Consider the following 70,333-nt stretch of genomic DNA (forward strand, 5'->3'; position numbering starts at 1 on the left):
AATTGATTAGCAATTCAGAACATTGATTTCAAAGTCATAAAAAAATTTTTAATAAAAGCTTTGCCAATATAGTGATTCTATAGTGTGATTATAGTGTATTTGGTCTAAGATGCAGAATCAACAGTTTTGTGTTTTTGGCTGAAGATTGAGACGGTTATGGCAGCATTTACTTTCAAAATCATTATATCTGAAAACCGCATTTATTCTACGAGTTATTATCAAATTTGATCCGAAAGTTTTACGGTTTTGTTTCACAAAAAATGCCTCATAAGTATAAGTGTAAGTCTCTACTTTTATATCATAGCAAATCCTCCAAATATCTCGTGTGGGATTGGAGTGTTACATTATATCCAATCAATGCTTTCATTATCAATCTGTTACTACTATATATTAGAGAATTAGCTCAAGTTCTGCTTATTTACCTTTACCTTTCACTCACAGGAAGAAAAGCATCTTTTCTTCTTTCACCTAAAACTGCATAATTGATTAATGATGTATCATGAAGTGGATCTGAAGGATCTGACCTCATGTTCCCAAGCTTACAAATGAAATGAAAGGTGGGGGGGAAGGTTTGTCATAATCATTGGCCTTATCACTTTGATCTTTGTGCATCATAATCGTTTTTAACAATATGAGACGGGCAGAGGCATATAAGCATCATTCAGTTCACCTTTATTTGCTAGGGTCCCTCTGGTGCAGGCCTTTCAGACTGAAGGAATTTAACATTCTTCTCGGGCACTGATCTAAATGAAAAGTAGAGTTGTATGGCATGAATAGCTTTGAAAAATGTATAGACATGACATAAATGAAAACATTTACTTACTATTCATGATTTAGTTGTTCCTTATTCAGTCAGTGAGAATTTTTGGTCCCTTTTTTGGAACTTTGACCTTTCTGATCAGCTTCTTAATGTTCCTATACGAGTATATCCAACATTTGACACTGTCATGTTTTTCCTTTTATTGGTTCAAAGAGCTTAATTACCTGCTGTTGGCAAGTGCTTCTCTTACAGATGCTGGAGCAAGGGGAAGAAACTGTTGCAAATGTAGTATAGCCTGGAGATTTTATAGGCATTGATGCCCAAAACAAAGACCAAGCTGGCAGAGTGTTCAAGACATTATAATGAGATTTCAATCTACAATACGGAAGCTATCTCTTGTTGCTGATTATGATCACTATGCAGAGTTTCCTACATAAAATTCTATGAATCTATTGGTTGGTCGGTTTCATGCTTTTAGCTTGTATTGATTCCTATCATGATTCTGGTAATTGACTTGTGTAGTAAACCATATCGTCCTAATCTCACATCGTGATATTCTGAAGATCGTCATAATATATATTAATAATAGCCCTAATACACTTTATAAGTTGGGTGCAGATCTTTACTTAAAGGAAAAAATTTCAGAAGAAAAGTTCATAGATGCTTGATATATTAATATTACGGTTTTTGTTATGCATCGTTTGAAGAATCAAATCCATAATTACATTTCCATTACTTTACAGCAGCTTGACCACCCCCATCCCCACCCCCCATTCTCTATCTCTCATTACCTTATAAACAGTTCAAGATGTTTTTTTGTAAGCCTAAGCTTGGCCAAGCTTAACAAATGCCATTGGAATCCTCTCTTTATTTTGAAGCAAATAGCTCACTGCCAAGAGTAATTTTTGCAGAACCCTCACCCATGACTGTAGTCAGTTCCATCTCTTTTTCATGGATCCGTTCTAGCTCAACCACAACCTTGTTCATATTCGGCCGCCTCTTTCCAGGAAAACTCATGCATTTTAGTGTCAGCCTGATCAAATCCCTGAAGCCATCCATAGTGAAGCTTCCAACTAGCCGCTGGTCCACAAATTCATTGGAATTCAGCCGTGATTGTACCTTCAATAAGTCAGTGAAAGCAGTCGGACAGAAGTTTCAAGCATGAGGTATGAATGCTTAAAAGTAAGAGTAAACAAAAGCCATTAGGACCAAATATGAGATAACCTCTGGTTAACTCCTTAATGGATGATAAAAACTAGTTAGATCTGGCAATTTTAAATACGATACGAAAATGATATAAAAAAGACACCAAACTGACATGGTTTAAAATTTTATCCAAAACCATATATGGGTTTGATGAAAACGAAATATGTGTGTTGTGTTTGGCTTATCTAACACGAATTGTGACATTGTAATTTTTCGTGTTTTATATGAACTAAACATGAAATACACATACATGGATACACAAATTGGCTGTTCTAAAACTAGTCCAGCATTTGAAGGAACTAGAAAGCAGCGTCCTTCAAATTCATAAACAAAGTAGAGCCCACCAAATCTCTCCAAAGATCTGTTAGTGTGAATCCAAATGAATGAAAGTTCTTCCAGTAAACCAAGGGACTAGTGTGGTTACCCATTGAATTAAGCTCTCATTGGATCCTAGGTAATTGATAAGCACAGCCTCCTCCTGTCCAGTTATGAGCTCCAAAAGAAACACCCCAAAGCTGTAGACATCATTCATTTCTGTGAAGGTCCCTGATGCTTCCACCCTGGACATTGATGCACAGGATAAACTAAGTAAAGGTGAGGGCTATTGTTTCCTCAACAGTAACAAAAATGCCATCAGAAGAAATCAATTTACTCTGGATCTCGGAAAACATTGATGCTAGACGTGTAAGATGGACATGCTTCTTCTATCTTTTCAAGTAACATTGAGACCCCTGCATCTGCAACCTTAGCAATGAAGTCCTCATCAACCAAGACATTGGCTGTTTTGAAGTTCTTGTGTATCAAGGGAGGTTTCAGGCCATGCAAATGGCTTAAACCTGCATTCAATAAACATAATTCCCTCAATTTGAAACTTGTATTATTTTGGCATTCCTTCATCAGTTTCTTTTAGATTCACCTCTAGCTGCCCCCAGAGCTATTGATATCCTCTGCTTGAACTCTAGTCTAGTTGGAGCCTGTCTTCTGGTATCTGTCAAACAACAGATGGATGTGAACTCTTGCATTGATGATCATAAAAAATCTATGTTGTTAATGATTCATACCATATAGATGATTGCAAATGCTGCCGCTAGGTAGATATTCATAGACCAACATTTGAGATCCATTCTCTTGGCAGTAGCCTAGAAGAGTAACCAAATTTCGATGTCGAATCTCTGACAAATACATTACCTGTTTGACACTCTAAGTGTTGACATAATGAACCAAGTGATAAAGTTAAAGCATTTGAGAGAGGGTGAGAGGATTTCCGATTTGAAATGCACTTGACACAGATATCTATCAGACATAAACTATGTAAGTCAGAACTGGTTATACCCCTGCAACAAACTCCTGTCGAGGAGCACCGGGATGTCTTTTGATAGCCACAACAATGTCATGAATCCAACCCTTATATACCGGACCGAAACTTCCACATCCAATGAGATTACTGTCAGCAAATTGTTTGGTTGCTTGTTCCAACTCTTCCAGTATGAACTGCCTTGCTCCTTGAGGTCCAAATAAAGACTGGCCAGCGGCCGAACTGGGTCCAGCTCCTCTATTCCAATCCACTGCAATGTTGGAGCTGTAGTTAGTAAGTATCAACTCAAAAACTTTAGCATGAATTGCTATACTAATTTTTTTTTCCGAGTTTGCTGCAATGAAACCTTACTTAATGCAGAAGGATCGGAGGAGCCTGTCTCTGAAGTTCTACTGAAAAGGTTCTTACATGACTTGTAAAACCAAAAGAACCCCATGACGACAGCCACAAAGACAAGCGCCCCTGCAGCTTCTCCGACTATAGTTGCAATCTTTGACATCTACTGTACTTGACTTGATCATTGAATCTGTAAGGCTGAAGAACCATAGAATTATAAATGTAGAATAACACAAATAATCCAATTATAGACTTGTCAAACTGAAGACTATCTTTCAGATTTAGGAATTCAACATTCATTACCTGCAACAGCAACCAGAGATCAAGTGGTCCCGATGACTGAACTTCCTTTATTTACATAAGCATTTGAGCATTGCCTCCTAGTACTTTTGGAGCCGACAAGTATTAAGAAAGCAAACTAGCTGATCTTAAGTAAAAACTTGGGAAACTGATGTTTGGTAAGGTTCAACGCTGCTGAAATATGAATAAGAGACCATAATACAACTTATTTGCTTGCCAGAGTACCCCACATTGCCGTCCAATGTTAAGCATCTCATCAAAGTGACAATGTAGACACCATGTCACTGAAGACTATCCTATCCTTAAAAACCCTTTACTTTTTCCTATTTGCTTTTGTGGGAGTGGAAGGTGATCCTGACAACAAATATAAAAGCTCAAACATGAAGTTATTGCCCTATACACTTAATGCTGATAGACTTATTGTTGGTATATATTTGGCATTGATTCTTATAGCACTCAGACTCTATGGCTCAAACCTAGTGCAAAGAGCTGAACCAATAGTGTTTGAGTAAAATTAATGCCCATGTGGGGTGTTAAATGTTAAAATAAACTGTAAATATTTTGATTTTACAAAGTGGATGTGGACAGGTAAGAAAGTCACTATAACTAGACAGGCACAGGAAGACATAATTATTGAAGGGGGATCAAAAGAAAAAAAGGTAGTTATCAGTCTATCAAATTCAAGTCTCTTCCCTGAATTAACTCTTAACTTTCTCTTTTCTGTCATCTGATCTGGAAAGGAAAGAGGGGATACCTGTTTTAGTAGAGATAGATGGGCCTCTTTCATAGATGGGGCCATTTACATTTGCAGAAGCAAGACATTAGCACAGCTAGTATAACAGGCTCTCAGTTTCCATGCCTGGATATTCTCTGGATTTTATTTCTTAAGACTGAACATTAGCAACTGTGGCAAAACCAGTTAATCTGATTGTCCCTCTCTCTCTGACTGCATTTTTATGTATTTATTTTCTCGTGCATATGGTTGAGCCATGATCAAAAGGTGGGGAAGGTTTAGAGCTGTAGAAGGCTCTCTCTCTTATTTATTTATTTTGTTCTCTTTCATTTATTTGTTGTGTCTTGTGTTAGGTTGGAAAGCATATGCAGATAGGTAGAATGAAATTGTCTGTTTCTGTAGGTTTTTAAGCTGAGTACAGTAGGCCAATGTCAGTTATAAACTATGGAGAAAATCACAGAGGGAAGTTTTGCTAGCAATGGTAGATTTTCTCATACAAAGATTGATTTGTATTCTTTTAACTTCATGCGTGGTCCTTTTTCTTTTGGTATGAACTCTTTTCCTTGTTTTCTTTACTATAATGAACCCTAACAGATCAAAAGGCGATCAAGATTAAAAAAAATGAGATCTCCGAACATTTGACTAAATGATTAATGCATAACATTTTTCTCATGAGCAGTGAACATTATATATATATATATATATATATATGTCTTGGATGTCAATAAGATCTTCAACTATGGGACCATTTTAGGTATGGTTCTTTAATATAGCTACATGATGAATAAGTCAAGACCAACAATATTGGATTCTGTTTCATGTGGTCCTTAAATTGTCATGGTAAACCATGCATGACGTAAGTATTCTCTCAGTGTATATGGTCTTTGATTCAGTTGTAACGTTTCTTTTCATTTCTTGTCAAGGAAGAAAAAAAAATCCTTCATATTCAAGATTGAATTTGAATTAAGAATGGTAACAGTTGGAATCTAATCTTTTTAAATAATATATAATATTATAACTTTTCAAAATTCGATTCAAATTAAAAATTTTTTTTTAAATTAATCCGATCTAAATTAAATTCTATCAGTTTGATTTTGTACAATTTATTATTTTTTAAAATTTTATTTTTGATAATTTTTAATATATTTAAATAATTTTAAAAATATCATAATACTATAAATTTAAAAATATAATTTTTTTTTAAAACACTATTATTACTTAACAATTAATCATATAGATACGACCATTCGTATATTTATTTTATATTAAAATTATATAAAATATAAAAATTAACATATTATTATAAACACAACATTAAAATAAAAATAGATTTTTTTCCGTTGTTGATTGAAGACAAGTGGAAATCATTTTCCAAGGTACTATTGTTAATAAATGAATTTATGTATCATATAAAGGTTTTAAAAACCAAATATTTCCTTGATCCTTCACTAGAAGCTAGAAGAAAAACAAATTCTCTTATGAATTGTCTGCATTTTATAACAAAATCCAATGGGACTTGGATTTGCCTTTAAATGATGGAGCTTTCAATCCACCTCACCTTGATAAGAGTATTTTTTATAGACATGATAATTTAAAATATGATATAATAATAAACACGAATATGATATAAAAATAAAATATAAAAATAATATGATTTAAAATTATAATAATAATTATATATAAATTTAATAAAATAAAAAAAAATTATATTTATCGATATAAATTATAATATATAATTTTTATATATAACATAACACAAATATATAAATTTTAATATTTTACACGATATAAATATACAAATTGCTAAGCCTAATCTTTTCCTTCCAAACTTTCTACAATTTTGATTGCTACATCACATCATTTCATCTCAACATGTTTCACCAAAAATACCATTCTCAATATTTTATAACATCTATTAAAAAATATTAATAAAAAAATAATTTTCAAATTCATAATTTAATTCAGATAATTAATTCATTACTTTGATTAGGGGATTTTCAATTGATTTAGAATTTATGTCTTATGTCTTGCAATTTTTTTTAAATAATAATAATAATAACATCAAAATTCAATTGATAGATGTTTTTATTTTTTTTAACTGTTTTATTTTTTATTATTTAAAATATGTACCAAAGAAAACTAACAGACCAATTTGTTTACAAAAATAATTTGAGTTGGAGTGACAATCAATCTTTCAATGAATTGGTTAGGTCATTTGGCTGTTAAGAAAAAAGCAAATGGCAACTACTATTCTTTGTGTTATTCATTATCTCTTCTATTTAGAGTTGCTCTTCTTTAATTATCATTAAAAAAAATAATTCGTCAATTGTCATATAATTTATTAATAAAATATTAAAATTTTAATTTTTAATCGGAGTTTAAAATCCGATAATTTCAAATAAAAAGAAAAATAATTTATTTAATTTTTTTCTTAGATATAAATTCATAGTAAATCTCTCAATTATTTAAATTACAATATATTTATTTAATTTTTTTTCTTAGATATAAATTCATAGTAAATCTCTTAATTATTTTTACTAATCAAAATTTATTTCAATTATAATTATTTTTCTTTCAAGAAGGTTTTTTTTTTTTTTTAGACTTTGTCAGACAAATATATTTATAAATTTGTTAAACTCATTAAAATACTACAAAATAGAAACTTAGGGGCAAATAGCAGTATTTCAGAAACTTATGGGCAAAATTTATATAGCTAAAAAAGTTAAAGGACTCTCTTGCAAAATCTTCTTTAAAAAAGATATATAGCAAAAGGAAGCGCTTTTCTCAACTAAAGCAATCGTTTTTACACAGATCAGGGAAACTGAGGAGCTAGGGTTTTGGAGCTTAATCTGTAGGGTCTTTTATCCGGAGAGTTAGAAATTTACATCGAAAATCGAACTGGTGCGAGTCGATTCGGACTGCCAGATCGGTGCGACTCGGCCATGTACAGTGGATCCAGTGATGGTGAGAGCCAGGAGGCTGCCACGCAACGGAAGATCACGCCTGCTTCGTCGATGCTGTGGGTCCGAAATCTTCGCCGCTACATCGGTTCCGGTGCCGGACTCGGATCCGAAGCACTAATGGGTCCGTTTCTCTTCTCTCTCCCCTCCATTTCTTTATAACCTATCCAGAATTCTATTCTTTTATTATTTTTATTCTTACATTTCAAAATCTACATTCAAAGTTTCTATCTTTTGGTGAAATGTATAGTTATGGTGTATAAAGTATTTGATATTTTGCGTAATTGTGATTAATTTGGGTTAAGACTATAATTTTGAGTGTCTTTCTTACTATAATGTGTTTAATTGGTGCTTAAAATGTTATAATTTTGCATACTTGGTTAGGCCTGGTGGTTAGTCTGAGAAGTAATAAACCGGTTAGCTAGGTTATTTTGAGTCTGAATTGATAGGCAAAGATAAAGAATGAATGGGATTTGAATTCCAGTTATAGTTCTTGATTCAAGCTTATGTCTTTGGTAAAGATTATGGGATTAGGTCTTTTCTTGTTACAAGCTTTGTAGTAGGGCAATCTTACTTGCTAATACTTCAATTGCTATATGCATTGGTCTCTGATGCTTGCCTGCGGACATGTTTGCGTTTATGGTTGAAATGTGGTTGTAATAATTTTATTTTACTGTTGAAGTCTATGTTTGTTTCCTCATTAGCAATTCTGATATTGTATCGTTGTTTCTAACCTTTGCAGAGCTTGAGACAAAGAGGATCTTGCTTGATATATTCAAAGATAAGCAGCAGAAAAGTGCTGAAGCTGGTACAATACCAAGTTTCTATAAGAAGGCATGTACTAAAATTATCTGTTCTTTTTATTGTTCTTCAATTCCCAATTATCACGAACTCATTATTCTTTTTCTTTATTTCTGTTTTCTTTTGGTTCAGAAGCCTGAAGAAGGATCCATCAGTCATAGGGTTCAGAGGCTAGCAAAATATCGATTCTTAAAGGTAGAATTGGTTCTTTCTTTGACGGTTTGTTTTAGTTCCTAACCATCTAGTGGTCCAATTTAATCATTGCTCACATTCTTATTTCTTTATTGCAGAAGCAATCTGATCTTTTGCTAAATGCTGATGATCTGGATGCCATGTGGGTTTGCTTGAGAGAAAATTGTGTGATTGATGATGCCACTGGTGCTGAAAAGGTCTATGTTCTCAGTTATCATAATCTCCTCCAGTTCAATGAATTGCCATAGGGAATTGGAAATGCTGAGCTACTTTTACTTTTGTTCACAGTTGTGACATTATCCTTGTCTCGGCTGTCTGTGTTCACAGCCTGACTCATATTTTGGACTTGCAGATGAACTATGAAGATTTTTGCCACATTGCCACCGTATGTACAGAACAAATAGGTCCAAAATGTAGACGCTTCTTCAGCCCATCAAACTTTATGAAGTTTGAGAAAGATGAGTCAGGAAGAATAGCTATTTTGCCCTTCTATCTTTATGTGATGCGCACAGTGAGTATTTATTTCTTTAATATTTAAAAATGTTACTAATTTTTATCATACTTTCCAATCTTTCTTAACTATTTGCAAGTCATAGGATCTGTCTCCTATGGATTGTTGCTTTGTTAACTAAATATGTCAGCCCTAAAATATTGATGTTCGAATAAACCTAGATATCATCTGTTTTTGCTTTTTAATTTATTCTTATTGAGGAAGTTGTTCCTTGACTGTTGCTTATTGTTCACTGTTCTTCAGGTTTCTCTTACACAGGCCAGAATAGATATGAGTGAGCTTGATAAGGATTCAGATGGTTTCTTGCAACCTCATGTAAGGATTTAATGATCTTTTTACCGTGTGATCTATGTTCGGATTGACTGCCACTCCAACATCAGGTTGTTTTTCAGCATTTCTCATGTGTGAGAACTATAATTACTTTGCTATTGTACAGGAAATGGAGGCCTATATTCGTGGTCTTATTCCTAACCTGGCACAACTACGGGATATGCCTGAAGCCTTTGTTCAAATGTACTGTCGCATAGCTGCACACAAGTTCTTTTTCTTTTGCGATCCTCATAGACGAGGTCTGCATGACCAAAATTTGCTTACCAACATAGAGTTGATAACTTATCAACTATAACTAGTTTTAGTGCTTCCATTACACTGTTAAAATAGTTAACATTTAGTATTTCTTGCAGGAAAAGCCTGCATAAAAAAGGTGCTGCTTAGCAACTGTCTCCAGGAATTAATGGAACTACATCAGGTACTACATTATTGATTAATTTGTCTCGATGATATACTGTCCTTTTTTACTTAGGTTTGACAAATATATTTCTTATTTTGACTTTTTGCTTTTCCCTCTTTAAACTTCTGTTTAGGAAAGTGAGGAAGAAGTCACTGACACTGAGCAAGCTGAAAATTGGTTTTCCTTGACATCTGCACAACGCATATGTGGTGAGTACTTTGGACACTTTCAGTTTTGGTATAAATTGTCCTCTATCTTTATTATTTTAGTTTTTCTTCTCTTTTGAACATATACAACAACCTCTAATGGTATAGTGGATCATAAACTGCAACTTCTTACTCCTCCCATTCTTTGAAATAAAGTTTCTTTTTCGCTGTTTGGAAACTGCTCAAGCATGAAATAATTAATAATATATGAGAGGAAAGTACTATGTAATAATTTACTAACTGCATATTGATTCTTCTGTAGATATGTTTCTTGCCCTTGATAAAGATATGAATGGAACACTGAGTAAGCAGGAGCTTAAAGAATATGCAGATGGAACTCTAACTGAAATTTTCATCGAAAGAGGTAGGATATAACGCTATTGTTTATTTTTCGAAGTATACCAGGATTTCTTATGTTTGATTCTAATGCATAGTTGTTACTTTAAAAGCTGCCATGTGAAACAAAAATTAATTGAACTTCGGGATGTTCAGTAAGCCCATCATATATCATCTTTAGTCAGAAGCCTCATTGAGTTTCAATCTTTCTGGTGTCATTTAGAAGTTGTATCCTTTCTGTTATTCTAGATTTCGTTTTGAATTTTCCTACTCATTTTTTAAATTTCTTATGTTTCCAATAGTATTTGATGAGCATGTCCGCCGTGGCAAAACTGGTGCCAGCAATAATCGAGAGATGGATTTTGAAAGTTTTCTTGACTTTGTTCTGGCCCTTGAGAACAAAGACACTCCAGAAGGATTAACCTATTTATTTCGTTGTCTCGATCTTCATGGTAGGGGATTCCTCACGACAGCAGATATTCATTCTCTTTTCAGGTGATTCTCTTTTAACTATTTTGGTTCCAGTCTTTATTATGGGCTTTGAGCTGTTGATATGAGCTTGAGTTTTATTTCCTCTCCTGAGCTATCAAACTTATCTTGAAACATGGAAGTGAAGAAGGGGACCATCAAAGAGATGAGATGTTTCCTGATACAATCTTCCTACAGAAAATTCTGTAATTTCCTGCTTGCAGTACTTGAGCAAGTTTCTGCAAGTCTCATATCTCAAGAGACATGTATGATAAACCATAGATTAGACTTGGAATCCAATTCTGATCTTTACTACGAGTTCTCATTGACCTAGGATTACTGATTTATTTTAACATTTTCCACCTTTATAAGAATTACATCAGCTGAAAGAATTTCTCATTCTAATCTTGACACAGAGATGTACACCAGAAATGGATTGAAGGGGGCAACTATGAATTGTGTATAGAAGATGTGAGGGATGAAATATGGGATATGGTCAAGCCAGTTGATCCGCTGAGCATTACACTGGCTGACCTCCTAGCTTGTAAACAGGGTGGTACTGTGGCCAGCATGCTCATAGATGTGCGGGGATTTTGGGCTCATGACAATAGGGAAAATCTTCTCCAAGAAGAAGAAGAGCCAGAGGAAGAATGATGATTGCATGTCTGATCAAAATGCTGCTTATACTAACAAAAACTTGTTTGTGAAAGGCACCCGTAGTTCTTGCAAGATGTGTTATTTTGTTGCATTGCTGCCTATTCCAAGATGTATGATCTTAAAGTGTACTAAAAAGCTGATGAAATTCGATTCAAATGCTTACCTGAATCTGTTGGCTGGCACCAATCTCTGACAAACGTTATTCAAATAGACAAACCTTCTCATCTGCTCTCCAGCTTCTTCGTTATCAACTTCAAGCAAAATGATTGTACTGAGCATTTTTTTTTTCTCAGGTAAATCATATATTCAGAAACTTGAGTAATCCCTCACTCACCAAGCCAAGTCTTGTTACATGATTGCTTAGGCAAGTGATAGCGTAGCCATCATCAGAACATTGTGAATACCACCACTTGGGAAGTTCAAACGAAGGCCCATGCTAGACAACTGTCTACTTTAGAAAGCTCTGACGGAACTGATCTCTTAAGCCCCAATTTTGCTTGAAAAAATGACTTGCATGAAAATTATGTATGCCATGCATAGATGTCTTCAAGTAGAATTTTGACTTTTTTTTTTAAAGGTTATGGTTCGAATAAAACGAGTACAATGTACATATATGATCATGGCATTAAAATATGCGCACAACAAATTCTAAGGCAAATCAAACATCCATTTGCATTGTTTGAAAGAGAGACAGGCTAAAACTCTTCAGCAGCAGCAGCAGCAGCAGGCTCCCCTCATTTGATCTGCCATCGTCAATTGACTCGAACATAATGCAGGTATGCAGTTAGGTTCCAACTGCAACCTTACTCGTAGTTCCTCACAGAATCCCCCCGAGATCAAAGCAATGCTATAGCTCTTTGAAATAGAAGCTAGGTATTACATCCGAGTAAGCATGTGACAAGTGGTTGATATGCATATGTACAAAGCAAATTACCAACAGAATGCGAATCACCATGCTTAGTACAGCAGAACAGGCTCAATTCCAGGCAGGTTGAACAATTGTTTATTCAAAGCGTTCCTCATTCCACGCATCTTATAGGCCGAATAGTTATGCGGATGACCTTAGATTCATTTTGACACTACATTGAAAGGTTTCCTAGGAGTGGGTGTCGGTTCTCCATGGATTGCAACCTTTGTTTGAGCTGGAAAACTTCAACCTGCATTGCAATATTAGGTGAATTGCAGCATACACGGAAAAAGAGATGCGAGATGCAATATTGATGAAGAAACTAATGAGCTTTCATATATTGGCCAAAAACTATGAATTGAATTGATGCTCATCAGGTTTGACAAACGCATGCATCCAAGCATACATGCCAACACACAACCCTTGTTAAGACTAACTAAAGCCGCAATCACAGCGCATTTATCTTTATTTCATTTCCCATTTATATAAAAGAATTTGGTTCAAAGCCACACCTCTAGTTGGAATGCTCTGGCCCTCTCTCCTGTAAGGACTCCTCTGGTTGAGTGCAGCCCTAAACTAAATTTAGAATCAGGCACTCTTCAAAAATGCTTTACAATCCCAAATGCACAAGGCAACAAAACCAATACCTTTTGAGTATCATCAAAAACAGCCTTAAGGAAAGCCACATCATGTTCAAGTCTTACATCGTCTGAGTGTACCATGTTAGATAAGCTGTTGGCCTCTTCTTGTGCGAGCTCTATACCAGCTAGTTTCTCTTTTAGCAATTCCATCTCCTTCATTGTGTCTGCAAATCTTTTCTCCATCTCCTCTTTACTCTTGAGAGCAGAAGCTAAAGCTCTCTCCGCGGTGTCTCGGCTTGTCAATGCAGCTGCCAACTGTACTTCTAAAATACCATTTTTTCTACTTAGGGCAGCAATTCTTGTCTCATAAAATTGACATATGCTTGAAGGAGCTGATAGGGCTCCTGGTTTATCAACCACTTCTGGAAATACAAAATTATCATTATCAACTAGTACAATTGCGATCCCTGCAGCCCCGGGATTTGAACTTGTAGATTCAAATAGGAATGATTTGTGAGAACTGATTTTGGTTCCAGGAGCATTAATCTGAATTCCTTCCTTTGCCTAAAACAACAAAAATGTGTTATGTTAATGGAATATTTCAATGGCAAAGTAGATGCCATTTCAAATTTGAGAAGACATTATAGGATGTTAATCATCTTGATGGCAATAGTTAATTAAATGAAGCTTCTACAATTACACGCAGAATAGAACTTATGTCCTCTGAACTCTTTGTTACTCTAACAGTTGTGATGTATTCTTCCTCATTATGTAATTGCTTCCGTAGTGAGATATTTCCAGAAAGAGGATTTTGTTCCCCAAGAGACAACTCTGACAACGATCTCCTAGCCGAACCATTTTCAATTATAGAATCTAGGTTTTGTCTAGCAGCAGAATCAACTAAAAGTTGGGAACAGCCGTTAATAGGTTGACTAGCAGACCCTGCGGTTGATGAACGTTTTCCAAACTGCATTTGCCTCACAGATTTACCAGGAGTAGATTGCCGTCCCGTGGATGATTCATTCTTCTCGATGATCAGTACTTCAACCTGTGAAACAGAAAAAGAAGGAATTACAATTTAAACACATTCTGATCATTCTAAATATACGAATTCAAACTTCAACCTGATTTGATGGCTCCTTTCTGCATCCACCGAATGCAACAAGAAAATCCTTATCCTTGAGCTGCACGAGTACTAGGCTAAATCCCTGCAAGAATAACTATCTTAAGAACATTAGGCCTCCATGTCTCATAACCAAAGAGAGGTACCTTTTATTAAGGAATGCTCACTAGTAAATAGTGATTACATTGTGCTTAAACAAAATCTTATAAGAATTTTCTTATTTTAACTTCAAATCCAAGACCAACCAGAAAACTGGATGATCGACTCTATCAGTCAATTTTACAATCTTTTACCAAAAAGAAAGCATACAGGAATTCCAGTTATGTATAATTCACATTATGCAGTATGAGGGTATCTAATCATTTAAAGAATCACACCCTTCATGCAAAAGGACAAATTCAGCATGTTGACCTTGTTCCTGGTGATCGAAGATGGAAGTGATGCAATGGCCACAGACCACTCAGACTTTAAAACATATGAAAGTCTCTGTATGTCCTGTAAACATTTCAGAATCAAATATGTAAGGGCAAATAAAAAAAAAAGTAGAAATGAATGCAATAACAGTAATACAGTAAACAAAAGTGAAAAATAGATTGCTTGATGTACGCATGGTCATAGACTCATAGGTGATATATTCAATTAAATTTATGAAATGGAACTTGATTTCCAAAGAAGTAAATTCACCAGCCACTCCTTTTTTCTTTTCATTATTTACGACCGCCGCACTCCCCCCCCCCCCCCCCCCCCCTTCCCTCATGCAAGCAAAAAGTGAAGACCCCAAACAAAAACATAGATGCTGCATGCTTTAACTCATTTGTACCAATCATAGCATAATATGGTTAGTACACACTCACAGACTAGTGCATGGACACACACAAAGGAGTCAAGAAGATGGTAGCAATTGGCTTAAAGCTGAAACAAGAATACGATATAAGAAAGTTACAGGCCCAACTATTTCACATGTGATGCTTTTTTCATCGAAGCTTATAGATAGTTTCAAGAGCTAGTACATGCTTACTGGTATGAGGCATACCTTTTTTCCTACTTCCACCTCCTGCTATGTACCATTTTGTTCTGCATAGAACTCCACAGCAAACAGCTCTTGGTGATGGATGAAAACCCCGTATTCTTGACCATATCATCTGAGGAAACGTAATTGTAAAAGAACCATTATAAGCTAATAGAAAAATACAAAGCAATGACATCGTTCAACCACATAATCTGCTAACTTAAACATGCAAGATGGCTAAGGTTTTACACACTGTTTCAAAGTCAAGTGAGTATAAGTCATTCAATGTCCTGGACTTTGATGCTCCACCAAAGATGGAAAGAGTTTTATCATCATAAAGAGTTGCCACATGATTGGATCTTAGAGATGGTCTTGTTCCCCCGTACAGTTACACAAAACCACTCTTTTATTAGAAGCTTCTTGCATCAGGAATTTAGCCTTATGATGCATAGATAAGAGCCGGTTTTCTCTATCAGCAAAGCCACATCAACAACATAGGGGTATAAGTCTTATACCCAGGTTGAGTTACTCGTCGAATCTAATCGAGTTTTTATATTTTAATATATTTTAATTATTTTAATGAATAAAATATCTCAAATTCGAGTTCGAATTTGAATATAAATAATTAAACCTTTATTGAATATAAAAATCAAATTTATTTTTACATGTTAATTAAATCTAATCGATCGAGCTTGAATAATTTGATTTTTATCTTGAATTGAATTTGAATTAACAAAAATTCGATCAAATTTGAATCAAATTTTAAATCTTGAATTTGGAGTCGAGTTCGAGCTCAAGCTTAAGTTTAACATTATATCGATTCGAATTCGATTAATTACACATTTAAATCTAATATGATATATATAATTATTTTTAATTATTTATTTAATTTTAAATTCATATATTTTATATTTATATTAAAAACTAATATTTTATTAATTTTAATTTTAATTAAATTAAATATAATTTTATATAATATCAAATCGAATCAAATTAAAATATAAAAAAAATTATTTCATCCAAATTTAAATTGATATATTATAAATATAAAATTAAATTCAAGACAAAGAAAAATTTGATCGAAACCGATCGTTGGCATATCCAAAGCGTGAAACGGTAATACTAGCAGTACCACTGTTGAGAGCGACAGAAGAAGGGTGAAATAACATGGAAAAATAACCACTGGGTAAGTAATAACTTTCTGTATCAGAAAGAAAAAGGACGAGTCCAACGTTAAAAAGTTACGTGTCCTTTTTGTTGTTTAGTGTAGTTTTTGATAGTCGAGACCTGTCAATCAATTATTGCGAGCAGCAGTGGGATCCATTACTGGGGTCGCTCTGTCTTCAGTCTGCCCTGCTGCTGCCTGCTACAGAGGATTCAAATCTTTCCTTCCAACTAATCACAGCACGTGTTACTTCCTCATTCACTATTGTCCAGTGAATGTATAAAATAATAATCCAGGCATTTTGATACATACAAATATAATTTTTAGTCGCCCGATAAATTTACTAGAAACTTTTTTGAACGATTGAATTAGATAGAAAAATTCAAACTCTTTCACTCTGTAATGATATATGTATGTGTGTTTGAAATAAACTAGATGATCTCTATTTTTGCTTTGGTATTTATATATATATATATATATATAGGAGGAGAGTTTAATGTTGGGGTGCTGTTATCATGGAGGCATTTGGTGAGTTGGAGAGAGAAGTTGGATGGATTTATCCAATTGAGACCTTTCATTATTTGTTTGTTTTGTTTTTTTATTGTCGTTGCTTTATTATAAGATAAAAACCCATAGTTCATAATTAAAAAAAAAAAAAACAAAAAAATTATTTGAAAAAGAAAGCGCGAGAAAAAAATAATATTGACACAATTTTTTTTAACAAAAAGTATCGTAATTTAGGGATAAAAAAAAGTTACACATACTAAAAATTAAATTTTAAATTTAAATATTAATTTTTAAAAATAATTTTATGAACTAACTAAACTAAACTCGTTATTCATTATTCTAACACATTTTCTTTATACAACATTCATTAGAATTAAAGACACTTAATTTCTCACATACTCTGGATCATATATATATAAATATATATATGTCTATCTTTAGAAAAATCTCATCATCATAAAATAATTCAAAAATTTTTGCACATTTTTTCTCAACTTTTTTCTTCATCACTAATTGGAATCTTGTTTGTTTTATTATAATGGCAAAAGTATATGTATATATCATGCAAAAATATATATATATTTTATGATAAGTAATTTTCATGTTAGGCTAATGTTTCCAGGCAAACCATAACCTAAGAAACATAGATACTATAAATTATACAAAACTTAGATATAAAAGCACAATCCCATAATCGGCTCAATGGGAGGCCAGTGACCAAAATTTTGTAGGGTCGTATTATTACTTGACCTAATATGTCTCCTTACGTGCGTATCAATAAGCCGTGCATGCATGCATATAGAGTTCATATCGATCCTTCAGCTTGCTTATAGCATGCCTTTGGTTTTCATGTTTCTTCATTTTTGTATCAATTGCATGTAATCATGCATATTTTTTATTCATATCAATGCTATAAATCAAATATGGCAAGATTCAACGATTGCAAAAAATTAACAATTTATACCTTTTTCCAAAAAAAAGTATAAAAAAACATGTGTGTTATATATTTAATTATTATATTCATATTCATAATAGAGAAATTATCACATTCATTGATAATTAAGTTTTTAAATTTCATTTTTAGGATTAGTAGAATGATATATATCTCTTAAGATATATTAAAAAATAAAAAAAGTGTGACATGTGATTTTATTTATGGAGTTAAAAAATTTTACTATCATTAATTGTATTAAAAACAAACTCTTTATAATAAATTATATATATATGTATGTATGCAATGTATATGAATAGTATAATATATGTATATATCATGCATGAGAGATACATGCATAAATAGGATGTGCATGCATGGGTGATGATATAGGCACAAATATGATAAAGAAAAATACATGCATACGAGAACCGATCGTGGCATCCCATATTAGGGCTTTGGGTTTGGTGACGTACAAATTGCTCCCACTTTCATTTTTTTTAGTACTCCTTTTTCTCATATAAGAACAAGAAATAAAGCAATGGATAGAGACGACGGTAGAAAATTGATGAAGGAGAGATTAACTAATAATTTTAAAGAAAAAAAGAATCAAAATAATAATTAAACAGGACTAATCATTGTATAACAAGAAAGGTAAAAAATTTTAGGAGGACCATAACATTTGCCTACTCCCTTTAGTTATGTCCCTGGAAATGAAATGACTGATCCACACAAGGAATTCCACTCCATCCAAAACCCAAAAAGCAGGAAAAAGAAAAAAAATTATTCTCTAAAATTTGTTAGACACTTTTCAATTATATAACAATACAATGACATGAAAAAAAAAAAAAAGATACAGTATTTTATAGGAATTTTAATCTCGCCTTAAGGTAGGGTTACAAAATTTTTTTCATGCGCTTGGTTCTTTAATCATATTCAATAACATTCCATAAATATTTTTAATTATTCTTTAACATCATGATTATTGATTTGTCATTCCTTATCTAACATGCATAAATCTATATACAATTTGATCGTTTGATGATTCAATCTGGCTACTCAAAAGCATGGGAAGCAGATATGCAATCCCAATAATAAGGAACAGTCTGTTTTGCTTTCATGAATCAAATATTATTGCTATTCCAATTCCCTCAAAGGTGCCACATATACAATCCAATAGTCTTCTTGATGAGCTTTGCATTCTTTTTTTCAACTCTTAAATAAGCCCAAAAATAAGAACCAAACCATCAAATCCAATTCAAATTTGTCCATACAACCAACCAACTTTGCAAGTCTCGAGGATCAGCCTTTCAAGTTTTGGGACAATATGTCAATTGTCTTTTAAATCAGTTCGCATGTTATTAAAATTGATATTTAGAGGTTACAAGTTTGAAGGAGTTTAGCTGTATAATGTCTTCTTCAACTAAATATGTAATAAAATAAGAGAAGTTGAAGGATAAATTAAAAACTTAAAAAAAAAAGTTTCGTAATTAGACGATCTCAACCATAGCTCATCCAGTCCCCAACATCCATTTATTTTCCATTCTCAACATGTCCAAAACCAAATGGAGAACGTTACTTGGTTGGGATTTTGTCTACCCTACCAAAATCAAGAAATCAAGTTCCCAAAGCAATTCAAGACATACCCAAAGTATTTTCTTTTTTTTGGGTATATGTTCACCATATTTCAAGGTTGTGGAATTCATTACTTCCACCAAAATTTTGGTAATCCAAGTCTATATTGCAGGCTTCAAGATCATGAATAAGGGTTCATTTGGATAAGTAGTGAGATTAGTTTCGATGAAATTAAAAACACAATAGTCATAAGATTAGTTATTATAGCAGCAAAATTGATTACTGTATCAATAAAATTAAAATTAGTAGATATCAATTTGGATAACAAAATAACAGTAGCAGTAAGGTGAGAATAAAAAATGACTATTAAGAATGAGAACTTTACTCTAAAAGTATATTAATAAATTATTTTTATATATTTTTATACTATTTATTTATTATATTAAATTAATTAAATTGTTTTAAAATTTGTAAAAAAATCAAAATGACAAAAGTAAAAATAACGAAAGATTAAATGATATGAAAATCTCTACAACTTTAAGGGTAGAAAAGGAAAGAAATAAACAAAATTGGGATTAAAAGTGCGGTGAAAATGTACCAATTTTAATTTGAGCTTTTATCTTCGGTAAGTAACTAAAGGCCATCACACGTCAATGATATTATACAAACGTTGTATCAGTGCATTTGGCATAATATTTCATAATAAACGAAGCTCAACCGGAGATATGGTGCAATTCAAATAATTTTTAAGTCTTCGTTAAAAAAAAAAACTCTAAAGATAAAAATCATCCATTAATTATTAAATTAAATGTTTGAGTGTTATTACCATTAATGTTTGAATTTATGTTAAAATTTAACGAAAGAATTTGAGATTTAACAAATAATTTTTGAAAATATGTGAATTAAAATGATATTTGGCTAAAAATTTCAGATTTAAGACTAATATTTACTCTATATTTGTAATGAAGTGAAGATGTAAAATTTTTCTTTAAATATTTCCATTTTTAAAGCCCAATTCATTGGGCTTCCATGTTGGACCTACAAACAAATCACTTCCTTTTTTGTAAAATAATATTTTAAATGTATTCGTTCCCTTCGTACAAAACTGCTTTTTGTCAGAAACTGACATTCTGAGTTTTAAAATTAAAAAAAAAAAAAAACCATTGTCGCATCAAGCATCATGACGTCACCAGCTTTTCCATAATCCAACGGCTCAAATTTCAAAACTCCGAAAAGGTAAAACGGAAATGAACCACACTAAATCAAAGCCCCTTTTTCTTTTTTTTTCTTTAAAGTTTTTTCCTCTTTTAAACAGTTTTTATTTTAAAAACATGTGATGAGAATGTCCATCACAAAGTGTGGAACCACATCCTCTAAAGTGGGACCCACAGTCTTTTACTCCGACCGTCCTGACTATATTACTATTAAATTATAATTAATTAATAAACTTCTATATTTATTTTCTTTTTTTTCATAAATTTCACCAAAATTAAAGGGTAAAAAATTTTATTAAAATTTAAAACCCTTTTTCTGAATAATATAACAAAGATTTAGGCAATTGTGATAGAGAAAAAAATATAAATATTGAAGTTTTAAATATAAAAAGCAACAATAAATTAAATTTTATATTTTAAAATTTTAAGTTTGATTAAATAAAAAATAAAAATTTTATATTATGTTAATTTTTAATATTTTTATACCACTCATTTATATAAAAATAATTTATTTATCTACACTTCCGTATCGAATTAAATTTATTAATATTATTTTCTTAAAAGAATTATATAACTTAATTGATTAAATTTTAAATTTATTAATATGATAAATTATTAAATTTTTAATTATAATAATCAAATTTAACTTTGAAGAGATTATCTTTCGATTCAAAGCAAAGGCTTTTGCTTACCCTAGTAACTTTAGTAATTACGAGAAAATAATTTAAAAAAAGTAATTATGTGAAAATAAATTTACCTAAAGTAAATCTCTTAATTAGTGGATAATTATACGTAAAATACTTTTTAGCCTCCGCCTTTTATTTCCAGTAAATAAATAAATTAAACTATTTATTCAATTGTTTCTTTTTTCTTTTTCTTTACCTTCTCTTCTTACAGAGCATAAGTTTTTTTTTTTCTTCGATTTGTTGATCTGCCACATCGGTCTCGATCTTTGTTTGAAATGGGAACTTGAGATCATAGAGAGAGAAGCTAGAAGATTCAAGGGAGAGGGTTTGAAGGGGGAAAAAGAGTAGGTAAAGATTGGGCCTTTAGAGAGTAATTCAGTGATTTTTTTTTGAAAGGGTGAAAGTGAGGATGGTTTGGACTTTGGAGTAATTGTTGAAGAATTGTGTTAAAGTTTGGGTTTTTAATTCTGGGTTTTGTTTGATTTGTTTGGATTTTGATTATGGGTGGGTGTTTTCCTTGTTTTGGATCATCAAACAAGGAAGGGAGTAATGGTGGGGACACTGTGAAAGAACTGAGCAAGAAGGATTCAACTAAAGATGGCTCAGTTGGACAGTCTCATCATGTTAATAGAGTTAATTCAGGTAAAAGGTTTTCATTTTTTTAGCCAAAGTTTACTCTTTTTTTGCTCTCTGTTGTTTTAACTTCTTGGTTCTTGATCAGCTGGAGTATGTTGAATTCTTTGCTTTTCTTGGTTTGGTTTTCAAATTTTTGATGATAGGTAGCTGTTAGAATATGTTGCTAGTTTGATCTGACACATTTATGGTTGTTTTGGGGTGTTTCATTGATTTAGATGGTTTATCAATTTATCTATCTTTTAGCTTTGAGTGTTGCTTTTCTTTGATGAATTGTTAGTTAGTGATTTGTTTGTTGGTAAACTAGTTTGAGTTTTACCCAGATGAGGACCTAAGGAGTTATTTGGGAGTCTGCTCTTAGTTTTAGAAACGCGGATTTTGTCATTTTCTTGTAAATTCTTTTTCATCCATAATCGTTAACCTAACATGGACTAAATGGTAGTAAATGCATTTTAGTGAGAATTTGGAATTTTCCTATAAATGATATAGAATGTAGTCAAATAAACAGTTAAAAGCTTTGCCTGAGATGTTTCTTCTTCCACTTAGAATGTAAAATGCACTGTCAAAGTCTTAAATTAAGAACTATATACAATCATCTGGGACTTTACTATTATGGTTAATTTTGTGTGCAAGAGAGACGAGTTTATATATTCTATTGACGAAGTTTATTGTAGTGCACAATTCTAAGGTTATAAAATGGTCCATCTCCATCTCTAGGTGACTTAGTTTTATGGGGTTGCAAGTTTACTTGCAACAAGCAGTTGTGCTCACTGTATGCCACATTTACAGGAATATGGCCTTTAACTTTTGTTTTTCCCTTTTAATTGTAATTCTATTGTTTTCTGTCTTCCTTCTTTCATGTTGTCCAATATATCTGATTCACTTCTTTGAACAGACAAATCGAAATCTCGGAGTGCTTCTGATTCTAAGAAGGAACCTGCAGTACCTAAAGATGGACCAACAGCAAATATTGCAGCACAAACATTTACCTTTCGAGAGCTTGCCGCTGCCACACAGAACTTCAGGCCAGAATGTCTATTGGGAGAAGGGGGTTTTGGACGTGTTTACAAGGGTCGCTTGGAGAGTACAGGACAGGTCCGTTAAAGATACTTGAAATAGATGTGATGTCAATGACCGTGTTTTAAACATGTTCTTATGTTATTTGATTGTGCTTAAGTTGCTTGCTTTCTCTGATAGACTTGGGATCCTACTGATGTTAAATATACTCATAGTGTAAGCTTTGCAATTTTTTACTTTTATTTTGAATTCTGGGTGTGAAGAATGTTAATTATGTAGTTTAATCAATTCTTTAATAATTGTTTCATGTTTGCAGGTAGTTGCCGTCAAACAGCTTGATAGAAATGGCCTTCAGGGAACTAGAGAATTTCTTGTTGAAGTTCTCATGCTTAGCCTCTTACACCACCCAAACCTTGTCAACTTGATTGGTTATTGTGCTGAAGGGGACCAACGCCTCCTTGTCTATGAGTTTATGCCTTTAGGGTCATTGGAGGATCATTTACATGGTAAGGGCGCCAGTATTTTTGTGTTCATGATACTTTCAATCCTTTAGCTTTTGGTTTGATTGCACTGTCAACTTGAAAACTGAATCACACACTCAGAATACTTCTATGTCGGTGAATATGCATGGCTGTTTGCTTTTTCCTGTCTTCAGGAACTACAGTTTACCAATTGAGTGAATTACAACAGAAGGTTTGTAGCCTTAATTACAGAGTTATTTATTGATGAAGCAGCATTGGATTGACTTTGGTATAACCATACTTCCTTCTATAGAGCTCTTTTAACATATAATGAAGAGTTAATGCCTGTTAGAATAAGTTATCAAGATTTTTAGAATTGTAATTTAGGGAGAATGGTTTTTGTTTCACTGAACTAATGGTCTGTTTCTGATTGTTTTTGGCTTCCTCTATGCTACTAGACAATATATTACCAGATATCCCATTGTATTGGTGCCTGGTCTCTTCCTTAACACCATTTCTAGCTCCTCAAAGAATTTTCGTTTTATTTTGAAGCATTACCTAGCCATTAGGTTGAGGCTGAATTTTGCTACATGGTGGTTTACACAATTGCTAGTTTTGCTAAATATAACTGTCAATTGGTGGCTTGCTTTAAAGGATGAAAATGATCACACCCCCTCCCTCTCCTCCTTTTTATCTTTTGTCTACGTTATGATGAAAACGAAACCATGCATGTCTTCAAAATTAGAGATAGTTGAATGATGTTGACCTATGTCTATGCAAATGCTAGATGAGTGGTAAAGGTTATGAAGTTGGATGATAGTTTGACTGTGACTGTGTGCGGGAGAGTTTCTATTTGTGTGCTTTTTAGATTTTTGGTTTTATGCATCTTTTTGGTGTTGTTGTAGAAACCAAGATTATTTGAGCAACAAACTAGAGAGAAATTCTACAGCTGTGCATAAGCACAGATTCCTCTGCTAGAGATGTGGATTGACTAATATTCAGTATGATCCCACAAGTTCTAAACTAGGTTTAAGTTTCCAAAAGTAGAAGGCTGACTTACAGTTTGCTCAACAAGGTTGGTAGTTAGTTGTAATGTAGAGAAAGAGAGAGATCATGAAGGGAGTAAAGTTAGCCAAGTAGCTTCTGCAGGAGCTTATAAGGCATTAAGAAACGAAGTACGGGTCCCTTTGGAGAAACAAACTGTGACTCTATATTGGCAAATTTTTGCTTTGGTTATCCTCTCAGCTTGCCCTTGCTTGGTCATTTAATTAGTTCAGCTGTCAAAAGAAAATGTGTTCTTGATTGCAAATGAAGCAGCTGAATTTTTGGCAGTTTCCTCACAGCTTCAACATTTTCCCCTGAGGTCTAAACATTTATGCTAAAACTCTCCTAGCATCAACACAAAATAGAAGTGGAATCTAACTTCACTTATTACTATGAGAATGTCCTCACCATGTTGTTATTGTTGTGAGAATAATACATATAGAGGTGGCAAAATGGGCGGGCAGCCCATGGCACATGTCCCAGCCCATTATGTGTCGTGCCAGCACGATCCATTTTACTACAATAATCTTGCTGAGCCAGGCCAGACCCTCTTAGTCATGTTGTGCTGGGCTGAGCATTTCAAGGCTCATGGGTTGGCACGGCACAAGCCCATGGTTTCCCAAGGGTTGGCCAACAACACAAGCCCAGCATGGCACGACCCATATTTTGCTAACAAAGATATACAATCAATTAATTTTTTAGAAAGATCTATCCATTTTCTAATAGAATGCTCTATTTTGGTATGGCAAGATAAAAGGATCGATCCACATTTAAAGGGATTGATTTGTTTTTTCAAAAAACTCATAAAGATCAATCGGTTATGTGGCGAATATCGCTCACAAGAAAAAATTGTCATTGGAAGAAAATAATAATTTATATCATTGGAAGAAAAACTTGTAAAATTTATTATTTTTTAGTTAATTAATCTTTGTAAAATTTATTTATTCATAGTAAAAAACTTTCCCTTTTCCCATTGACATAGGCATTTTAAGACAAATCATGTAAACATGTCTTAATTTTTTCATAATGTCACTAAAATAATATATATATATATATATATATATATATATAAGAAAAGAACTCAATTTTTTTAAAAAATTAATGTAAAAAATTTTTTAAAAATACTATTTGATGGTCCATGGGCTAACACGGCACAACCCATATCATTATCGGGTTATGGACTGTGCTGGGCGAGGGTTTTTTTAATAAAAACCGTGCCTGGTACGATTCATTTTTTTTGTGTTGGGCCTGCCCAGCCCATTATAGTGTCGTGCCAAATATAGGATCGTGCCATGCCGCCTATGAATTTACATGTGTACATGCATATATCTCTATGTAGCTGCGCATCAGAGTCTTCGCTCTTAATATTAAGTGAATCATCTAATCCTTGAAACTGTTATATGGGCTTGGGTTTTTTAAATTGACATCTCATCATGAGTATAACTTTTAAATTGTGTTTCAGTGATACTTTTGTATTTAAGGTTTCACTCAACATCAGCAGTCTTCTCTTCGGTGGCTTGTCTTGCACTCATTTAATTAATGTGCTATCAGATTAGAATTAGAGAATCACACGCTTGGCAGGCCACAATGATTACCTTGTTTTAAATATGTTTTCAGATCTTCCACCAGACAAGGAACCTCTGGACTGGAATACCAGAATGAAGATTGCAGCTGGTGCAGCCAAGGGATTGGAATACTTGCATGATAGAGCTAATCCTCCTGTTATATACAGGGACTTAAAATCATCGAACATCCTTCTTGACGAAGTCTATCACCCTAAATTATCAGATTTTGGGCTTGCAAAACTGGGTCCTGTTGGTGACAAAACCCATGTGTCCACACGTGTGATGGGCACTTATGGTTATTGTGCACCAGAATATGCAATGACTGGCCAGCTCACTCTAAAATCTGATGTGTATAGTTTTGGAGTGGTCTTTCTTGAGCTTATCACAGGACGCAAGGCCATTGATAATACATGTGCTCCCGGAGAGCATAATCTTGTTGCATGGGTAAGTATCTTTTCTCTTCTATCCTGCCATGATTCTAATGCAAGAGATTACTTCCAAAATTTATTCCTTGCAGAATTACTGTTATATTTTATTTATTACTGCTTTGAATTAAATCAAGTTTTCTTGTACTTCTTTTCTATCTTGGGAAAATGGGGGTTTGTAGGCACGACCACTATTCAAAGATCGTAGGAAGTTTCCGAAAATGGCTGACCCACTACTGCAAGGTCGTTATCCAATGCGTGGATTATACCAAGCTCTTGCAGTTGCAGCAATGTGTTTGCAGGAACAAGCTGCTACAAGGCCTCTAATAGGCGATGTTGTGACAGCCCTTACATATCTAGCCTCACAGACCTATGAACCCAATGTGCCCAGCAATCACAGCAACAGAGTTGGTCCATCAACGCCAAGACTCAAGGATGATCGAAAGAGTATAGCAGATGGTTTGGACAGCCCAGATGATCGTGGACAGCATGGTTCCCCTTCTACCCGTAGAAATTCACCTGATTACAGGAAGAGGAATCATGGTAGGGAATTGAGCTTTGGTGCAGAATTAGGCAGGAATGAAGCTGGTGGGGGGTCAGGGAGGAAATATGGTTTAGATGATCCAGAACGACAGGAATCTCATAGAGATAGCCCTCTGAACCCTGTGAGAGCAAGGGAAACTCCACGTAATCGTGATCTTGATAGAGCACACGCTGTTGCAGAGGCTAAAGTATGGGGTGAGAATTGGAGGGAGAAAAAACGGGCAATGGGAAGCTTTGATGGTACAAATGACTGGCGCATCCAAACTACTTAATTCATGTCATTTTGCTCGTTCAAGCGATGCCATGTTGTATCATTGTAAGGGTCGTCATTGGAAAAGAAGAAAACTTTGAAGATAAACCATCCTTTGCTGTCAGTCTCCATTTCTACCCAGGAAATAAGAGTTAATGCGTATATCCTACTTTGACTGTTGCTGCTTGTCCTATAATCATTCTTGTAGTTGAGTATGAAACTGAATGCTTCAAATTATGTGGTTGAAGGAAGAAACACGGTTAAAGAAGGTATCGAAAGCGGTTGACCGGTTCGGGGCATTCACAGGTAAATTACTGCAGCCGAGAAAATATTGTATGCAATATGTTAATCCATGTCTTTAGGCTTTTTATTTTATTTTATTTTTTCTAAGATTCATGTTACAGGAGATGTTGGGAAGACGTCTAATTTTTGCCCCATATTATTGTCTTGTATGCTGAGAGAACGTAGTGGGTTTTGTGTGGATGTCTCATTGGTGTTGGCATCTTTTGTAGTCGTACAGTTCTTGCGCATGGATTTCTGAGTCGGTCCTGCTTTCGGCTTGATACAGAGGTTTCATGATATTATTTTCATGTATGATGATCATCATATTGTTCTCTATTATTTTCATGTATGTAATTACGTCTTTCCTCTCTCTCTCTCTCTCTCCCTTTTAAGTTCTAACTTCTAACTAAACAAAACAAAACTGCATTGGAAGGCAGTTCACATGTTCTTGATGATTCAGGAGGAACAATAAGTTTAATTGGCATACAAATATCATATGGTTCCGATGGATGGAGCATAATATTGTACTTAGAAAACCCTAGTTACCCGGTATACTCGTTTATGCAGCTTTCAAATCCTAATGCATCAATAATGATTTAGCCCTTTCAAGTCAAGAGTCTAGCATGCAAACTACAACCCAACTCCTCAACATGATATTTCTTGCTTTAAACCCAAAATTTGTAGTTTACATTGCTGATATCACTTTCTCTTTTTCCCCTGCAAAATAAGATAAAATAAAACTTATATAAGAAAAAAGAAAAGATAATAAATTGATCACAAAATTCATAAATTTCAGTGCAAAACAAACCGAGATCACATAATCATCCATTGATAGCTGCTTCCGTTTCTTTAGTTGTGTAGGACTCTCAGTTGGTTGCCTCCCACCACGCTTTGATGGTGTCATGTTCTGAAATGTAAGAATCGTGTAAGGAGACTCAACTGGAATAAATAGAGCAACCAAAGAAATATATAATTTCAAATGAATCAGACAAAGAATGACAGGTTGCAGCATGGCATTTTGATAACAGACAAAAGTAAAGATGTGCCGAACCTTGGCAAGTTTCTTCTCCTTGCGGGCTTGTCGCTCCCTCTCGTCGTATTCTTGGTTTTCCTTCTCAACCAATCGAATAAGGGTATCACATCTCCTTGCCAACTCTTGAGTTGTCCGTGACTTCACAAACCAATCAAATCGAAACAAAGGGGATGTACGGAATGCTGCTTTCAACTCCTCCCAATTCCCATATCCAAGCTTGTGAACCATGCATATCTGTTTAAATGTGACGCAAAGGCACAAATATATGAAAAACAATATTAAGGTGCATCCAAATATCCTGACTGATGAAAAAGATTTAAAGACACACCATGAACCGATCACATTCTTCATTGTACAGCTTCCCTTTGTTCTGACCATACTGTATCTTCATTTCTAGCCATGGATTCTTGTAGCGATCCAATTTCTTGCTGATAGCTTTCATGATCTCATCTTTTCTAGAAATCCTGGACTCTCCTCGTTCAATGTTCTTAATTATCCTATCATAATCTGTATTAAAAATTCCAGCAATTAATGTAACATAAAAAACCTTGACCAGAACCAACTACTAGAACTAGTTGAACCAATCAAAACTATTCTATGATCGATGTAGCATATGTTTTCCCAAGCATGCATATACTTCAATCATATTAAATGAAGCTCCTGGAAGAACATACTTAAAAATTGTCAAATTTTAATACTCAAGATCCCGTCTAGAGAAACAACTATGGGCAATTGAAAACCAATCCAAGCGATGCAAAAATAACATAATATTGGAGATCACTTACCATTTAACTCCTTGTATCGTTCTTTAAAAACTTTGGCGTATCTTTCAACTTCCTCCTCCGTTTTCCCTTCCATTTCTGAAGCAATACTCTTTATATCATTTCGTCCATACTTCTCACAAGCTCTAATGAAAGTATTGAAATCTCTTCTACTCCATGAAGAAAATCCCTATGCACCCAAAAATTAAGTTTGAGTAAAGCACCCTATAAATAAAAACATAACACACACCACATTCCACTCACCTCTTCTAACAGTCGCTCCTTTTCCTCCAACTCCTCAGCAGTTAATGGATCTCCCCCTTCTAAATAATGAGACTAAGTCAAGAAGGCATAAAGAAGATTGTGTAACATAAAGCAGCACATTATATAGCAAAAGTAAAATACCTTCAGGTTCATCCACATCAATAGTGTCCTTTATCTGATTCTTCTGATGTGTTTGCTGATTTCAATTAAAAAAATTACAGTCAGAAAATAACTCACAACTAACACCAAGAAGTCAATGAAGAAAATAAAATTTTGGTATTTGCTCAGATCATCCATACCATGAGATAGCGTACTTCTTTCTCATACAACTCACTTAGCCTCTGAGTGTTAAAAAATTGGAAATCATGCCTGAGAAATTGCAAAATTTTATTAGCCATGATATCTAACAATGCAAACTATTTAACAGTCGTTAGTTTGAGAAAGTGCTTACAGTTGAGGCATGCGAGGAATTCGAGGTTCCTTAGGTTTTGTTGGACCACCTTGGCGCATGGTTTGTTTAAAGTACTCAGATTCTGAGTAACTGATTAAAGGAAAGAAGAAATAAAAGTCAAATAGAAATAAAAGATAACTAATGCCAAAAATTAAGTAGAATGCTGAAATAACCAACTTACTTCCGCTTCCGCTCTCTTTTTGGTGGTTCAATCCAGTTTTCACTTACAATTTTCTTGAAGTCAAACTTGTTCTCATCCTTTATCAAGAAGAAAACAAAAGCAGCAACCATTAATAAAGGGCACTTCTAAAACACTAGACTTAGCGAAGACCAAACAGAAAGATTAGGGACAAAATATAAAGAGTGTGTGTTTACCTTGTCATCATCAAAATCATACAATTCAGCAGCTACAGAAACAGAACAATGTCAATGGCCAAAAAAAACAATTGTTTATTGGACAATAAATTCACAAACAAATAAAACAAGAACAAGAGAGGCATACTATCATCCATCTTAAATTTAATTGCATCCTCTGTAAATTTCTTCATCTTGGCATCAAGTTCAGCTGTCGCTGCTTCTCCTTTAGCGATGATTCTATCGATGTCTTCATCTGTTATAGTGCTATCCTTGGAACTGAAGACCATTTCAGCACCAAACCTCACCATTTGAAGCAACTCATCCTTGTTAACAGCTGCATGAAACAAGAAGATATAGAAATGCTACAGATACAGACTCAGAATCACCCAAAACATTTAGTCTGCTTACAAACTTCTTACTTTTCTGTTCTGCTAATCGTCCTTGTTGAATAACCAGAGCATCTAGGGCAAGCTTTTTATAAGCCCTCTCAATCACCTTTTCCTCAATAGTATACTGTTTCATAATAAACATACAAATCAGTATACCCTAGCCTAGGCTAACTTTTCAATTAGTGATCAAAGACAACTGTCAAACCTCCGTGCAAAATCGGAATACTTGAACTTCCTTCTTTTGACCAATCCTATGAGCTCTATCCTGTGCTTGCAAATCAACTTGTGGGTTCCTGCAAGATTCACCTAGCATCACTGATCCAAAGAGGAATAGGACAGATTAATAAAAAATAGGCAGGTGCTTACCAGTCACTATCGTAAAGGATGACAACATCTGCAGTAGCAAGATTAATACCAAGGCCTCCAGCTCTAGTTGATAACAAGAAAACAAATTTTTCACTTCCTGGCTTATTAAAGGCTTCAATGGAAGCATCACGATCTTCTCCGCCTGTATTACCATCAATCCGGCAATACAGATACCCACGAAACATCAAATAGTCTTCGAGAATATCCAGCAGCCTCGTCATCTGAATATAATAAATTCCCACAAAGCAACCACAAATAAGAAGAATTGAAAAATAATAAAACCGTGTATATAGTAAATGATGTAACCAAAATTAAAAGTATAACACGGGGAAATGTATAGACAGATAGCTGACACATTTCATATACACAGCACAGGAATCTATATATAAATAGATAAAATCTAGGCAAACCTCAATTACCTGTGAAAATATCAGAACTCTAGAATCACGCTCCTTCAGCTTTGGAAGTAACTTGTCCAAGAGAACCATTTTACCTGGAAATAAATTATTAAGGTCAGTTTTCATTCAACACCAATGGATTCAACATCTTCCAGGAAGTAAACTTACCAGCATTGGTTATAAGATGGTCTCCAGTTGTATATGGAGGTCCAGGTTCAGCACCTTGGAAAAGATATGGGTGATTACAGCATTTACGCAACTGCATTGCAATGTTCAGAAGACGCTTACGCTCTCCTCCAGCATTAACAACTTCAAGATCTTTTTGCAGCAAAGCCCTATAGTACTGTTTCTGCATCTGGGACATTCCTACTTTCAGGATTGTTTCCTTTTTAGGAGGCAAACCTTTCTCAACATCAGATTTCAATCTCCGAAGGAGAAATGGTCGAAGAACCTAAAGATGCAAAGACAAAGAATGTTAATTATTTGTATAAACCCACAGACCTGGCATGTATATAGATAAATTTTTTAACTTGCCTTGTGAAGTTGTTGAACGACCTCCTGCTGATCATTTTCACCAGAAATCTGAAACCACTCATCAAAAGTTTCAGCTGAACTAAAAATCTCTGGCAGTAAAAAGTTAAGAAGAGACCAAAGCTCATGGAGATTATTCTGCACAAAAAAAAAAGACACCAAGATCATTATTGATCACATCTATAAGAACCACAAATGAAGTAAAAAAAATTAAAACAAGAAAGGTAAAAATCATCACAATCATTTCAGTTGGCAACTAAAATTGATTCAAACAAGACAGGATACATGCTTGACCAAGTTTTCAACTTAAATGCAAGTCTAGGATCAGAATATGAATTTCTAGCAACTAAGTAGATGTCGTGAATGGAATGAGACTTATAAAACTCAGTAAGTGCTTCCATACCAAAGAACATTTAAATGCATACCTGAAGTGGAGTACCCGTAATAAGAAGACGGTAATTAGTATTGTAGAGTCTCATAGTTTTAGAAAGGAGTGAATTCTCATTCTTGATTCGATGGGCTTCATCGATAATTATATAGCGCCAACTAAAACGACACAAAGCTGACTTCTCTTTGATGGCCATTTCAAAACTTGTCACACAGACATCAAACTTTCCAGCAACCAGTAACTCCTCACGGATGTATCTCTGTAGAAATTAGAAGACATAAGAATCATAAAAAAATAGGAAAAAAAAAAGAGTAATCAGCAAAGCATGATCAAGCAACTTACTCTTTCCTCAGGATTCCCAAGAAACTTTACAGCTCGCAAGACCGGGCAAAATCGACGAATTTCATTCATCCAGTTACCAAGAGTTGATTTTGGAGCAACAACCATATGAGGGCCAGTAATCCCAAGGTACTCATGCAGATAACCCAGTAAAGAAATGGTTTGCAAAGTTTTTCCAAGTCCCTGTATTGAAAAATTTAGTAAACAAACATCAGCTTATTATGATCAACATATCCCTGATCAAGCTTATTGTGATCTTACAAACAAGCCTTGACAATTAACTTAAACAATATACAATCTTTAAAAGACACATTTACATCACTTACCATTTCATCTGCAAGAATTCCATTTATACCATTCTCATACAGTCGTATAAGCCAGTTTAAACCAGCAAGTTGGTAGTCTCTCATTTTTCCCTGAACACCTGGAGAGAAAAAAAAAAAAAAGAGTAAAGAACATATAAAAGAGAAATGAAACCACTTAAACTGAGTTCTCCAACTGATGGATCTAAGAGAGAGAGAGAGAGAGAGAGAGAGAGAGAGAGAACTTACAAGAAGGCTGAGTCACCAATCGGGTGTTTCCAGACAAACCATCTTCTTCCTCCTTGAGACATTCTTCATCTTCTTCCTCTTCAGTTACTTTTGATGCATGACGGCCCCTAAATTAACAAGTGGAAGAAACCATTACTTGAGAAGGTCTAAATCAAAACAACTGGAGCATAAACAGTTCCGAATACTACAAAAATCATTAAATACCAAGTAGAAAACAATAACTATCACTTGCAACCAGTAGTATATCATGAAAACATCAGAAACAAGACAAATCATCCTTTTCAACATCTTTAGTAAAAAGGCAAACATATATACCTTCCTTTCACCTTCTTTTGTGATGACGATTGGTCACCTTTAGCAAAATGAGCAAACAACTCCGTTTGCTGCAAAAGATACTTCAAACGCCCCTTCCCCCTATTATTCTGTCATTAAACCAAACATCAGTAAACCATAAATTGCACCTAAAAAGAACAGAATACAAACTTACGCACCATATCAGCATCAATGGCAGCATTTTGAGCATCCAATATTTCCTGAATCTTCTGCTTCTTTAGCTTCTGCATGTCTTTTAGCCTCTGCTTTTCTCGCTTACTAATTTCTGGACCAGCCCCGTTAGACTCATCCTACACAAAATTAAATAATAAATAATAAATAAATAAAATAAAATCTAAATATAAACAAAAAAAAGTTTAAATTAAGCTTTTTACAACCTATTAGAAACCCTAGAAGCAAAAATTATTCTAAAGCGGTAAAAACAAAATGCTTAAAACCAAAATTTTCAATCATTAGTAAACCCTAACTACAAATAACAACCAAAAAGCTAGATCCAACAACCAAAATCGTAAAAATTCCAAAGGAAAATAAAAGGAGACCGTTGAGAGGGGGAAAATCGTGAAATTACCTCGTCGGCGTCATCAGTGTTTTCATCAGCGACGGCGTCATCGTCTTCGTCGGAGGCGGCGGCAGAGCGAGCAACGGCTTCGAGCTCTTCCGCGTCTTCTTCATCGCCGTCGATCTGATCGTTGATTCGCTCCTCTTCTGATGAATTGGAGCTGTTGGATAGGGCTTCATCGGACGACGCCGCCTTCGACGACTTCGCCATCTCTTTCTCAGATCGGGGGTTTCTATTCTTTTCTTTTGGATAGAAAGGGAAAAAATAAAGTATAAAAAAGAAATAAAAACGAGAGAGACTGATTTTCGTACAGAAACGAGGCTCCGAATAAAAGTGATAGTGAATTGAAGTTGATGATATTGTAGCCGTTGGATTTTGGGAAAGTGGAGATTAATTGTTTTCAAGTGGATTGAGTGTCAAGTAGGCAATTTCCCGCCAGGTACAAGGAAACGAGAATTTCCCGCCTTGCTAACCCGCTGGCTCGGGGTTTGTAGCGCGTGGGCTCGGACCCTTGAATGCAACGACTCGAGCCATGGTGGGAAGGGGCTTTATGTGCATGGTTTGGGTTTGGTCGGTGACTGACTTGTGAGCAATATGACCATGCAACATTGACAAAGAGCAGCTAGACGACCCACCACTTGGTTCGAGTTAGTTTTGGACATAAGTTCCGAAATTTGGATAAGTTCCATTCATAATTTTTTTTTTATTCAAAATAAGTAGATTTTTAATTTCTTAAATCAAAATAAAATTATTTTGTATTTAATAATTTAAAAATTAAAAGTTATACATTAAAAATAACTCAAATAAAAATTTATCAATAATAAAATTCAAACACAAAATTTTTATATCGAGATAATTTATCTTTACCAATTGAATCACTTCTTATTAATATTGTTGTATTTATGATACATATTTGTAATTCTACATATGAAAATCTTTACCGATAACAAAATGTTGCATACCTAATTTATAAGCTCGACAAGTAGCAAGACTTTGTGTGTGTTGTTACAGTGAAAATTTTTCAAAGTTTATAAACTCGTGCCTCTTAACACAAAATTCAATTCAAACTTGTCAAGAACCAACCGCAGTAAAAAATAAAACATATAATGGCTAGGAAGAAAACACACCCAAAACACGTTGAAATTCAACCCAAATGAAAAACTTTAGTATAATATAAAGTTTCAATCCATGGAAATTGCAACACAACAAAGAGTTCTGATTTCTCAATAACAGCAATTATAGTAAAAGCCACTTTGTTGTTATTATTATTTTATTATAATAAAAGTCTCATTGATAATTCAACAACTCATTATTCAGCAGTAGATTTTGTGACATCAGACCGATCTGAAATCCATGCTTGGTGTTAAAATAACCTGTCGAGTGAAACCAAACATCGTAATGAGATAATATAGCGTTCTCGTAACAAAGTGGAATGCATATGCATGGAACCCTCCTTGATTCTTTTGGAAGTTAGCAGCTGCTTATTCATGTGGACTAAAGTTGTCTTACATCACTCTAAAATAATATTCGATTAGCGTAACAAACAAGTGATGGAAATGAAGACAGGGAAAGAATTTCACAAGAAAAACTATCCGACCCGGCCTCAAATTATATTTTCAATAAACCTGTAGGATCCGCTCGGGTATTGGGTATATTTGCCTTTACTTCCAACTAAAGAACCAAAATAAAAAATTTTTTGTACGTAAAGAGCAAAAAAGTTTATAGAAGAGGTTACTAACATGTTACAGAGAAGCATACTGCGGAGAAGCAGCAGCAGAAGTGTCATTCGTAGCAACAAGCTCAACGTCAGACTGGGCAACGACTTCAGTATTTGTTTGACGGCCTCTGATTCTGAAACAAATATATGTGATTGCGACAAGAGCAGAAATGACAAACGGAAGCAAAGCTAGAGTTGCGCCTTTTCCCTTGTACGTTTCTGAGATTGTAACACTCCATGTTGATGATGATGATGATGAGCTGTTGTTTGCTTCCATTTTTTGTTCAAACTATGCTAGCACAGTGTTTACTATCTAAGGAAATGGAGGAGACCCCAAGACCCAGTTTGTTAAATTGAAACAACATACACCATAAGAATATAAAGGCAACTGGATGAAGAGTACCGCACAGAACTTCGACGTACAACCCAATTGCAGCATACCTCCAGCTACCACACCACCCAATTTGAGCATACCTTGGCGTACCACCCAATTGAGAATGCCTCGAGGTACCACCACCAATAGCGTACCTCTGTTAAAAAAAACATTTGTAGCACACCAAACTTCTTCTAAGCATGATGCTGTCAATTCAAAAAAAGAGATTTGGGGTCCTTTAAAAAAAAAAAAAAAAAAGGCGAATGCGTAAGAGCGATAATAATATTAAGCTGGGCAAGCCCTGATGGAAGAGCAAACTGAGGCCCGATAATATTTTGGGTTTCATAGCCGAAATGCAAAGCAAACTGAAGCTCGGGTAGCCTCTTTAATAATAATAATAATAAATAAATAAATATATAATAAGATAATTTGGTTAAATTTTACTCATTTTAGAAATAATATAATCAATTTATAATTTAATAATTAAGCATTTAGTTAAATCAAAATTCAGATGTGAAGCAATCACACGTCAATATTTCGTTTCTTATCTTCTTGTTGCTTGCTTTTCATAACTTTTTTTTTAAATTCCTTTTTATAACATTTTGTTATGGATGAAAATGGCAAACGGGTGAGACCGAACAAGTATTGGTTGAATTTTTATTTTTTTAATTTTAATCTAACGATTGGCTTATATTCCATGAGAAACACATTTAAAATTTTCTTATAAATATAATTGAATTAGTTGATTAAATAAATCAAATCTTTTATTTTTTTTATCATGATGTATTAAATAAATTTATCATAAATAAGTGTCCAAATTATAAAAGGAGAAAAAAAAAAAGGCAAAGAAGAGAATATAATATCAATGAATGATTGAGTCAAGTGAAAAAAAATTGATTATCCCTTAGATCAGTTAAGTTGTTATTAGAATTGATAGTTAAAGATTATAAATTCTAAAAAAATTTATACGTTTGATTTCATTTTCAATTAGGTAAGTAACAGGGTATAAGATTTAATGATAAATTAAATTTTTTTAAAAAAATTCAAAAAAATTTGTTACTCTTTTTGTTTTACGAGTTTAATTTTGCTAAAAAGATTGTAAAAAATTAATTTTTAAAATATGTTTGAATTGATTGAAAAAAAATATGGAATAAAATCGATCAATCTCTTACCGCTAAGGAACACCTGAAACTCAATGCGCCAATCCGATCCTATAATAAATTTCCAACTGAGAAATTCCAAACTTGTTACCAAAACACAATGAAATTCAAATAACAAAATAACTGTAGTACAATATAAATTTCCAATCCATATCCATTTTCCCTGCAAATTGCAGCACAACAAAAGAGTTCTTACTCAATAACAACAATTATGGTAAAAGCCAAAGCCAAAGCCAAAGCCAAATTATTATTATAAAAGTATCATTGATATAAATCAACAGCTCATTCTTCGGCAATAGATTTTGTGAAAACAGACCAATCAACCATGCTTGGCTTAACAATAACCTGTCATTGGAGAATGAAAACATAAACATCGTAGTGAGATAATACAGTATTCTCAGAAGAAAGATGGCATAAATCTGCATGGGACGCTAATTCTGAATTCTTTCGGAAGTTAATACATTGGGCAAATGTATTCATATTTAGTCCTCATCAGCGGCTTGCTTAACCTTTTCGTCCTCTGAAAATGCTGAACCACATATTTTGGATGCAACTTGGGCTGGGTTTCTGGGGTTAACAAGGAGCGTTTTATGTAGCGGACCCACCTCTATTTGGACCCAACCCAACATACCAAATGCTAAGAAGAAGATGATAAACTCTTTTAATTGCATGACATGATTTGGTGTTTGATTAAAGGCTAAAGCTATTGTAGGGGTGAGGGAATCAGGTCGGATTTAATTTGATTATTCTAGTTAGTATATAGTATTGTGAGTTTTCTAAAAATAATATAAATTTAAAATTGATTTTTTAAACTAAATTAATTTAAATTAAAATTTATCAATTAGATTAATCAATTTTAAAAAATTAAGTTTTATTTTTTACTATTATATGTTTAAATAAATTTATATATAAAATAATTATTTTTATTTTATAAAATTTTAAATTTATATAAAATTTAATAAAAATATCATTTGATTTGATTTGGATTTTTTTTTATTTTTTTAACTGCGTAATCCAAAAATCAATTTGAACCAAATTGAAATATTTAATATTTATCCAAATTATAAAAAAAAATCAAATCGAACTAAACCCTATAACTTCATTTCAATTATTAATTTTTCGATTTTTTCCGCAAGGGCTATGGTTTCATTATCATACACATTTTTTACTACAAAATCGTACTCTAAACTCATGTCCGAAACTCTTTTCTTCGACGCACTTATATGACTGCTTTGTGAAGGTAACTTCCCCTGCATGTCCCGTCTTTGGAACTTCATGCTAATCCTACATGCTATGTGTTAATCTAACCTCACAGCTACAAGATGATATCATTATTTTATATTTTTACTTTACATCATATTAATTTATAATAATATTGATACACCTAAAATTTATATAAAATAAACATAAATTACATGCCTTTCTTAAAAGAAGAAAAATATATATGTTATGAAATGATGAATTAAATAATAAAAAATATAAGCATACTTTCACATTGTAATTTTGTTCAAATTACTATACATAATATGAGAAATGTTAAAGAGATGTATGAAAAAAATAATTGGAAAAAAATATTAATTTCATAAGAATAAACTTGCAATAATAATAGAATATACTTTGTAAAAGGAAAAATACAAATTGAAAAAATAAATTATAATAACAATAGAACTTCAAAAAGTTGCAAACCAGAAAATAAAAAAACGATACAACATATTACATTTATAATCTTTAATTTATAGAATAATTATTGGATGACATTTACAATTGTGTAGATAATTTTCAAATTGGTATTTAAAAAAATTTGATATTTACTTTCATATTGATATTTTTAAAAAATTTTGATATTTACTTTCAAATTGATATTTAAAAATATGATTAAATACATATTTTACTCTTGAATCTTATAATTTTCATCACATTATTATTTAAAGAATTTTTCTGTCACATTAGTATTTGAATGTTCAAATTCCTTATAATGTTAATACCTGGGATTAACACCATTAAACAACTTTGTTGACATAGCATGAACATCTAATAAAATATTAACACATATAAAAAAAGTTTAGTTAACACAATATCATCAATGTTGTGTCATCTTTTAAAAAAAAATTTCATAAAAAATTCTTAAAATTCTTAAAATTTTTTAAAAATTATAAATAAATAAAAAGTCTTAAAATTTGTTGAAATATTTTAAAAAATTCTAAAATAATTTTAAAAAAACTTTAAAGAATTCAAAAAAAATTCTGAAACAATTTTTAAAAAATCTTTAAAATTTTTAAAAAATTAAAAAATTATAAATATTATAAAAATTCTAGAAAATTTTCAAAAAAATTCAAAAAGAATTAAGGAAACTTAAAAATTTTTCCAAAAATTTACAAATTAAAAACAAACTAAAAGAATTAAAAAATTTTAATTTTCAAAAAATTTAAATTTTTGTTAAAATTGAAAAAAAAAAAAACTAAAATAAAAAATGAAAACATTTTTAAATGATAGAATAAATTTTTAAAAAATTTATAAATTTTTTAATATTTTTTAATCTTACAATTTCAAAATTTTATATGTTCTTTGAATTTTTAAGTTTTTTTTTTTTTTAGATTTTTTCAATTTTAAAGAATGTATCAAAAAATTGAAATTATGTAATTTTCAATTTTTTAATTTTTTATGATTTTTTAAACTTTAAGAAAATTCAATTTTTATTTTTTTTTTAAATTTAAAATTATAATAATTTTCATAAATTATAAAATATTTCATTTTTAATTATTTTTTAAAATTTTAAATTTTTTTATAAATTTTCAAATAATTTTAGAATTTTTTAGAATTGTTTCAATTTTTCAAAATTTTTTTGAGAAATTTAAAAGAAATTTTGAATATTATAACATATTTAAAAATAATTTTATAAGTTTTAAAAATTTTAAAAAATTTTTGAGCTTTTTTATAATTTTATAGAAAATTTTTAGAAATTTTAGAAATTTTTATTTTTTTTGAAAATTTTTAAATTTTTTAAAAAATTTTAAGAAAATTTTATGAATTTTTTAAAATATTTTTTAGAAAATTTATTTTAAAGATGATATGGCATTGATGTTGTAGTATTGATTAAATTTTTTTTTACACATATTAGCATCTTATTAGATGATTATGCAATGTTAGTAAAGTTGATTTACGATGTTAGTTGCAAATATTAACATGATAACATATTTGAATGTTTAGATATTAATGTGACAAAAAAAAATTTTAGATATCAATATGACAAAAATTATAAAATTGAAGAATCCAATATATATTTAACCCTTAAAAATAATAAATATTGACATAACATAACCGATTCATGACATCTAATTAGCATTGAAACATGGTTGCTTGAAGGAGTAATCTTTTGATCATTTTAATTTTTTATGAAAATACCCTAATTCAAGAATATTTGGTGTTCATTTCCAGCACCATTTCATTTTTTTTTTTTTTATTGAAGTCCAAAAGGAAAGCAAAAGCATAGCATATAGCAGTGAGAATAACATTTGTTGTTCATTGAAATCCCTAGAATTGTATTTGTGGAGAAAAGATGTTACCCGCGGGTGACGCAAAGTCATAGAGAAAGGATCATATAAAATTGATAGGTCCTATTAAAATATATTTTTTATTTAAATTATGTCATATAATTATATTATTAAAAAATAATTATTTTTTTTATAATATAATTATGTGATATAATTTAAATAAAAGTAATATATATTAACATAGCAAAACTGTTTCATACCATTTAAATAATATAGAACCATGGTTGCTTAGAGGAATAACCATTTGACCATTTCACTGTGTATTGAAAATGACTTAAAAGCAAAGCGAATGCATACACTATAGCATATAGCAGCGAGAGAATAATATTTGGGGTTCATTTCCGTTAGAACTTTTAATTTTAATAATTAAAATTCAACATTTAAGCAAAGTTAAGCTCAAGTAGCCTCTCTAATAATAATAATAATAATATAATGTAAATAAATAGATAAATAAAAAAGTAGGATAATTTGCTCATTTTTATTTATTTTAGAAAAGATATAATCAATTTATAATTTAATAACTTGGCATTTAATTAAATCCAAATTCAGATGTGAAGACATCACACGGGTGAGACCGAAGAGGTATTGATTTTTTTTTTAATCTAACGGTTGGCTTATATTCTATAAGGAACACATTTAAAAATTATTTATAAATATAATCGAATTAGTTGATTAAATAAATTAAATCTTTTATTTTTTTTTATCATGATGTATTAAGTAAATTTATCATAAATAAATATCAAAATTATAAGAGGAGAAACAAAAAAGGTAAAAAAGTGAATATAATATTAGATCAAGTGACAACAAAAATTAAACCACCCCCCCCCCCTTCCCCCCCGGGTCCCCAAGGAAAGTGCATGGTGTTTTGATAGGCAAAAGTGCTCGATGAATGAGCGTCTTCAACTCAACAGCACACTGAGAAAAAAAAAAGGCAAAATCAATATTAATTTTGACAAATGGATGAATATTGAAGAATTGCGAACAGAAAGACATATCTATAGATAAAGGATTTATATAAATTTTTTAGATAAAGTTTATGAAAATTATTTATTAAAAATGATTTAATAAAATTTAATGGATTGATTAATTTTAATGAAAAAATCAATAATATATAAAAAAATTAAAAATATAATTTATAATTTAAATTTGATGAATACTTATTTAATAATAAAAATTATATTAAAATTTTTATTAAAAATATTTATCTAAAAAATATATTAAATTTTATTTTTTAAAAAAAATTACATATTTGATCTATATTATTAAAACTTTTTAATTTATTTGCTTTAATTTTTAATTTTAGTTTTTATTAAATAATTTTTAATAAAAAACTTTAGAACTTCACTTTAGTTTTTCTTTATCTATAATACGCAAGTTTTCACTATAGAATCATTTTACTACTGTGAAAATTCAAATACTGTTCTTTGAATAAAAAATCATGTTGTGTAATCATTACAATGTGAGGGAATAAAAGATGATACAGGGAAGAATGCGAGGGAGTGGAAGGGAATAATGGAAGGGGACGTCGATTACTTTTGGAGCATAGATGGTTAGAGGCAGCCTAGAGAAGCAGCCATTTGACCATTTCATTTCTGATTGTAAGCGACCCAGGCGCAAAGCAATTGGAAAGCAGTAGTAAGAATACGGTGTTCAAGCTGGGTGAGCCCAATTGCAAAGCAAACTGAAACCTGATTATACTACGTCTCTTTCGTTTTGGGTTGCCTAGCCCAAGTTTAAAGCAAACTTCAAGTAGCCCAAACGGGAAGTTAAGAAAGACAGTAGGATGAATAATAATGATTCATATATTCGTATAAATATCAAATATATTTAAATTATAAAAATTATTATATTATAATTTGTGTTGATACAATAAACATAAAATATAATATGTTATTTTTTTCAAAATCATATTAAGTGTGATTTTTATTAATTTTAAACGGAATAATATCACGAATGATTTTTAAATTATAATAAAATATTAAATATAATATTTAAATTTAAATAATTTTTAAAATAAAATATTTAATATAATATTTAAATTTAAAATTTTTTTAATATGATACAAATTAAGCCAACTTCTTGTTAATATTTATAAACAAATTTATTAATAAAGGCATGAACATTAAAGAAATTGTGAAACAATAAGCCATATTTATGGTACATATTTGCAATTCTTCATATGAAAATGTTTAACAACAGCAAATGTAGCATACCTAATTTATAAGCTCCACAAGTGGCAAGTCTTTGTGAGTATGTTGTTACAGTTAAAATTTTTCAAAGTTTTATAAACCCAAGCCTCTTAACACAAAATGCAATTCAAACTTGTAAAACATCTGAATATAGATAAATGTAATCTCTAAAAAACCAACCACAGTAAAAAGTAAAACATATAATGGCTCAGAACAAAACACACCCAAAATTCAAAAAAAAAAAAAAAACTTTAGTACAATATAAAGTTCCAATCCATTTCAAATTTCCATGGAAATTGCAACACAATAAAGAGTTCTTACTCAATAACAACACTTATGATAAAAAGCCAAAGCCAAAGCCAAATTATTGTATTATTATAAGAGTCTCATTGATATAAATCAACAGCTCATGAATTCTTCGGCAATAGACTTTGTGAAAACAGAACAATCAACCATGCCTGGGGCAACAATAACCTGTCATTGAGGAATGAAAACATCAACATCTTAGTGAGATAATACAGTGTGCTCAGAAGAAAGATGGCATAAATCTGCATGGGACCCTAATTCTGAATTCTTTTGGAAGTTAATATATTGGGCAAATGCATTCATATTAAAGTCTTCATCAGTGGCAAATGCATTCCTATACTTTCAATTTGTTTTAACTTCATATCCAAAAATAGAATTAAAATATTTAATATCCATCTAAATTTAAAAAAAATATGCGATTTAAAGGAATTAAACATTATAACTTTAAATTAATATTTTATTTCTCACTTCTTGAGACTACGGTTTCATTGTCACTTGCACAAATTTTACTGCAAATTTGTACTGTAACTTCCCCTGTATGTCCCCTGTCTTTGGAACTTCATGTTAATCCTATTATGCTACATGTTCATCTAACCTCACAGCCACAAGATGATATGATTGTTTTATAAGTGATGCAATGGCAAAAACATCCACATATTCCAACTGAAGAACAAAAAAAGGTTTAAAGAAAAGGTTACTGACTTGTTACAGAGAAGCAGAGGAGTAAGAGACGAAGTTTCCTTCTGTAGCAGCTAGCTGCAGACCAGCCTGGGTAACGGCTGCAATATGAACTGGACGGCATCTGAGTCTGAAACAAATATACGTGGTTGTCGTTATGACAAGAGCAGAAATGGCAAGCAGAAGCAAAGCCAAAGTTGCCCCTTTCCCCTTAAACCTGAAGGTTTCTGAGATTGTAACACTCGAAGCCGATGACGATGAGCTGCTGTTTGCCTCCATTTTTTTTTTTTTTGATCAAGAAGCTACAGTAAAATCTCTGCAAATAAATGATCCAAGTGAAACCAAAGTGAATAGGAATGAAACGAGGCAGATTGCTTAATATGACGTTGTGGAAAAAGGGTCTCAGGAATACGAGTCAAGAGGCTCAGAACTTGCTAAGGTCAGAGTAACTAATAAGTGTCAGACCGTTTATGAAACCTAAACCAAGAGGTTCGGAACTTGCTACGGTCACATAGCAAGTCTCGCGTCAGTCCGGGTACTGTTGCAATGTAACTTGAAAACGAAATCTAAGGCACAGTAACTAGAAACTAGGCTTAAGTTCACAGCCGTCACACAAGCACCCCGAAAACCAATCTAAAACCTAAAGGCGTCCACCTCATTGCAAATAAGCATTAAAAAAGAAAAACCTAAAGGAAGAAAAAAAGAAAAAGCAAAATCAATATTCAATTTTGACAAACGAATGAACATATAGGAAACGTGAACACAAAGGCATATCCATGATATACATTTTTAGCTGTAGAATCATTTTAGTCGTCCATTAGCTTAGTTTTGGATTTTATAGTGAAAATTCAAATACTGCGCTTTGAACAAAAAATCATGCATCAATCCCTTAAAAAAATTATATTCGAAAAATAAGAACTGCAATTATGATATATATTTGACCTTACTCTTTTACTGTTAAAGCAAGAATCATGTATCAAATATTATTACTTACGGATCTTGATATTTGATTTTAAAAAGGCCAATTAAAAGTTAAAAGCTATATATATTTTTATTTGAGTTATATATATATATATTAGTAACATAAAACATATATGTAATATATGCTAAAAAAATAGTAAATATATAAAATTTTAAATTTTATTAATTTTAAATAAAAGTATAAGAAAATAAAATATTTTTATAATTTAAATTTGATTTATATTTATTTATAGATAAAAATTTTGTTAATTTTTTATTAAAAATATTTATTTAATAAATATATCAAAATTTATTAATTTTTTAAAATTTTACATATTTGATTTATATAATAAATTTTTTAATTTTTTAATCTTAATTTTTAATATTAATTTTTATTTATTTATTTTTAATAAAAAATTTCATAAATTTTGTATAAAATTTCAGATTGGTCTTTTTATCGTCGTCGTGTGGATCCATCATTGAAAAAAAAAAGTAGCAAAAGTATTCTTCATATAGGCGCTTTACGAGCCACAGAATTGGGGAAAAAAAAACAAAAACCCAAAATCAACGAAAAATGGATGAAAATTGAAGACACGTGAACATAAAGCCATGTCCGTACAGAAAAAGATTTATATAAAGATTGGGGAGAGTTTATGAAATTTTTTATTAAAAATTATTTAATAAATATTTATTATTTAAATTTAATAAGTACTTATTAAACAGTTAAAATTATATAAATTTTTTTAATAAAAAATTTTATCTAAAAAATATATTAAATCTTATTAATTTTTAAAAATTTGCACATTTAATAAATGTACTAATATTATTTAATTGATTAGTTTTGATTTTTGATTTTAATTTTTATAATTAAATAATTTTTAATAAAAAAACTTTAGAACTCCACTTAAAATTTTCTCTGTCCATAATACACGTTTTTCATTATAGAATCAGTTCCACTTAAAATTTTCTCTATCCATATCAGTTTCCTCTTCCATTAGCTTAGTTTTGATTTTACAGTGGAAATTCAAATATTTCTCTTTGAATAAAAAGTTATGCGTTAGAATAAATTATATTTGAACAGTAAAAATGCAGTTATTGATATATATATTTTTTGGTAAGAAAAATTTAAAATAAATAAATTGTTCAACCTTTCATGTCAAGATAAAATATACTGTATTTGATAATTTAAAATAAGTGATTACAGATCGTGCATTTGAGATGATCTCAATAAATAATTATCGATAATAATCGAATCTAAAATTTTTTCATAAAAAAAAATGGGACTTAATTAATTGAACTAATCATTTATTATTGATATATATCTGAACTTTACTTAGAAAAAAAAAATCATGTATTAACTACGTTCGCACTGCCTTTACTTTATACAAAGCTTTAGCCTAAAGGCTCACCGAGGAGAACTAAGAAGACTTGCTTCCCTCATAGTCAATTATCCATTACATTATAAGGCTCCGTCGGAGGGATCCACTCAGTGCCGCAATACGGAGAAATTTATATAAAGTTTTTTGGATAAATTTATGAAAATTTTTAAATAATTGATTTAATAAAAAGTTTAGTAAAAATTTTAAATTAATATATTGATCGAGTTTAATATAAAAATTAATAATATATAAAAAAATTAAAAATATTATTTATAATTTAAATTTAATCGATATTTATCTAATAATAAAATTTTTATTAATATTTTTATTAAAAATATTTATTTAAAAATATATATTAAAATTTATTAAATTTTTTTTAAATTTTACATTCTTAATTTATGTAACGAAACTATTTAATTTTTAATTAATTATTTTTAATTGAAAATTTTATAAATTTTACCTAAAAAACTATCTAAAATCTTTCTTCATAGATTAGAAATAAGAGCTTTGAGAAATATCTTACATATTCCAAGTTATAAGGAAAAAAAACGTCAATGGTTACCGCCAAGTTGTAGAAAGAAACATAGAGACACATGTTATGGTCAAGCAACTTAAAGAACCCTAGCTGATACACGGAAGAATGTGAGGCATTATGGAACAGGAAGGGGACGTCGATTACTTTGGGAGCATGGTTGGTTAGAGGCAGCCCCTAGAGGAGTAGCCATTAGACCATTTCATTAAAAGTGACCCAAATGTAAAGCAATCGCAAAGCAATGATAAGAATACATGGTGCTCAAGCTGGGTGAGCCCAATTGCAAAGCAAACCAAAGCTAGATAATGTTAGGTCTCTTTTGTTTTGGGTTGCATAGCCCAAGTACAAAGCAAACTTAAGCTCAAATAGCCCAAATTAGAAGGTAAGAAAGACAGTACGATGGATCTTGATCATTCGTACGGAAAATAATAGTTTTTAAATAACGTATCATATTATAAATTTTTAAAATTTAATTTAAATTCAAATCGATTTTGTTTTAAAATTTATTCAATCCATATAAAATTTTATTAATTCAATTTAATTTACCAATTTTTAAAAGATTATTTTTTAATTTTTTATATTTTATTTTAATATATTTAAATAAATTTATATGTAAAATAATTATTTTTAATTTATAAAAATTTAAAAAATATATAAATTAATAAAAATATATAATTCAAATTTATTCTTTTTTTATTTTTAATAATTTAAAATTTAATATGTAAATTTAATATTTAAACTTAATAAAAAAAATAAATTCAAACCGAATTAAATTGAATATTATAATTTTAAAATATTTTTTTAATTTTTTTATTAATTCGTATATTCATATCAATATCAAACATATATATAAATTATAAAAATTATTATATTATAATATTAATTTGTGTTAATATATTAGATATAAAATATAAAATATTTATTTTTTAAAAAATTATATATGATTTTTATCAATTTTAAATTGTTCCTCTTTACTATTTTTTCATATATATTTTTTTGGGTTTGAAATTATCATTTCTACACGTGCACCTAAAGCAGCTAATCCAATCCTCTCTGAACTCTTAAAATTTCCGTACTGAGAAATTCCAACTTAGCACCGGTGGCGGTTGCCATTGACAGTTTTCCAAATTACCATACTACCCTCGTGAGCTACTTACTATTTCAAAAACACTCGGCCAACAAAAGTTCAACAAGGGCAATTAGGGTAATTGAAAAACAGAAAACCGAAGAAGAGAGAAGAAATCCCGTGTTGGTCACTATTTTCCTCTCTCGTCGCTTCCATCAGAAAATGATTCCTTCTCCTTCGTTTCTCAATAATTGACCACTTCAAAAGGACACAGCTCAATCCAACCGGAGCCGCACGGTGGCTGTGAAGAAACTAGGATCCAATCTCAATCGGAGCTCCAAAATCCTCTTTTTATCTGGTCCGTTTCTGATTAGTTTGATTTTCATTTTCTTTTTTTCGTTGCTTATTATCATTCCTAATAATTTTTTCTTTAATTGCAGATTATGGGGCATAAAACGTGGTTAATTTTGGCTTTTTTTACATGTTTAATTTCATCTTCTTGCGGTAGAGGTACTGATCAAATTCAATTCTTTTAATTTCTCATTTTTTAAACTAGGTTTTCGTATTATAACTATTATAGTGAGTTATTCCTAATTTATGTAATTACCTGTTAAAATCAGCTCAAGAACTTCTAATTCTACTTTTTAATTGGTTTTATTAAAGTTTATGTTTGATTTTTGGAGCTTTTGAGGTTTTAAAATTTTGGTTTAATAAAAAATTTGCTTTTGTTTACTGTAGAATTGCAGGTCAAGCACAAGGATAACCTCACCGTCTACAATCATACTCTTGCCACTGTTTTAGTAGAATATGCTTCTGCGGTAAAGTTGTTATTATTGTTATTTTTAATGAATTTGAGCTTAAAATTTTGAATAATTTTCAAGGAAATTTTAATTTCATGCCGTGGTTGGTGATGTGTCAAGTTAATGTATTCTTCATATATGTATCCGTGAGCCATAGTGCCAATGAAGTGAGATAGAAGTCCTGGGATTGGTGTAAATGATCCTATCTTGTTTGTTCTAGAATAGACAAGTCAATGATTTCAATGTTGTTGCCTAAGAAGTTGTATGAGAGTTGGTGTTTCCTTCATTATTCCCTTGTTGTTGGTGTGGTCACTCAGGCAAAATTTGTCCCTGTAGGTGTACATATCGGATTTGACGGAACTTTTTACTTGGACATGTGCAAGATGTGATGGTTTGACCAAGGTACCTGGTTTTCTATTGGTTTTTCTTTAATCTTCAATGTTCAAATAGATTTCCACTTGAATCAGTTGTCCTAATGCTCCTTTCTATGGAAACAGGGATTTGAAGTTATTGAGCTTATCGTTGATATCCAGAACTGTTTACAGGTGCATTTCTCATTGCGTCCTTGGATATTTATTGGAATAATGATCCATTTAGGTGTTATACTCTAGAATACTTTTGTTTGTAACTGACATGAAAATGATTATCAATTGATAGGCATTTGTTGGTGTGGCAAAGGATCTTAATGCCATTGTTATTGCCTTTAGAGGAACTCAAGAACACAGGTAGTGATATTATTTACCTCTGTAACTTCTTTTCAGCAATGTTTTCAAAAGCAGTTGTTCATGGCATGAAAACATAGAAATCATAAACAAGATTTCAAGTATGCAGAACTCAATGATTTTTTTCCCAAATGTGATTAGTTTGGTTGTTTTCTGTTTGAATAAATTATCTGTCTGTTCTCAGCATACAGAATTGGGTTGAAGATTTATTCTGGAAACAACTTGATTTAAATTACCCTGGCATGCCTGATGCAATGGTATGCATAACAAATTTCTCCCAATTTGTAAATTTATGTTGGAGTAATATTTATTAATCTTTAGTCGTTTTTCACTGTTTCAGGTGCACCATGGATTTTATACTGCTTACCACAACACAACAATACAACCTGGGATTCTATATGCTGTTAAAAAGGCAAAAGAATTTTATGGAGATCTTGACATCATAGTGACAGGCCATTCAATGGGAGGGGCTATGGCTTCCTTTTGTGCACTTGATCTGACGGTAATCATGAGTCATTCTTGATACAGCTGGAAATGTGTTATTATTTCTGTTCTTTTCATAATATTGTAAATGTGAAGCCTTCTTGATTGGTACATGAGTTTGAATTTTGTGCCATGGTTTTTCCAAATCTTTTGAGTTAATTTTCTTTGGTTAAATTCTGGAAGATTGCCTGATTATTGTGTCAGAGTTTTAATGAGAAAATAAATCTTCTATTCCTAGGTTAATCATGAAGCCAAGAATGTTCAAGTTATGACTTTTGGACAACCACGTATTGGGAATGCTGCCTTTGCTTCTTATTATGGAAACCTTGTGCCAAACACAATCAGAGTTACGAATGACCATGATATTGTGCCTCATCTGCCACCATACTATTCTTATTTCCCTCAAAAGACATACCATCACTTTCCTAGAGAGGTAAGTATCTGTGTTTGTTAAAATAAATTCTCTATGATTTATTTTTAAGCGAGCAACTTAAATTTAGCAAATTAAGCCTGAGAGTTAGCTAATTGGATTATTATCAGTACTTGAATATTGAGAAAGTTTATGTCATGTAACTTTTGATGGAAAAACTTTTTCTATTGTTAAGAAAGCCTGGATTGTTGCCAATATACACCATCTGTTGTCTTGACTCTCAAGTAACACTAACAGTGAATGTCAATAAGCGAAATGTTGTTGCATGTTCCTAATGGTTCTTGAAAGAGACTTATTCTTTGTTTCTCTATTCCCATTACCAAACAGGATCACCTTTTTACTCATTTGTTCATTATTTAAATTTTATATTAATCTAATATTTGTCAATCCCCTTTCTTGAAGGTCCTAGTTTACCTTTTAGTGTCTCATGGTGCTAATGCTTATGGTATAATATGAATGTAAATATAAACAAGGTCTTTGTTTTTAAGCCTGTAAATAATTTAACATATTTAAACATTCTCCATTGTTTGACACTTTATAATGCATAGAGTTTCTGTATCAGTAGCAGGGTGGATGGAGGACTGATGTTTGTTGTATCATGTATGTAAGACTGCGCCCTGATTAGACAAAGAATGGCATGGATAAGTTCGTTAATCTATATTTCTTATTTGTAGGTGTGGCTGTATAACCTCGGACTGGGAAGTCTGGTTTATATAGTTGAGAAGGCCTGTGATGGTTCCGGTGAAGATCCAAACTGTAGTAGGTAAGCCTATTTCTATGTGTAGATTTTCGTTGTGATGGAAATTTATCAGTAGTTTAAAATTCATCTATTACTTAAGCAAACTTTGCCAATTTATTAAATGGCTGAAATATTAAATTAATTGATTCATAACTGCAGTTTTATTAAATTTTATGAAAATGTAAGATGAATATATCTTTTATTACCTGTTGCTTTCCCTCATTTTCTTGGTGAAGAAAGGAAAATGATGGCATGAATATATTACACTTTGCTATATGAGAAGTGAGCATGACTACCTTAGAATTATTACTTTGGAGATCTGTTACAAACTCTTCTACTTTCGCATTTTATTGCAGGTCAGTGACAGGGAACAGCATTTTTGACCACTTGAATTATTATGGTGTTGATTTAAAGTGCGAACAATGGAGATCATGCAGAATCGTGATGGATCCTGGTGTTGCGGAGTATGGCAAAACGGATCTCAAAGGAAATTTCATTTTGTCCAGGGATCCAGCCAAACTTGTTCTGAAAATGAATACTCGGTCAAATGAAGGGGAAGTTACATCTAATGCATAATTTATCAGTCTGTGATCTCTCCTGGAAGATGGCTGGTAGCACAGTTCGTTGATTTCCACTTCAGATAACTACGTTTCCATTCTTCCATTGAAACCATGTAAATAGCCATTGAAAATGAACGTTATCAATGTGGGTTTGGGTTAGGAATGTATTTGTGTAAATAACTATCAAACTGTGTACATTGCTTTTACATTTATGAATATATTGAATTTAATGCCAGCTAAAAAAGTTGTTTCGTACAGACAACTCTGTTTTAAATCTAGTTTTCTGAGGTTAAAAAATAGCTGAAATAATGATTAGTGCATCTTACAAACAGAATTTGTTAAGAGCCTATTTGGTAGCGTAGTGGGAAGCTCCCACCCTGTGGGTAGCACTGGACCTCACGGTCGGAGGGGGCTCCTACTGGGTAGGTAGCACAGGACCTTGTGGTCGGACTTCAGAGGGGGCTACGACCGGCGCTACCAAACTTAGCACTGGACCTCGCGGTTCCGGAGTTACCAAACTCTGTTACATTTCGCTTCTGTTAACCTCGTGGCCTTGAATAGGGTAAATTTTTGCATGAATAATATACATAAATAAAAAACTTAGCTAGCAATAATTCACCTCACAAATGTCCATGACCTTTAAAACAATACCAATCACAAGCATGATTTATATATCCTTTTGACCTGAAATGGAAACCAATCAAATGAGTACAATTTTATTCCATCTTAGCATTAGTCGTGCAATAAACTTACCCCATACGACCAAAATTTGGAGATCATAGCTCAAAGGAATTTTAGTTTCAAATCCTGAATTTCTTCAAATTCTAAGAAGCACTATTGGGAAGTTGTTGAAATTTATGTAACGGCTATGTCCACATTACAAGAAAAAGTCATCTGGAAGATCAATGATCATTATAATTTTCATATATTAAAGCATATACATGTTCCCTGAACAGGTTTGAGGAGGAGTATGATATTAATACATGCAACTGAAGTGTAGAAACAGTCTGATGAACACAGATAAAACTGCTTAAAATGTTTCACTTTGTCTTCAAATCCTCGGCTGCTGCTGAAACAGCTTATTTTCTTTCCTGCACCACAGTAAAAACTGCTTCTAATTTTCTTTCCTGGAGATAAGGGAAGCGATTGCAGGAGCAGGGATTTGAATCCAGACTTGCTGGATGCCACCCTTGAAAGAGTTGTTATATGAACCAAGTTAAGTCTCGGTTCCAAAATTGTAATAATTTAATTAGGAACCAAAACTGGTTTTCATAATTCATACCTTATTCTTAACTGGGGTTGGGACTTTAGCTTCAGTAGTTTCTGCTGTTTCTGTTTCTTTTACCAAGTTCTCTTCCTTCACGGTTTCAGTTTCTCCTGAACATGCATCAAGGAATCAAATTCAATTTCTGAATGAACAAGAATACATTACTGTCATTGAAGCATGCATCATTGCCCTTTGCAGTTTCTTCTTTTTTCTCTTCAGCCAGTTTTTGATACTTCACAGTTTATTCTTTTGCATCTTCTGCCAGTTTCTTATCCTCTATGGTATCTTCTTTAGTTTCTTCTTTTGTCTCTTCAATCAATGTTTTATTTTCATTTTTAGTTTCTATTTTTGGCTCTTGAGCAATTTCTTTTTCCATCACAGTTTCTTCTTTTGTCTCTTGAGCCAGTTTTTTATTCTCCAAAGCATCTGCAACTTTCACATTCTCATTGGACAAGCTCTCTTTCTTCAATTCTGTACTTTCAGCTGTGTCCTTCATAATCAGCCACAGCCCTGGAATTGTCTCCACCAGAGTCCTGATTGACATTTTTGCCTTCCTCTTTCACCAATATTGAGCTTGTCTTGCCATCATTTGTGCATGTTTCTTCAATGGTTTCTGAGGTTTTCCCCATCTTGGATCTTGCTCTTGAAGTCTTCCGGCTGATAATGTTTCCGGTCGTGACGTGTTTGGATTCACCACAGCCCGTTTCTATAGACTCTAAGTGCAGAAATGAGGATTTCCCTGCCCCGCTTTTAATCTGGAGACAGACTTCGAAATGGGAAAAATCTTATTCTGGTTTCTGTTGGAGACTTAGCTTGCATGGGTGTCATTTGGTGCCTACATCTTTTTTGCTCTAATAACAAACCTTTTTTTCTGTTGATCTTCTGCGGCTGAGCTTTAGCCTATTTGGCAAATCATCAATAGAATCAAAGTTCATTTTTAGATTTGCAAAATGGCTGTCCAGCAAGGTTATATGTTGGCATGAAATGGGGGATGTTAGCTGGATTTAAACCATATGGAAACACGTATATTCCCAGTATATGACCAGTTGAGGAGATCAACAGCTTAACCAATTAACCAAATTCAATAAGTTTTTATTTTAAGAAGATTGTTTGATTATACTACTTGTTTTACATGTAAATTTCAAACGGTTAGGGTTATCATAAAACAATATATTAAATGGTTTGAAATAAATCGATAATTTTAAACACAATATAATGATAAATTATGAAAATAATATAAAATTTTTTTTAACAAAAACCCTTATCATTTCTTTCAGCATCGTTTATCCTAGAATCTAAGCTAATTGTTGTCCTTCATCTTTGAAATCAGATATTGCTACCATAGTTGCCAGTCTACTAAACATGGCCTTAACAAGGAGTGTAAATTTGGAAGATCTAAACAAGAAAGAAATTCTATTATAGGCGACGAAGATTGGACATGACGAATCGAAGCTCTATTGGCACCTTGTATCAACAGAGCCACAAATATTTTTGACACTTCAGGAATTGTTGCCACAAAGTGAAGGCTTCATTCATGATCACTAGCTTCACACTCCACTGCTAGAAGGCTTGAAAAGCAGCATTTAGTTGTAACCAAAATTTGTCAATTACTCTTTCGAGATTCCATTCATTTGGCTTAATCAACTGATATTTGGGTATAAACATCAGACAAATCGGGGGTTGAACTTGGATTTTATCTTTTTATGTTGAAAGATGAGGATTTGGCAACTCTTGGAATATGAAAAAGTATTGTATTAATCATTAAATCAAATATTTGAGTGTTAATTCGTTTTATTATAATGTAACTTACTAAATTTCGATCTCATGAATACGACGAAAATAAGTTTAAAGAAAATTCATATAATACTAATGAATAAAATAACAAATCCTATTTTAATTTTTCTACATAAAGCATTAACTCATATATCTAATTTCTAGTTGCAAAACTCTTATGGAGGGTGAGAGCAGCGAGGGCTACCAAAGCCATGAAAACTAGGGAACCAACTAAAGAGAGTACAATGGAAATCGCAACTTGATGACAGAATCTTTCGAAAACATTGCAAACTTTGTTCCATTGAACGTGGGAGTTCCCTTTGTAGCCCATGAGACCAATGGCCATGGCAGCTCCATTGGCAGAAAATAACAATGCCACCATCAATAGGTCGAGGACAATGATGATTTGGCTCAATTCTCTCTTTCCATATCGGGTTCCCAACAAAATGAGTATAGAAATTGCAGCATACAAACTTGCTATTATATTTGACACCATGGAGTACCTAGCAAGAAATTAAACAAATTATTTTTTTGAGACCAAAAAATCGAACTTAACTCTTTAAACAGAAAAAAAAAAAATCATCAATTGTTAAATCAAATGCTTGTAAATGCAAATTAAAAACAACTTTTATCTAATATTAATGCTTATAATTGTCTCTAGTAATCTTCTATAAAAAGATAATACATAAAGTAATGCCTAATTAAGCAGGTTTATAAACAAAAAGGCCATGCATGTTCCTAACTTCTTAATTAATAGGCATAAGGGTAAAAAAAATTACTCAAATAAAAATTTAATAATCATTTAAGTACATGATATTTTGTTGCAATCAACTTAATCTTAAATCCTCTATTTCAAATTAGTTGAACTCTTAGAAGTTTATTTTTATTAAATTAAACTTTTATATATCTATTTTTACTCAATTAAATCTTTAATTGGACAATGATAATCACTTAATTTTTGATATTTTATTTTGGGTTCTTAATTACAACATGAATATTTCCTGAGTTGCCTTCCTGGGCAGGGCAGATAGGGGGCTTTTCAGCACCAACCAACTAAAAAGATTAATTTCGAACTGATCAGCTGCCATCTTTAGGGTTAAACCGACCATTTAGCTCCATATTCAGATTAATTCATAGAAATTGTGGAACCTTAATTACTTAAAAAGAGGGACAAAAACCACCAACAAAATTGCATAAACATTTTACTACGCTAAGATAACATTTGATATCATTTTTAATATTATCATGGTGATTTAATTATTATGATGATAAAATCACTAAAGTGATTTGATCATTAGTGATCTTAAATTATTATGTTTAGTACAATATGATAAATTATTAGTGTTTTTAAATACTGTATTTGATATTATATGAAAAAAATCGTATAATACAAAATGTACAAAATAATTTTATAAAGTAAAATATTTAATACTTATTTAATTAATAATTTATGAAAAATCAAATGTTATTTTATAAAAAATTATAAAGTATAAATTAATTTTGATAAAAATAAATTTTAAAATAATTATTAACTAAATTTATTATCTTTTTTCTAATCAATATAAATTTTTAAAAATAAGTGATTAAAAAATCAATTTTTTTTAAAATTTTTAGTGATTAGCTTCTTAAGGTAATGTTACTTATTTTTTTTGCAAGACTAAATTAGATAAAAAAATAATATTAAAAATTACTTTTTCATAATAACAAAAAATTTTCATCCCTTAAATTCGAAATTAGAAAATTATATTACTGTCTTGAAAAATGATTTGATTTCTAACCACTCTTATAATATTAAAAATTACTTTTTCATAATTATAAAACTTTTACTATTTCTGATTTCTATAAAAATATCATTAAAAGAACATAAGATAAGAGGTTGATTTTATTATATAAGTAAAATTTTGAAGGTGAAAGAAACTTTTTTTTTCTTATCGCAAGTACGTCACGTAAACGACTTATGAGTCATTTAAATGGTCCGTAAAAATTGGATTCTGGTTACATTATCACAATTTGAACCTTAAATGATAGCAAGTTGTAACTTTGCTAGAATGCCGTTTTGCACCGGAATCATATGGTTTCAGTACCAAAACGGCACCCCAGGTAGCACTTCCAAACCATCTCTAAATTAAGCCTTGGAACGGAAAATGATTGAAACTTACACAAAGGCAGACAGGTAATGCCACTTAGCATGGACTGCAACATTGATAAGAGGCGAGGTTGGAGTGATCTGAATTGGAACAACCTTAGTCTGCTTACCCAACCCTAGAACTATTGCAGCTGCAAGTGTTAGCAGCAGTGCCAAAACCCTCAGAATCAACTCACATATACTCACTGTTTTTGACCCTTCGCTCCCTCTTTCATCAACAGTACTGACCCTATTATTGCTTTGGCTCTCCATTTTTGCAATAATTTTACCTGTTTTCTCTGGAAAGAAAGAAAGAAAAAGAGACTTTATGATACTTATGAGAAGAGAGAATTGGTTTAAATAAAGAGAAAAAAAAAAAAAGTAGGTGAGAAATGAGCCAACAATTTCTTTGCACTGTCCTAAAGGTAAGGGAAACTACAAACCTTGACATTTATTGCAAGGCGGTGGACAAATGTGGACGCAGCAGATGAGACCAAACTTGATCTTGGAAAGTAATTGTAGTGAATTTAGGTTCTGTTCCATTAATATTTGTTTTCGTTTTTTTTTGCTTGTCAAAGGTCTATTTAAAATTTGATTGGAAGATTTTTATTTTATCAAAAAATATGTTTCTTTGGTGCTAAGCTCAAATTAGAGGATAAGAATATGAAATTATGAATACCGATCAATAAGGAGTATAGGTTCGAATTGTTTTTTATATTTATATTTTTACGTTCAAATCAATAAAAAAAAAAAAAGAGTTTAAAAATAAAAATGAGAATTAAGAGAAGAATTGGTCTTTCTACCTAGAGGAAATGAATCGATATACGAGATTCGTGACTTGTCAAATTGGTATAGATAAAATATGTTCGAATCAATCTGTCACGTTCATTTGAACCAAATGATCAAAATAATATCAATTTAATTTTGAGTTACTTATAATAAAAGATAATAATATCTTTATAACCCAAAAATACCCTAACCCGTTTTATAATTGAATCATTACAAAATTAATCGCAAAATACACTTTTGAGAACTTGTAAATGAACTTTCAAATAAGCTAAATTGTAAGATATGTGTGCTAGGTTTTGGATTCACAATTGGCTTGGTTCATTCTTTTTCGGTTTGTCAGCTTGTGGTGTAAATTGTAATGTTAAGTCAAAATTTTCTTCTAAAAGGTGTGAATGTGATAATATCATTGCAATTAATATTTGAGGCTCCAAAATCCAAAATTACTGCAAAATTTAATTCCTGTTTGTTGTTGTTTAAACAATTGAAAGATGTTTATAAAAAAAAAATTCCAGAAATTCAATTTTTTAAACTAATTACAAAATATATATGTTGTAATTATAAACTCAATAACATTTTTTTTTTATTCTTCATCATTTTGATCGCATACGAACCGCATGTAATGTTGTTTACAATATTGAAGATTCATAACTTTTTCTTTAATAGGTATAATATTGTAAAAATGTGTGTTTAAACTTACGAAATTCAAATACATGATTAATGTAGCTTTTTGTTGACATTGATGACGATGAGAAGGTTTTGAAATCTTTACGTTAAAAAGTTATATTTTTTAAAAAAATTTTCATTCGACATTTTTATTGTAAATATAACAGTGGATTTAATTTAATTTACGTTAAATAAAAATTTTCATTTTATGTTGTCCATTTAGTTTCATTATTGATTTTATTAAATATAGAATTATACTATATAAATGTTAAGATTTTTTGACCAAGATATGTTAAGAGTTGTTTGATAATTAAAATTAAAATTTTATTTATACATAGATATAATCTTATATTAAAGAAGTTATCAACAGCAAAAAATATACATTTGTGTGCCTAAAATTGGATTTTTAAAGCATTAAATGCAAGAAAATATAGTTAGGGAATCATTAAATTTTAGCACTATTATTACCTAACATGCATAAGCTATATATTTTTGTTTCATTCTTTTTGTTGGGGGTTACATAAATTTTCTAGGTTTTGATATTTGAGGGAGATAGAGTGAGGATAAAGCCTCAAATGAGAGGACAAGCCTCTCAACCATCCTCTTTTACGCTTATCCTAGTAGTATTAATTGATTGTTTAATTTGTTTTGGCATCATTCAAAAATGGAGTTTCTCTTTTTGAACCCCAAAAAAAAAAAAAAAGGATTTCCCCATGCTATTGCTTTTCTAGCCAGGCTCATGGCCCTTGATTAGTAACCTCTGTTTTAACATAAAATGTTTAAGAATTAGGTAAAAAAAGAAATGATAAAACAAAAAAGCTTAAATGCTAAGAGCTTCTAGAAAGAAAGTAGAGCCATTTCTTTGTCAGTTTATAACTGGGTTTAATTAGTTTAATAGTTATTCACATAAGGCTACCCTTTATAGAGGAGGAAGTAATTAGGTTTTGACTATGAACAATGAAAATTAAGAAAGGATAAGGTTTTTGTCATAGCACTTTCAAAGAAGATAATTTGATTGCAATTTTCAAGCTTTTTCTTGCTCCACAGTCATCCAAATTTTAACACCTATATTTTTAAAAAATAACAAAATTAATCTCCTGATTATTATCAATAAAAAACCAATGACTTTTAAATTTTAATTAACAATGGGACTTGGCCAGTTGGTCTTATCAGACTACCTCCAGTGGTTTAGATGCAATTGCTTGAGAAAATTATATGATTTTTATTCAACTGATTAAGACCAATTAATAAGGTTTGACATAAAGAAAGATAATTAATAAGCTCTCTCTTTCGTTTTAATGTGAAAATTTTATATAACAATTTTCTTGATTAATATCCAATGTGCTTGAAAAATTACAGGGTTTGATGAATTAGTCGATTCATGAATAGTTCTATATTTATTGTCTCTTTCGTATTTAAGAGTTAGAGATTTCAAGTTCAAGTTTTACCGTATGTGAATTTAATCAAAATTTATATTAGATTTGTTTAATTATGTGCTGGTTCACTGATTGATTTGTTTGTATGATTTAATTCAATGATTTTTTTATATAAAAATAATACTTTGATTATAATTATAATTTCTTTTATATGGTTATCTCGTAAAAAAAAAATAAATGGAACTTTGATCAGGAAACATTAAGACTAATGAAACAAACCGTAATTTAACATGTATGTTTAAGAGCTGTATATTATTTTCATATTTGATCTCATTTAATTAGCTCTTCAAAGAATCATAATTTAATATCAGTGGGGAAAAGATTCTGCACAAAATTTCCAACATTGTCTTACGAAAATTCTAAGCATATGTTTGCAACAGCAATGTTGTAGGATTCTAAAGACTATGCATCCCAGTTGCCAAAATGAACGGGAAAATTTCATTCAGAACTTCAATCAACAACAATGTTTATCTTCCCGTCCTCCAATGGCTTCAATGTTTTGGTGACAGTATATTTCCTGAAATGACATAAATTGAATTCCATCCCCTGGGAAAGAAACCAGATGAAGAATTTGACGGAAAAACAGACCACCCATGAAAGGATCTCAGATAAGTACAGGCAAGTCAAATTGGGGTATGGACAGAATAAAAAACAAAATTATGTTTGTCTTTTTTGCCTACAGTTATGTTGTCAGTTGGCAGAATGCTGGACTTTAGTTCCAATGATCTGGGATCAAATCTTGACATTCTCAAATACAAAAAATCCATATATTTAGTGATTTATTTTTTTGCATTTTTGCTGGGGACAATCATACTCATATTGTAAATGTAAAGTCTTCAGAATTCATAAGGAATTTAGAAACTATAAAACATTGTCAGTATAAGCCAGAAAGTCTATGATAGTATGGATAGAACTAAAGGATCAAGCTGCACACTGCCAGGCACAATTCAGAGAACAGAAACAAGTCTTTGTATTCATAACATTGGTAGTTGTCAAGCTAAAATCTTTACAGGAGAATGTGGGTTGCAACTCATACAGCAGTCTTGATCACTTTCGAGTTAGGAAATTTCATACCTGAAATCCGACCGTATGATAAAACTGGTTTACTCAATGGAATGGCTCGCAAAAATTTATAAACTAATGTAAAACAATAGCCTTCAGAAGATGGATTGTTCTCCTAATTCCTGACCAGCCATCCCCTCCCTTATCACTTTTGCATAGAATTCTTCCAATGTGTCCTTACCATAACTTGGTGTTTTCTCAGCACTATACTCTCCGGTCTCCGGATCCAAAATCAACATACTCTCAGCAGCATAATACCTTCCGATTTTCCCAAACTCGGCTGCATCTTCCATCCAAGGGAATATCTTAACTAGGAAATCAAGAATCCCAATGGCAAAATCCATTATCCCAATTGGCACTTTCAAGAACTTTGGTTCCTTCCCCAAAAGTTTAAACAAAATCTCTCCTTGCTCCAATGGTGTCAAAGCCTTCCCCGGACCACCAACAGGCAGTACCTGGTTGATCTTATCCTGACTCAAAACACAATCTGCAATAAACGAAGCCAAATCCTGTTCACTAATCGGCTTACAAGCACATAACTTGCCATCACCAAACATCACATAAGGCTTTCCATCTTTCACTAACTCAACTTGACCCCCCAAGCTCTTGAAAAATGCAGTTGGCCTCACAATACTATATGTAAATCCATCATCCTCTTCGGCTTCTTTCATCAACTCAGCCTCAAATTTCAGCTTTGCTTGCTGAAATTCAAGCAGGGGTTTTTGCACACAAATAGCAGAAAGCAATACAAAATGTGAAGCCCCAAATTTCTTACCAGCAACAAGACTGTTCTTTGTTGCCTCGTAATCAATTTTCCATGAATCCTTAACACCACCAGTTCGGCTAGCAAGACAAGAGACAACTACATCAACAGGAAATCCTAAATTTTGCAGAGATTTCTCCATAGTATGTAAATTTGTGACATCAGAGAAACATACATTAGCTCCATTTAAATCATTCAAAGTATCTTCCTTGCTATTTTTACCTCTAATCCCACTCCTCCCTCTAGCAACAGCTATAACATTAAACCCTCTATTAACCAACTCTTTTACCACAAATTTCCCAATATACCCGGTTGAACCCACTACCAGAACATTAATGTCTTTTGAGTTTTTGCTTCTAAATGAAGCAGAAACAGCTGTATCAACAGGCTTTGTTGCTAAAGCTCTAACCAGTTCACATCTTTCTCTATTAAAATTAAAGGGTCTTGATGGTGAAGTAAAAGGAGTTGACTTTACCTGGATTTGTTTGATGAACTGAGAAGTGAATTGTGTTTTGTAGCTTTTAGACTCTGGTGACTGAAGAGTGAAGGCGTTCAAAGAAAAACAAAGTGACATTGTTTCTCCTTTCTTCTTCTATGGTTCAAAAGAAGTGAAATTTGGGAAACTTGTCTTTGTCCAACAAAAGTGCAGGATGAGCAAGACTGAGCTTTTTAGTTGCTCCATCACAAGAGAAAGCTAAAAATCTAATGAAGATAGGTGGTGGATGACACAGTTGATGATAGCACAGCCAAAAAAATGAATTGTCCATTTTGCCCCATATTGAAAAATATCAATTTCGTCCCCTAAACTTTTCAATCTTTCATTGATCTACTTGGATTTCATGCAAAGTATAAAACCATAAAAAGTTGACATATTTGTGACAATCTTCACAATTATTTCATATGAATACACAATCTTCTATATGCCTTTAGTTATTTCTCCCAATCTCATATAAGAAATACCAATAAATTAGAGTTATAAATATATTTTCTTCACAAATTTTATAAATTTCACTCATATTAATCTACTTTATGATAATTTAGGATTCTTGGTTTTCATTTTCTTTAAGTCTTGGATTTTAGCAAAATTAAAATGTAGATTCTATATATGCAAATCTAAGTCATTGGCAAACAATAATTAATTTCCATTAATTTTATTAATGATTGTTATAATATATAGATTCAAAAATCTATAGCTAGACTTAACACAAGGAGTCACCACTAATATTTTTTTTAATTAAGTGTCATTGGTCACTTAATGAATTTATCTTTTTAAGGAACTTCTAAGTTTGACTAAGGATCTTTATAAGAATAAGTTCTGGTTTACCAATCAGAATAAGATTCAGGAGTTTGGTTACATATGAAAAAAGTTATAACATCCCCACATATCCATCCAAAGGATGGTACTATTTTATTTTAAATTATTTTAAGGTCTTGATTCTAATAGTTTTAAAATTTAATATTTAAATATTGAAAATAATTCTTAATATTTTCTATCAATCTGGTGAAATTCTCATAAATATTTTTTCATCTCAAGAAAATTTAAGAATCTTATTTGTTTTCTTGAAGATGTTCTATCGTAAAAAAAATTTAATTTTTTTTATTTAGTTTTATTTTGTCGTAATAGTTTTGGGATCATCAGACGTAAAGACTTTTAAAAATAGAGAAAAAAAATGAGGGAGTCATCACCAATCTTTTTTTTAGGGTGTGATTAATCATCCAAAAGTTTATCTTTTTAATAAAACTATAAAATGGGTTTAAAGTTTATCAAAAAGATAAATTTCAGTCTACAAAAAATCAGGTTAAGCTCGGAAGTTGGTTATGAGTGTAGAAGGATTAGCACCCCTACAACGCCCATAAATTGGTACCATTTAATCATGCATTATTTTCGGTATTGGATGAAATGGTTTTGATTTGAAATTTAATAATAATCCCCTTTATTTAAAAACAAATTTTTGTTAAAACTCTTTATTTAAGAATATTGAGAAAATCTTTAAGTTAAAAAATTATCTTAAAATCCTCCAACATTTAGGCAAAACTTTAATGATAACTCTTTGACTGATATTTACCATGACATCCTTTAAAAATGAAAACAACATTCTTTGAGAAAGATAATTGCTGATAACTCTCCAATACCTAGGTAGAGTACCAATAATTGTTCCTCTTGGAATGTTATTTTTATTTTATAAGTTCACATTTTTAAAATAAATAATTTTAAAAAATATTTTTTGCAAAAAAGTAAACAATGGTATTATCAAATAGCAAGTAAAAATTAAAAAAAAATGAAATTGAGTGCAAACAATAACAAATGCATGCAAGCCACAAGATGCTGCGTATGATGATGGAATGTAAATTTGAAATTGGATTCTTAAATATAATGAGACCACCTTGACTCCCCAATATCTAGGCGGAGCTTAGGTGCGACTATTCATATTCAAGATTTCATTTTATTATACTTTCAATTTCATTATTAAAGCGAATTAAAGACTCATGTGAAAAATTTAATGAAATAAAGTTTCCTAAATACCCCATTGTCTAAGCGACATTCGAGAACAAATTATTTTGAATAAGATTTTCACATGTATCCTTAAGATTTTGGAATGGTCTTGGTTAAAAGTTTGGGTCGAGGTTTTGAAGTTTAAATGATTTTTTTTTAGTGATTTGGGGTTACGCCAAATTTGGGGTTTTTAGAATTTAGGATTTTTAGGTTTTGAAATTTAAGGTTTGGGAATTTTTATTTTAGGATTTGAATTTTTGGGTTTAGAGGGTTTAGGGTTTAATTTTAGGGTTTAAACAAAGTACAAATATATCTAAAAATCTCTAACATCTAGGCAGATTTTCAGAGCAAGTTTAATTTTCATAATTTTTAAAAATTAATTAAAATTTTTTCACATTTCTTTTTTTTTTTATGAACATTTATTATTATTACTATTATTATTAATTTTATTATTATTTTTTATTTATTATCCTTATATATATATTTTTTATAATTCTCTAACATTTAGGTGAAATTATTTTTAAAAAAATGTCTCAATTCCCTCCAAACTATTATCAATCATTTTTTATTTTATTTTATTATTTTATTATTTTAAATATTTTTATCATTTATTATTATCATTCTCTTTTATTTATTTAATATTATAAAACAATAACAAAATCTATTCTAGCAAATTTACACATTTTAATATACATAAATATTAATAATAAAATTTAAATAACAAAAATAATATATAAAAAATTTTAAAAAAGATTCAACAAAAATACTTGAACCAGATCGGTCAATGATCTAGTCAATGTCGATCTGATTGGTTCAATAGTTTAGCAGCTCAAACCGACTTTTTGGTGGTTCAATATCGGTTCAATTGGATCGATATTAAGCTGAGGCAGAAATGGGTTACGAGTTGGGTGCGTGGACTTCAGGTAGGATCCGGGTGCACGTACGGATCCCCTTGGTCCAAAAAGACATCATTTTGGACTTTGCTCTTCTATATAAAACCCATTTTTTTAGCTCATTTTATCCCTTCTGTTTGAAAAAAAACTTTGTTGTTTTTTTCTCTCTCACCAAAAAATCCCCGAAGATCGATCGACAATTAGCAGTCGATTTTTGGCGATCATGCTGACTATTGTGTTTCATTGTTGACCATCGATCAACGGCATCGAAAAACCTTTAAAACACCTCGAAGCTTTTTTTCTTCGTCTTTTTTCTAGATCCGATGTTCCTTTTGCTGAAACAGCCACAATCGACGTAGATCGAGGCTCAAAGTTTCGATCTTCTTTTTTTTCTTTTTTTAAAATTGAAACCCTTTTTTTTTCAAGTAACTTAACGCTAACTTATCTGACGAGGATTATGATTTTTTGTTTGCAGGTTATTATTGTTTGTTTTTTTTTTATTTTTGAGCTTCTGTGGACTATGATGGAGGTCTTGTGGTGATAGAGAGGTGAGACTAGATTGGAAGGCTTTGGGCGTAGGGTTAAGACAGCACTATGGTGCTAGTGTTAGGGTGATAGTGGGCAAGGTGAAGGCACCTGGAACTGATGGGCTTATGATTCAGTACTATGTGGTATTGTGGTGGTTTCGGGTGCAGGTCTGTGGGTATTTAGTTTGTGAAATGAAGGTACAAGATAAGTGCTAAGGTTCTCCAACTGGAGGCTCTCTCAAAAGGGTTAGTGCTTTATAATGAGGTTCTGAGTACACAAGGAGGTGGATTTTAACAGGGCATGGTGGAAGTGAGTGCCTTTGGGTTTATGGAGATGGAATTGACAGGGTATGGGTGACCAGAGGGGTGGGTGGCGACCTCATTGGCACCTCAGTCTTTGGTTTTTTCTCTGTTTTTTTATTTTTTTATTAATTATTATATTTTTATAATAATATTAAAAATATTAATAAAACAAAACTTGAAAACAAAAATTAATCTATAGACTCAGACAAAATTTGATTTCTACAACTATCCCTCTTTGCACATTACTGAGAATAAAGAATAGAATAAAGATAAAGATATCAATTTTATCTGGAATAACGATTCAAATTTTTTCAAAAGTTTTTTTTTGTTTTTTGTTTTGTTTTTTTTATTGAATCACGAGTCAAGTGATAAAGAAAAAGGTCAGGACAACATCGCGAATCGAAAAATAAAGAATGACTGCGACAACACTACAAGTTAAAAAAAACGATCAGGACAACATCGTAAATCAAGAAATAAAAAAATGACTAGGATAACATTGTGAGTTGAGAATAATAAAGAAAATGACTAGGACAACATCGTAAGCCAAGAAATAAGAAAATGACTGAGATAACACTGTGAGTCGAGAAGTCAAGAATCGACCGAGACAACACCGCGAGTCAAAAAATAAGAAAATGATCGGGACAATACTGCGAGTCGAGAAGTAAGAAAACAACTAGGACAACACCATGAGTTGAGAAGTAAAGAATCGACTAAGACAATACCGCGAGTCAAAAAGTAAGAAAACAACTAAGACGACACAGTGAGTGGATAAGTAAGAAAACGATCAAGACAACATCATGAGTCAAGAAGTAAAGAATTGATCGGGACAACATTGTGAGTCTAAAAGTAAGAAAATGACTGAGACAACACAGCGAGTCGAGAAGTAAAAAATCGATCGGAACAATACCGTGAGTCGAAAAGTAAGAAAATGATTGGGATAACATTGCGAGTCTAGAAGTAAGAAAATGAATGGGACAACTTCGTAAATCGAGAAGTAAAAAAATGACTAAGATAACACGACGAGTTAAAAAGTAAAAAAGTGACTGAGACAACACCTTGAGTTGAGAAGTAAAAAATTAACTGGGATAACACTGTGAATTAAAAAAATAAGAAAATGACTAGGACAACATCGTGAGTCGTGAGTCAAAAAGTAAAGAATCGATCGGGATAACACCACAAGTCGAAAAGTAAAAAAATGACCAGAACAATATCGCAAGTTGAAAAGTAAAGAATCGACTGGGACAACATCACGAGTCAAAAAGTAAGAAAATGACCGGGACAGCACCGCGAGTAGAGAAGTAAAAAATGACCAAGCCAACATCGTGAGTCGAAAAGTTAAAAATCGATCGAGACAACACCACAAGTCGAAAAGTAAGAAAACAACTGAGACAACACTGCAAGTCGAGAAGTAAAAAATCGATTAGGACAACACAGCAAGTCAAAAAGTAAAAAAATAATCGAGACAATATCACGAGTCGAAAAGTAAAGAATTAATCAACATAACACTGTAAGTCAAAAAGTTAAGAAGCAACTGGAACAACACCGCAAGTCGAATAATAAAGAAAATGATTGGGACAACACCGTAAGTCGAGAAATAAAGAATCGATCGTGATAACATCGCAAGTCAAAATTATGCTTAGAGGTCTTAAAAATTATACTCAGAGGTATTAGAAATTATGCCCAGAAATCTTAAAAATTATGTTCGAAAGTCTTAAAAAATCGATCAAGGTAACATCATAAGTCAAAAAATAAGAAAACGATCAAGATAATATCGCAAGTCAAAAAGTAAAGAATCAACTGAGACAATATCACGAGTTAAAATTAAGGAATCATTAATCTGGATTTACGTGCCAGTTAAATTGGCTTAAAAATTTACTGAAGGTCAAATAAACTAGGCTTAAATCTTTCTTTAAGTGCCAGATAAATTAGGCTTGAATTTTTTTTGAAGGTCAGATAAACTGGGCTTAAAATTTTATTAGGGGCCAAATAAACTGAACTTAAATTTTCTTTGAAGGCCAGATAAACTGGCTTAAGATTTTCTTGGAGCCAAATAAACTAGGCTTAAAAGTGGAGGTAAGATAAATTGGGTTTAAAATTTTCTTAGATGTAAGATAAACTCGGCTTAAGATTTTCTTGATGGCCAGATAAATTGGGCTTAAGATTGGAGGTTTAAATCTTTCTTCAAGGGACAGATAAACTGGGCTTTAAAATTGAGGGGTAACTATACTGGGCTTAAATCTTCTTATGTAGATTTGAATTTTTCTGAGAAACTAACAATTCCTATTAGAAATGAAAAAAATGAAAAATTTTTCTCAATGGATTGGTTGATTTAGCACCCAAAGATTTTCGTTGATTTAAAAAGATTTCACCACTTAAAAGTGATAAAATGGGTATATACTATTTCAGCTAATCTGGGCTTATGTGCTAGCTAATCTGGGCTTATTATGCCAGTTGAACTGGGCTTATATGCCATCTAATCTGGGCTTACGTGCCACCTATACTGGGCTTAACTTTTCATTGGTGTCAATTAAACTGAGCTTAAAACTTCATTGGTACCAAATAATACAGGTTTACGTGCCAACTAAACTAGGTTTAAAACTTCATTGGTGCCAAATAATCTGAGCTTATGTGCTAGCTAAACTGGACTTAAAACTTCATTGATGCCAGATCATCTAGGCTTAAAACTTTATCGATGCCAATTAAACTGGGTTTGAATTTATTTTTTTTAGAATTTGGCAATCCCTATCAAAAATGAAAGAGGTGGGGTTTTTTTTTTCAAATAGATGTAATGGTTTTATAGATAGAGATTTTATTTATTCAAAAGATTTCAACACTTGAAAGGAGTGAAAGAGGCATATAATTTTTCATGCAAACTCACAGATGAAACATAAACTTTTCTAAAAACATGAATTCTTTAAAAATCAAACATTTTCAATATTTTTCTTAGTTTCCAAATGCGACATTTTGATATATGTCAAAGTCAGCTATAAGGGCTTGAGATTTTAAAAGCTTATTTGGGAATGAACAACAGTTGAGATTTTCGAAATCAACCATCTCAGACTTTTATGTTTTTGATATTTCAGATTTTTCAAAAAGGTTTAGCTTTACCTTTGTTCAGCATCCACCATATTTAGCATCAGGAGTGGCCTTTCAGGGTTTGCTTTAGACTTCCCTTTTGAGGGTTTTCACCCTAGAACCACTTTTATTTTTATTTTTATTTGATTTTTTTAATACACTATGCACTTAAAAAAATTTAGACCTAATCCGAAAAAGGAAAAAAATTTTTTTGAAAGGGTTTAATGGTTCAAATAGGAAATTAGGTAATAGAGGGGAACTAAAAAGATTCATATTCATTCTTTCAAAAGAAACTCTTTAATTTTCAGCCTTCATACTTGATCCAATATGAACTTTTCAAAAGTTATATCATAGGTCAAGGTTCAGGGTTGCCAAAAAAAATGATAGAAAGGCCCAAAATAAGTATTTAAGGGTATTTGAAACTAAGGATCATTTTTCATTTGAAGGATACACTCTAAAGTATATTCTTTTGTATTTTCTTATGCTTTTCACCTATTCATTTCTTTTCTTTTTTTTCTTCTTTTCTTCTTTCTTTCTTTTTATTTTTCTTTTTTTTCTTTTACATTATTTCATTGAGTGGATTCAATACATTTGTAAACTTTTATATTCAACTTTTATCCTCATCACACAAGATTCCATTAAACATCCTCATTCTTAACCCCTAAACGTATTCTTTTTATCCCCCAATGTAGAGAGTGATCCTTAATCAGGGATTATTTTGAAAAAAATTAATCAATCTCAAAAGGGTAATAAAGGATAAATTTTTATGTTTGTAAAGGGATAATGAAATATGGCTATTTGTCATTTCAAGCATAAACACTTAAATTAAAGAGTAGTTCTCTTTAGGAAAATGAATTTGAAGAAATGTTTTCATTTTAAAATTTTTTTAGTTTTTTTTTTAATTGTTGCCTTTTTTTTATTTTGGGCTTTTTCTCATCTTTTTTCCAAAACTTGGACTTTGTCAGGACTTTATTTAGATTTGCTCAAATTTTTTAAGTGCATGATGTTATAACCATTTTTTTCTCTTTTTTACTTTTTTTAATTTGTTAACATGCCCCTATAACTCATACCTAAATTTATTTTGCTAGTAATGCATTTCATAGAAGATGTCTTATTTTAATAGACCACCTTTAATGAAAGAAAATGGTCATATATAATAAACAAGAAAAGGATCATATGAAATAAATTAGAAAAGGATTATGTGGGCTGAAATTATTTAAAGTATCAGATAATCTAAGTTACTCCATAAAAAAAAAGGTTGATCATAACTTAAGTTGTCTTAGAGACAATGAGGTCTTTCTTTTCTAACAAACATGCCCCCAGGATAAAAGACCAGGCCAATTTTGAGGTAAAGAATTGAAAGGTCAAT

General features: G+C 31.6%; 7 protein-coding genes, 1 non-coding gene and 1 pseudogene across 11 annotated transcripts; 4 read left to right on the forward strand and 5 right to left on the reverse strand.

Moving 5' to 3' along the window:
- Positions 1 to 1,362: 1,362 nt before the first annotated feature.
- LOC111298568 (putative serine/threonine-protein kinase PBL2) lies at positions 1,363 to 4,322 on the reverse strand. Its single transcript, XM_089745107.1, has 8 exons — positions 3,921 to 4,322; positions 3,633 to 3,815; positions 3,299 to 3,531; positions 3,028 to 3,154; positions 2,883 to 2,954; positions 2,619 to 2,802; positions 2,391 to 2,526; positions 1,363 to 1,879 (listed from the first exon to the last, which is right to left on the reverse strand). Exons 2-8 carry the CDS (start codon positions 3,778 to 3,780, stop codon positions 1,628 to 1,630), a joined length of 1,152 nt encoding a protein of 383 aa, XP_089601233.1. The 5' UTR covers positions 3,781 to 3,815; positions 3,921 to 4,322; the 3' UTR covers positions 1,363 to 1,627.
- A 3,118-nt stretch (positions 4,323 to 7,440) lies between these two features.
- Positions 7,441 to 11,746, forward strand: LOC111292688 (putative serine/threonine-protein phosphatase 2A regulatory subunit B'' subunit TON2). Its single transcript, XM_022885199.2, has 12 exons — positions 7,441 to 7,734; positions 8,353 to 8,444; positions 8,544 to 8,606; positions 8,702 to 8,800; positions 8,956 to 9,114; positions 9,358 to 9,429; positions 9,551 to 9,683; positions 9,798 to 9,862; positions 9,978 to 10,053; positions 10,313 to 10,414; positions 10,689 to 10,881; positions 11,271 to 11,746. The coding sequence occupies exons 1-12, from the start codon at positions 7,593 to 7,595 to the stop codon at positions 11,506 to 11,508; spliced, it is 1,434 nt and encodes a 477-aa protein (XP_022740934.2). The 5' UTR covers positions 7,441 to 7,592; the 3' UTR covers positions 11,509 to 11,746.
- LOC149514192 (small nucleolar RNA snoR104) lies at positions 11,005 to 11,122 on the forward strand. Its single transcript, XR_016328901.1, has one exon. It is a non-coding gene; the product is annotated as a small nucleolar RNA snoR104 (small nucleolar RNA).
- A 601-nt stretch (positions 11,747 to 12,347) lies between the features above and the next one.
- Positions 12,348 to 15,581, reverse strand: LOC111298291 (uncharacterized; annotated as a pseudogene).
- A 5,790-nt stretch (positions 15,582 to 21,371) lies between these two features.
- On the forward strand, positions 21,372 to 27,801 carry LOC111292669 (serine/threonine-protein kinase PBL27-like). Of its 3 annotated transcripts, none has more exons than XR_002690531.2 (6): positions 21,372 to 21,851; positions 22,738 to 22,937; positions 23,176 to 23,365; positions 25,982 to 26,373; positions 26,537 to 27,453; positions 27,552 to 27,801. XR_002690531.2 is itself a non-coding variant. In XM_022885166.2 (5 exons), the coding sequence occupies exons 1-5, from the start codon at positions 21,710 to 21,712 to the stop codon at positions 27,167 to 27,169; spliced, it is 1,557 nt and encodes a 518-aa protein (XP_022740901.1). In that variant the 5' UTR covers positions 21,372 to 21,709; the 3' UTR covers positions 27,170 to 27,801. The 3 variants fall into 3 exon arrangements, 1 of the variants encoding a protein (XP_022740901.1); XR_002690532.2 differs by having other exon boundaries at positions 21,404 to 21,851; positions 27,539 to 27,801; XM_022885166.2 differs by having other exon boundaries at positions 26,537 to 27,801.
- Positions 27,802 to 27,836: 35 nt separating this feature from the next.
- LOC111292662 (ISWI chromatin-remodeling complex ATPase CHR17) lies at positions 27,837 to 34,449 on the reverse strand. Of its 2 annotated transcripts, none has more exons than XM_022885156.2 (25): positions 34,159 to 34,449; positions 33,749 to 33,880; positions 33,573 to 33,679; positions 33,258 to 33,364; positions 33,033 to 33,130; positions 32,710 to 32,889; positions 32,405 to 32,626; positions 31,983 to 32,117; positions 31,617 to 31,899; positions 31,470 to 31,543; positions 31,051 to 31,271; positions 30,890 to 30,977; positions 30,715 to 30,808; positions 30,441 to 30,629; positions 30,314 to 30,345; positions 30,120 to 30,196; positions 29,939 to 30,028; positions 29,787 to 29,856; positions 29,629 to 29,683; positions 29,488 to 29,546; positions 29,248 to 29,413; positions 28,791 to 28,969; positions 28,481 to 28,696; positions 28,238 to 28,336; positions 27,837 to 28,146 (listed from the first exon to the last, which is right to left on the reverse strand). In XM_022885156.2, the coding sequence occupies exons 1-25, from the start codon at positions 34,357 to 34,359 to the stop codon at positions 28,129 to 28,131; spliced, it is 3,192 nt and encodes a 1,063-aa protein (XP_022740891.2). In that variant the 5' UTR covers positions 34,360 to 34,449; the 3' UTR covers positions 27,837 to 28,128. The 2 variants fall into 2 exon arrangements, 1 of the variants encoding a protein (XP_022740891.2); XR_016328527.1 differs by having other exon boundaries at positions 28,075 to 28,146; positions 28,238 to 28,368.
- Positions 34,450 to 48,066: 13,617 nt separating this feature from the next.
- On the forward strand, positions 48,067 to 52,050 carry LOC111292653 (lipase-like). Its single transcript, XM_022885143.2, has 11 exons — positions 48,067 to 48,418; positions 48,501 to 48,570; positions 48,799 to 48,878; positions 49,197 to 49,262; positions 49,358 to 49,405; positions 49,518 to 49,585; positions 49,767 to 49,839; positions 49,923 to 50,084; positions 50,304 to 50,498; positions 51,170 to 51,258; positions 51,591 to 52,050. The coding sequence occupies exons 2-11, from the start codon at positions 48,504 to 48,506 to the stop codon at positions 51,808 to 51,810; spliced, it is 1,068 nt and encodes a 355-aa protein (XP_022740878.2). The 5' UTR covers positions 48,067 to 48,418; positions 48,501 to 48,503; the 3' UTR covers positions 51,811 to 52,050.
- A 2,796-nt stretch (positions 52,051 to 54,846) lies between these two features.
- LOC111298567 (CASP-like protein 1E1) lies at positions 54,847 to 57,470 on the reverse strand. The gene is made up of 2 exons (XM_022893292.2): positions 56,994 to 57,470; positions 54,847 to 55,337 (listed from the first exon to the last, which is right to left on the reverse strand). Exons 1-2 carry the CDS (start codon positions 57,230 to 57,232, stop codon positions 54,989 to 54,991), a joined length of 588 nt encoding a protein of 195 aa, XP_022749027.2. The 5' UTR covers positions 57,233 to 57,470; the 3' UTR covers positions 54,847 to 54,988.
- Positions 57,471 to 60,798: 3,328 nt separating this feature from the next.
- LOC111298566 (divinyl chlorophyllide a 8-vinyl-reductase, chloroplastic-like) lies at positions 60,799 to 62,385 on the reverse strand. The gene has a single exon (XM_022893291.2). The coding sequence runs from the start codon at positions 62,244 to 62,246 to the stop codon at positions 61,005 to 61,007; it is 1,242 nt and encodes a 413-aa protein (XP_022749026.1). The 5' UTR covers positions 62,247 to 62,385; the 3' UTR covers positions 60,799 to 61,004.
- Positions 62,386 to 70,333: the final 7,948 nt, after the last annotated feature.

Source organism: Durio zibethinus, chromosome 16 (genome assembly GCF_047325235.1).
Source record: "Durio zibethinus cultivar Kanyao isolate XHJ-2024 chromosome 16, ASM4732523v1, whole genome shotgun sequence".
Classification (NCBI taxonomy): Eukaryota; Viridiplantae; Streptophyta; class Magnoliopsida; order Malvales; family Malvaceae; genus Durio; species Durio zibethinus.

What these genes read in the sequence shown, in the direction of transcription:
- LOC111292688 (XM_022885199.2), top strand. Translation starts at nt 7,593, where the DNA reads ATGTACAGTGGATCCAGTGATGGTGAGAGCCAGGAGGCTGCCACGCAA. An exon ending in TACCAAGTTTCTATAAGAAG is followed by an intron (nt 8,445 to 8,543) that starts GCATGTACTAAA and finishes CTTTTGGTTCAG; the next exon opens with AAGCCTGAAGAAGGATCCAT. An exon ending in CAAAATATCGATTCTTAAAG is followed by an intron (nt 8,607 to 8,701) that starts GTAGAATTGGTT and finishes TCTTTATTGCAG; the next exon opens with AAGCAATCTGATCTTTTGCT.
- LOC111298568 (XM_089745107.1), bottom strand. Translation starts at nt 3,780, where the DNA reads ATGTCAAAGATTGCAACTATAGTCGGAGAAGCTGCAGGGGCGCTTGTC. An exon ending in CTCCGATCCTTCTGCATTAA is followed by an intron (nt 3,532 to 3,632) that starts GTAAGGTTTCAT and finishes CCAACATTGCAG; the next exon opens with TGGATTGGAATAGAGGAGCT. An exon ending in ATGAGAGCTTAATTCAATGG is followed by an intron (nt 1,880 to 2,390) that starts GTAACCACACTA and finishes GACTTATTGAAG; the next exon opens with GTACAATCACGGCTGAATTC.
- LOC111298566 (XM_022893291.2), bottom strand. Translation starts at nt 62,246, where the DNA reads ATGTCACTTTGTTTTTCTTTGAACGCCTTCACTCTTCAGTCACCAGAG.
- LOC111292662 (XM_022885156.2), bottom strand. Translation starts at nt 34,359, where the DNA reads ATGGCGAAGTCGTCGAAGGCGGCGTCGTCCGATGAAGCCCTATCCAAC. An exon ending in ATCCTTTACGATAGTGACTG is followed by an intron (nt 30,978 to 31,050) that starts GTAAGCACCTGC and finishes TGAATCTTGCAG; the next exon opens with GAACCCACAAGTTGATTTGC. An exon ending in AAAAGAGAGCGGAAGCGGAA is followed by an intron (nt 30,029 to 30,119) that starts GTAAGTTGGTTA and finishes TCCTTTAATCAG; the next exon opens with TTACTCAGAATCTGAGTACT.
- LOC111292653 (XM_022885143.2), top strand. Translation starts at nt 48,504, where the DNA reads ATGGGGCATAAAACGTGGTTAATTTTGGCTTTTTTTACATGTTTAATT. An exon ending in TTCATCTTCTTGCGGTAGAG is followed by an intron (nt 48,571 to 48,798) that starts GTACTGATCAAA and finishes TGTTTACTGTAG; the next exon opens with AATTGCAGGTCAAGCACAAG. An exon ending in TAGTAGAATATGCTTCTGCG is followed by an intron (nt 48,879 to 49,196) that starts GTAAAGTTGTTA and finishes TTGTCCCTGTAG; the next exon opens with GTGTACATATCGGATTTGAC.
- LOC111298567 (XM_022893292.2), bottom strand. Translation starts at nt 57,232, where the DNA reads ATGGAGAGCCAAAGCAATAATAGGGTCAGTACTGTTGATGAAAGAGGG. An exon ending in CATTACCTGTCTGCCTTTGT is followed by an intron (nt 55,338 to 56,993) that starts GTAAGTTTCAAT and finishes ATTTCTTGCTAG; the next exon opens with GTACTCCATGGTGTCAAATA.
- LOC111292669 (XM_022885166.2), top strand. Translation starts at nt 21,710, where the DNA reads ATGGGTGGGTGTTTTCCTTGTTTTGGATCATCAAACAAGGAAGGGAGT. An exon ending in GCTTGGAGAGTACAGGACAG is followed by an intron (nt 22,938 to 23,175) that starts GTCCGTTAAAGA and finishes TCATGTTTGCAG; the next exon opens with GTAGTTGCCGTCAAACAGCT. An exon ending in ATTGGAGGATCATTTACATG is followed by an intron (nt 23,366 to 25,981) that starts GTAAGGGCGCCA and finishes ATATGTTTTCAG; the next exon opens with ATCTTCCACCAGACAAGGAA.